The sequence below is a fragment of the Papaver somniferum genome, chromosome 7, assembly GCF_003573695.1.
Source record: "Papaver somniferum cultivar HN1 chromosome 7, ASM357369v1, whole genome shotgun sequence".
NCBI classification, from domain to species: Eukaryota; Viridiplantae; Streptophyta; class Magnoliopsida; order Ranunculales; family Papaveraceae; genus Papaver; species Papaver somniferum.
This window is the reverse complement of record NC_039364.1, coordinates 164600464-164672552: the sequence shown is the minus strand read 5'-3', so window position 1 is coordinate 164672552 and position 72089 is coordinate 164600464. Positions and strand designations below refer to the sequence as shown.

General features: G+C 37.0%; 4 protein-coding genes and 1 long non-coding RNA gene across 7 annotated transcripts; 2 read left to right on the top strand and 3 right to left on the bottom strand.

Moving 5' to 3' along the window:
• The first annotated feature begins 22841 nt into the window (after positions 1–22841).
• On the top strand, positions 22842–24914 carry LOC113295494. Its single transcript, XM_026543825.1, has 3 exons — positions 22842–23238; positions 23320–24124; positions 24725–24914. Exons 1-3 carry the CDS (start codon positions 22842–22844, stop codon positions 24912–24914), a joined length of 1392 nt encoding a protein of 463 aa, XP_026399610.1.
• A 2019-nt stretch (positions 24915–26933) lies between these two features.
• Positions 26934–28294, bottom strand: LOC113295493 (clumping factor B-like). Its single transcript, XM_026543824.1, has 3 exons — positions 28226–28294; positions 27254–27443; positions 26934–27148 (listed from the first exon to the last, which is right to left on the bottom strand). Exons 1-3 carry the CDS (start codon positions 28292–28294, stop codon positions 26934–26936), a joined length of 474 nt encoding a protein of 157 aa, XP_026399609.1.
• Positions 28295–43173: 14879 nt separating this feature from the next.
• Positions 43174–44614, top strand: LOC113293139 (transcription factor bHLH99-like). The gene is made up of 2 exons (XM_026541886.1): positions 43174–43851; positions 43993–44614. Exons 1-2 carry the CDS (start codon positions 43225–43227, stop codon positions 44113–44115), a joined length of 750 nt encoding a protein of 249 aa, XP_026397671.1. The 5' UTR covers positions 43174–43224; the 3' UTR covers positions 44116–44614.
• Positions 44615–45020: 406 nt separating this feature from the next.
• Positions 45021–47768, bottom strand: LOC113293138. Of its 2 annotated transcripts, none has more exons than XR_003332066.1 (5): positions 47162–47768; positions 46855–46915; positions 45857–45983; positions 45639–45719; positions 45021–45520 (listed from the first exon to the last, which is right to left on the bottom strand). It is a non-coding gene; the product is annotated as an uncharacterized LOC113293138 (long non-coding RNA). The 2 variants fall into 2 exon arrangements; XR_003332067.1 differs by having other exon boundaries at positions 45881–45983.
• A 4290-nt stretch (positions 47769–52058) lies between these two features.
• On the bottom strand, positions 52059–53760 carry LOC113293137 ((S)-scoulerine 9-O-methyltransferase-like). Of its 2 annotated transcripts, XM_026541885.1 has the most exons (4): positions 52922–53760; positions 52786–52850; positions 52644–52712; positions 52479–52540 (listed from the first exon to the last, which is right to left on the bottom strand). In XM_026541885.1, exons 1-4 carry the CDS (start codon positions 53700–53702, stop codon positions 52538–52540), a joined length of 918 nt encoding a protein of 305 aa, XP_026397670.1. In that variant the 5' UTR covers positions 53703–53760; the 3' UTR covers positions 52479–52537. The 2 variants fall into 2 exon arrangements, with proteins under 2 accessions (XP_026397669.1, XP_026397670.1); XM_026541884.1 differs by having other exon boundaries at positions 52059–52712.
• Between the last annotated feature and the right edge of the window lie 18329 nt (positions 53761–72089).

The following is a 72089-nucleotide window of genomic DNA, read 5'->3' as shown; positions in this document are numbered from 1 at the left end:
ATAATATTCCAAATCCGTACTCCCCACAAAGATATGGCAATTAAGCACAAGTTCAAATAAGAACTCTCCCCCATAAAATGTCATTCCCGAAAGAACAACAAGAGCGGCCTTACTATCACAAGAAAAGGAGGATTTCTTTGGACATTAACAAATCACATGAAATATGAATTTGTATCCAAAATACTCAATTAAATTAACCACAAGAGAACCCATGATTAATTTAATTGGAAATGCTCAACATAAGAAAACTTATAGAGCCGCACAATATTTACACAAATATGTGGATTATGAAAACCAATACTACGAAATATTCAAAGATTCATTCTATTTTTCATCAATATTTGCATAAAGACATATAATAGACTTAATCTTTGTAAACAAAAGTTCATCCTATCTTCCATCAATATTTGCGTAGTGATTTTATAGGCTTAACTTTTGTTTGTCAAAAGTTCATTTAATCTTTTATCAATATTTGCATAATGACATATGAAAGACTTAACTTTTGACCACGTATGGGACAATCATAGTTCACGGACGCAAACACACATATTCCATAATAAGTTGCAGTATATAAAACCATAAAGATTAATACTTCAAAATCATCTTCCAAATAAACTTTAGTTATTAAATAAATAAATCTAAAAACGTTGCAAGATGAAAATCGTTGGAAATAGCTATGTGTACTCACAATAATGGCTATTCCAAACCCTAGTTATCCTTCTTAAAACATAAGAATAAATTCTCATAAGAAGTTTCCTAGACATCATAGAGCTTTCTCAGAGCATCTACAGAGAATTCCTTCTCATTATTGAAAAACCCAGTGATTATGGGATCGTTCAATTCCTCAAAATCTTCAGAAATATCAGTTAACTCACAAAGTTCTCTTTTTAGTATACTCAAGGTATTCTTTGTTAGAGGCAACATATGTTCGTAGTGAGCTATCTTTTCTAAAGATAAAATGATTCGATATTTTAAATCATTTCTTTTGTTGATGAACTCCTTCACCATACCTCTAAAGTTATTATCAAAATGACAAACAAGCAAGAGGCAGTTAGAGGAAGAACCTTCATCATTTGTAGATATCTCATTCTTCTTCCTTGAGGAAAGGATTCATTCATAAAGATACACATTAACCGCTCCAGCTGCATCCCTTTTTGTAGTACCTCTAGTTACATGAGCCATGAAGCTGTATCTTTCAAAGAGAGAGAAGTGAAGGGCATTTTGATCACAAATGAATATAAATAGACTTATGGACACCCAAACCCTAGAATAACTTTGAATAAGTCTTGTACGGTTCATGATCCAGTATCTATTCTTAACAAGAAGATATTTTCTTACAAAAAATGTTAGAGCACTGCTCGGTCTAACTCGCATGCGTTGCTATCTCAAGCATGTTTGTCAATGTTAGTGATCAAAACTATAAGTCTTGATTTATAGCCTATTCATAGATGTCTCGGACTAGGACATAGTTTGTGTAGTTGAGCTTAGACTTCACGGCGCTTATCACTTGAAGACGAAGAACTACTAAAGAGAGCTTGCGGAACTTCATCGACAAAAGGTATGTGGAGACTTAAAACTCATCTATCACTTGGAAAGTCTATTTCTACTCTATCTCCTATATTGAGACATAAGTCGTATTACGATATAGTTTTCTCTATACACATTTGAGATTTCGAGATGAGTATATATCGCTTACATATTTCTCGAAATATGTGTTGGTGAGCTTTCGCTTCGACCAAGTTCATCTTATATCATGAGAAAATTACCGAGTAACAACTTACATGATTTGTGTGATACAATCATATGGTGTAAGACTTGGAATGTTTCGATAATGATTATTTCAATATCTTGAAAATTGCTTTGATGCTAATAGTGTGTGAAAACTCTTTATTTCAATGATTGAAATAAAGAGTTTAGAATCGTGTAACCTTCTTTGGATATAAACATATATAGTCTGTTCGCACATTAGTGTATGAATCCATAAACTGGGACCCAAGTGTATGCATATGTGTGTATACGAAATTGGTGAAGGAGACAGGTTAAGTATGCGTACCCGTACACATACTGGAGGAAGTTCACGTTCGTGAATTTCTGATGAGTTTGGGAATTGACAAACTCTTAACTAGACACCTTAAGTATGCGTACCCGTAGGCATACTGGCGGAAGTTCTCGAACCGAAAATTTATGCTGAGTTTGGAAACTAAAACAAACTCGTATCCAGTTACTTAAGTACGCATACCCGTACACATACTTAAGTGGTTACCTTTCTAAAATCGGTTGTATATGAACCTAAAACATTTGTCAATAAGGAGTGAAATCTTTGCAAACCATGGCTATAATGTTCATGTATCGATTCGAGTGAATCAAACCGATTTTGCTTCAATTGTGTTCTTGTATAAATCCATGAGAATATAGCAATTGAACAACTCTTTAACTAGTTTCATTTAAGTCATTTGAAATAGTTATGATTAAGATGAATAAGGTTGATATGAGAGTAATCATATGGCTAACCTTGGTTAACTATTTGTGAACCAACATGGTGTATACGTTTAGGTACGGCTACATAAACCTAAATGAGGGTACATTTCATTTGTGTGTAACAAGCTAAGTTCGATCTAACGGTTGAAAGATATTAGCTTGGTCGAATCAGGTTTTTCATCTAACGGTGATTATTGAATGCTTAGTTACCAAGGTAACTTGGATTGCAAACCCTAATTTGAAAACTATATAAAGGAGAAATCTAGCAACTGGAAAAACCTAATCCCCACACCTCATGTATGTTAGTATTCGCATAACTAGAGTCGATTCTCTTTTAACCTTAGGTTTCTTCTCGAGACCCTGTAGGTTAACGACTTGAAGAATTCATTGGGATTGTGAATCCAGACCTAACTATTCTCTTTGTAGTTGTGTGATCTGATCTTGTTGTTTCTATCGTGATTGAGTGCAATTGTAAAATTGTCTTGAGATTTATATCTCCGATAGGCAAGATAGAAAAGTAATCACAAACACCTTCGTCTCATCGTTTGTGATTCCACAATAGCTTGTTTCGCTAGTCGATTAAGTTTATTACGAGGTGATTGATAATACTAGGTTGTTCCTCGGGAATATAAGTACGGTTTATCAATTGGTTCCTCTTCACCTTGATTTATCAAAACACGGAACAAAAACTCTTGGGTATTTCTGTGGGAGACATATTTATTCAATCTTATAGACTTTTCTGTGTGAGACAGATTTGTTTATCAAGTCCTCGACTTTGGATCGTAGCAACTCTTAGTTGTAGGTGAGATCAGCTAAGGGAATCAAGTGCGTAGTATCCTGCTGGGATCAGAGACGTAAGGAGCGCAACTGTACCTTGAACCAGTGTGAGATTGATTAGGGTTCAACTATAGTCCATTCCGAAGTTAATTGGTAGTAGACTAGTGTATGTAGCGAATTAATACAATATGGTGTTCAATCTGGACTAGGTCTCGGGGTTTTTTTGCATTTGCGGTTTCCTCGTTAACAAAATTCTGGTGTCTGTGTTATTTCTTTTTCGCATTATATTTTGTTATATAATTGAAATATCACAGGTTCTGCGTTAAGATCAATAAATTAGAATATCCAACCTTTGGTTGTTGATTTACATTGATTGACACTTGAACATTGGTCTTTGGTACTGTTCAAGTAATTCCTCTTATATTCAATCAGGCTCGCGGATTTTTATTTGCTGATTGCGGATGAATTAAGAGTTAGAAATATTAAACTCTTTGATATACTTTATTCTAGATTGAGTCTGACTGTCTAGTTGATTCTCTAGAAAGTGTATTGGAGTCAGTCCTCTCAGATTGCCAAACGAATTGTTGGGTGTGGTTGTTTGACCCCCGTATTTACAATTGGTATCAGATCATGAAAACACATTAAAGACCTTATAAGTCTGTGTTTGTAGCGATCTGAATAAGGACGAGTGTATCTCTAATAACGTACCAGTTCATAAATCACCAGATGATTTTCAAAGCTTGGATTCACGTGAGAAAATGGTCACATCTAGGTCAGTATCTAAACATTCTCTTAATATAGAACCTGTTGAAGTCTGGGAAATACGCCTAGCAGAACAGTTGGACGAACTTTCTGATGAAGGTGATTCAGATATTGATAGAGATGTTGATGAGGAAGTCTCAGAGTATGTTAAGGTTTTGAATTCATTGGAAAAGAAGAATATGACAACTTCTCATGTCACACCTCTTCTGACTCCTCTCTATCGAGAAAACAAGAAATTAAGAAGACGTTACGCAGGTGTTTATGTTTCAAATCGTTCTAACGAATCGGTCCTCAATGATTCTGAGGAAAATCTACGTATAAAGTCACTTGAATGTGATAATTTTTATCAAAAGTATTTTTTGTTGGAAGAGAAACTTGCAGAAGCTGAAGCAAGGATTAAATCCCAATGAACAATTTTTGGTGACAGAGAAAGCGCTTATCTCGCTCGAGAAAAACGCCTTGAGGCTGATTTAGCTGTTGCTCTTGATAAAATCAAGATGTTGGAAGATGACTTGAAAAAGTTCAATACTAATTCAAGCAAATTAACTATTATGATAGGAGTAAGTAAAAATCATCGTGATATACGAGGATTGGGCTATAAGGGAATAGATGCTCCAAGTATTAGCAAAGAGGTAAAATTTATCAAGGATAGTGATTCTTATCAACAAAAGGTTTCCATTGATGGCAAAAGTGAAATACCTTCACCGGCAGTTAAAGTTCGAAACAGCAATGTATATCAACCTCCAAAGTCAGCACATGCGAATCGAGGTAAGAACATTCCTTATGTTTGCCACTATTGCGGAAATAAAGGTCACCTGGAAAGGAGATGTCGTTTCCGTATAAGGAATGAGAAACTTCATGATGTTCTTGTTTGGGCATAAAAAGAAGTTATGAAACCAAGATCATATGTTAAGACTAATCCCCTTAACGTTACAGGTTGTAACTGTCCAACCTTTAGGCAAAGGAATCAGTGCTGTGATAAACCTAGATTTGCCTATAAACGTTATAAGAATCCTTTTCACAATCATAATGATTATTAAAAGGATAATTTTGTAAATACGAAGAAAAGATACGATGCTCCCAATTGGAGAAAGAATAACTTGCAAAAGAATAGCCAATCCAATTCTCTTACGAGAATTCCAGAAGAGGGTAACGGGAAGAAGGGTCAGGTTGTTTCTAAAGACTCTCAGAAGTGGATACCAAAGAAATTTTATGATGCCTTGAGTGAGAAAAGGAATGATCCCCCAAAAAATTCCATGACTATGGAGAAGGCAGTATCCATGATGTTGGAACTTAATAAGTTCTTTGGAAAGACGGATTTGGATGTGAAAGGTTCTAAAAGCGATCTCTTTCATGATAATCCAAAAGTCACTTGTGATGAGCAAGACATTGTTCACCTTCCTTACAACTTGAGTGTGTTGTAAGGAATGCCCTGCTATGTATACGGTGAGGGAAGCATGAGAATTGGGGCCGTCACACAGATTATGTTCGGTAAGGCTGTAGAATTTGATTGGATTCTTCTAAAAATGTTTCTCTATAAACTTGAGCAATATTTGTGTTTTTATTTTCTTAGAGTACTTATAATGATCCATGTACCTTGCTTATCGTTTATTTCTACCTAACTTGATATGTGTTTAAGGTTCTTATATGTTTAGGTTTGAAAATAGTAGTTTGGGATGTTTGGACTTCATGGTACACATACCATGTACGCATACCATCTTTAAAAATCAAAATCCAGGGGTTTTAGTACGCATACCCGTTTGCATACTACTCCAGGTCATAAAAATTCGTTACTTGCCTGTAGACGTCGATTTTCGGTAAACTTGTTTTGGCCGTTAATTATTCGTCCGAACTCGGATTGACACCATTCTTTTTGCATTATCTTCCTCTTTGATTTATCTTCAAAATGGAGATGAGAAACTTTGAATTTGGATGAGTTAATATTGGTATTTGTCCTGTATCTTGTTTTTAAGTGTTTTGCTCCGTTTCGTCGCACTTGTTCCACTTCTCTTGGACTTGAGCACTTGGATTCTTGGAGTACTACTCTTATAAGCTCATTTGTATCTTTCACAAGAATGTTGTTGGTGAATCACAAAGAAGGAAGTTCAAGAACGGGCAGTACTACGCATTCCTATGAGATTCTTAAATGTTCATAATTATTTTATTTGAACTATGATGCAGGGTCGTTAATGACTTTGTATGTTCTTTTTTGTTCATAAAATCTTTTTATACGCCTTTGGTAGCTATTCTTGGTGTAAATCCGGGAGAAAAAGATTGATTATATCCTCTAAGGACAAATCATCTTATATGTGCATTACGAGTTTGTCTTGATGCCTAGGAAACTTCTTATGAGAATTTATTATTGTTTTTGAGAAGGATTACTAGAGTTTGGAATAACAATTATTGTGAGTACACATAGATATGTCCAAAGATTTTCATCTTCAATGTTTTTAGATTTATTTATTTAAATTCTAAGTTTTTGGAAGATGATTTTTGCAATTTTAATCTTTATGATTTTATATATTGCAAATTGTTATGGGATATGTTGTTTACGTCCGTGAACCCATGACTGTCCCATACTTGTTCAAAAGTTATCTCTATTATGTCGGTATGAAAGTATTGATAGAAGATAGAATGAACTTTTGACATTACAAAAGTTAAAGCCTTTTATGTCATTGTTTTGATGGAAGAAAGGATAAAACTTTTGTTTACAAGGATTAAGTCTATTACATGTCATTGTGCAAATAATGATGAAAACTAGGATGAATCCTTGTCTATTCCGCAGTATTGGTCAATCTCCGATCCACATTTTTGTGCATATACTGTGTTGCTCCATAAGTTTTCTTATGTTTGAGCATGACCAATTGAATTGATCATTCTCTTGTGGTCAGTTTAGTTGTTGCTCCGTAAGTTCTCTTATGACGAGCATGACCAATTGAATTGATCATTTTCTTGTGGTTAATTTAGTTGTGTAATTCCGATTGAATTAATCATGAGTTTTCTTGTGGTTAATTTCGTTGTGCATTTCGATTGGATTAATCATGGATTCTTTTGTAGTTAATTCAATTGAATACTTTAGATTCAAATTCATGTTTTCATGTGATTTGGTTATGTCCAAAGAAATCCTTCTTTTCTTGTGAAAGTAAGGTCGCCTTTGTTGTTCTTTCGGGAATGACATTTTATGGGGGAGAGTTCTTTTTGAACTTGTGCTTAATTGCCAAATCTTTGTGGGGAGTGCGTCTGTGGAATATTATAGGGGTTATCTTGTATCTTTATAAACTCCTTGATGAATGCATTTAGCTTTGGCTTTATGGTGGCATCTAAATAATTTGATATGGTATTCTCTTTTGGTCATGAAGTATCTCTATGAAAATTTCATGAGGATCCCACTAGTTTTCGTACCTTTGCCAATTTATATTGAAAAAAAGGAGGAGAATTAATGTGTAGTGTGATACTACAAATACATATGGTTTACGGATCATTATGTAAGGGGGAGTGGTTTTCATGTCGAGATGAAGTATTGACTAAGGGGGGAGTGATCGTTTCTTAGATTCCATGTTAGGGACTAGACCTAAGATTGGAAGTAACAAACATATCACCATAGTATTGTTGTCAAAGTTGTGATACAATTGAACTTTGATGTTGTGTAATAATACTATGACACTGTCTAACAATGATTTAGAGAATTTTTTTTCTCATTGTTATCGGCACGGATCTTCAACAACTGTGATGCTGAACTTACAACCTTTAGGATCATGGAGTACTTGTAAGTGACGAAGATTTCGAGTCGCGTTGAATATGCCAAGGAGATCAAGCATTTGGATAAGAAGTTACAATTTTTATTTATTTTGTAATCCATATGTATTGATAGTTTTGTAACTAAAATTGATAAAGGGGGAGATTGTTAGAGCACTGCTCGGTCGAAATCGCATGCGTTGCTATCTCAAGCATGTTTGTCAATGTTAGTGATCAAAACTATAAGTCTTGATTTCTAGCCTATTTATAGATGTCTCAAACTAGGACATAGTTTGTGTAATTGAGCTTAGACTTCACGGCGCTTATCACTTGAAGATGAAGAACTACTAAGGAGAGCTTGTGGAACTTCATCGACAAAAGGTATGTGCAGACTTAAACTCATCCATCACTTGGAGAGTCTATTTATACTCTATCTCCTATATTGAGACATAAGTCGTGTTACGATATAGTTTTCTCCATACACATTTGAGATTTCGAACTAAGTATATCTCGCTTACATATTTCTCGAAATATGTGTTGATAAGCCTTCGCTTCGACCAAGTTCATCTTATATCATGAGAAAATTGCCGAGTAACATCTTACATGGTTTGTGTGATACCATCATTTGGTGTAAGACTTTAAATGTTTCGATAATGATTATTTCAATATCTTGAAAATTGCTTTGATGCTAATAGTGTGTGAAAACGTCTATTGTCATTATATAAGAATGTTTCAATGATTGAAATAAAGAGTTTAGAATCATGTAACCTTCTTTGTATATAAGCATATACAGTGTGTTCACACATTAGTGTATAAATCCATAAACCGGAAGCCAAGTGTATGCATATGTGTGTATACGAAATTGGTGAAGGAGACAAGTTAAGTATGCGTACGCATACTAGCGGAAGTTCACGTCCGTGAATTTCTACTGAGTTTGGGAATTGACAAACTCTTAACTAGTCAACTTAAGTATGCGTACCCATAGGCATACTGGCAGAAGTTCTTGAACCGAAAATTTATGTTGAGTTTGAAAACTAAAAAAACCTCAAATCCAGTTACTTAAGTACGCAGACCCGTACGCATACTTAAGTGGTTACCTTTATAAAATCGGTTGTGCATGAAACTAAAATATTTGTCAATAAGGAATGCAATCTTTGCAAACCATGGCTATAATGTTCATGTATCAATTCGAGTGAATCACGCCGACTTTGCTTCAATTGTGTTCTTGTATAAATTCATGAGAATATAGCAATTGAACAACTCTTTAACTAGTTTCATTTGAGTCATTTGAACTAGTTATGGTTAAGATGAATAAGGTTAATATGAGAGTAATCATATGGCTAACCTTGGTTAACTATTTGTGAACCAACATGGTGTACACGTTTGGGTACGACTACATAAACCTAAATGAGGGTACATTTCATTTGTGTGTAACAACCTAAGTTCGATCTAACGGTTGAAAGATATTAGCTTGGTTGAATCAGGTTTTTCATCTAACGGTGATTATTGAATGCTTTGTTACCAAGGTAACTTGGATTGCAAACCCTGATTTGAAATCTATATAAAGGAGAACTCTAGCAACTGGAAAACCTAATCCCTACACCTCATGTGTGTTACTAGTTGCATAACTAGAGTCGATTCTCCTTTAACCTTAGGTTTCTTGTCGATACCCTGTAGGTTAACGACTTGAAGACTTCATTGGGATTGTGAAGCCAGACCCAACTATTCTCTTTGTAGTTACGTGATCTGATCTTGTTGTTTCTATCGTGATTGAGTGTAATTGTAAAATTGGATTGAGATTTATATCTCCGGTAGGCAAGATAGAAAAGTAATCACAAACACCTTCGTCTCATCGTTTGTGATTCCACAATAATTTATTCTGCTAGTCGATTAAGTTTATAGTGAGGTGATTGATAATACTAGGTTGTTCTTCGGGAATATAAGTATGGTTTATCAATTGGTTCATGTTCACCTTGATTTATCAAAAGACGGAACAAAAACTCTTGGGTATTTCTGTAGGAGACAGATTTATTCAATCTTATAGACTTTTCTGTGTGAGACAGATTTGTTTCTCAAGTCTTCGACTTTGGGTCGTAGAAACTCTTAGTTATGGGTGAGATCAGCTAAGGAAATCAAGTGCGTAGTATCCTGCTGGGATCAGAGACGTAATGAGCACAACTGTACCTTGAATCAGTGTGAGATTCATTAGGGTTCAACTACAGTCCAGTCCGAAGTTAATTGGTAGTAGTCTAGTGTATGTAGCGTCTTAATACAATGTGGTGTTCAATCTGGACTAGGTCCCGGGGTTTTTCTGCATTTGCGGTTTCCTCGTTAACAAAATTCTGGTGTCTGTGTTATTTCTTTTCCGCATTATATTTTGTTATATAATTGAAATATCACAGGTTGTGCGTTAAGATCAATCAATTAGAATATCCAACCTTTGGTTGTTAATTTACATTGATTGACACTTGAACATTGGTCTTTGGTATCGTTCAAGTAATTCCTCTTATATTCAATCGGGCTCACAGATTTTTATTTGCGGATTGAATTAAGAGTTAGAGATATTAAACTCTTTGATATACTTTATTCTAGATGGAGTCTGACTGTCTAGTTGATTCTCTAAAAAGTTTATTGGAGTAAGTCCTCTCAGATTGCCAAATGAATTGTTGGGTGAGGTTGTTAGACCCCCGCATTTTCAAAAATAAAATAAGAAATTAGCAATTATAGAAAACTTGAGCAACCTTTATGCAATCCTCATTTTCTAAAGTTAAAACAGAGGATGCGAATGTCACTAGAAGTAGATAGTGACGGAGTGAGCCGAATGCTCACAACTTTTATCACATAGTGATTCATCAAGGATTGTTGCATAAACACACTTCTTACCTTGTCTGAATCTGGTTCATTTAGATTTCTTCTTGTTATCAGGAGAACTTTGTTGATTACTCAGAGCCAGATTCGTCGTTTGCATGTCATTTCGAAATTTGGCAATTCTTTTGTTATTCCTCTTGAATTTCCAACACTTACTTTAAACATGACTTGCACTTCCACAAAACGAACAAATCAAGGATGATTTATTTTCTTGCTTATTTTCCTCCTATTTATCACAACTTTCAGCATCAATTATTCCAATTCGGGCTGGAACAAAGGAGTTTGTTGTGCTCACGGTTTTGCTTTTGTACCCTAACACATTTGTGTTTCCAAAAGACTTCTGACCAAATAACATTGATGGGATTTTGTCAGAACTTCCAGATAGCCTTTGGAGGTCACTCTTAAGAGTATTAATCTCTTTTTCTTTTAGAGATAGGGTCCTAGAGAATTCATCATTAAGACAGTCCATCTCAAGATCTTTCACTTGAAGTGATGATTCAAGTTTTTCCAACGAAGCCTTTAGTTGGAGGTTTTCTTGGTGACTCTCTTCATACTTATTCAAGAATTCATCAATCTCAGTGTCAGACTCAAACTCTGAATCAGAACTTGAGTAGGAAGAAGTTTCTGCTGCGAGAGCCGAAAGTTCGTTGCACACAAAGGAAGTACACAAGGTATTGACAACCTGAGATGAATTTTCTTGAATTGAATCATCAGAAGCATTAACCTGAGAGAGACCTTTCTCGCAACCTTTACTTCTTTTTAACAAATCCTTGATCTTTTATGTAATCAGGGATTTATCAAAATCAACATGAATGGAACAACATTCATCAGCCCAAGACAAGTTAGAAGCTTCGCTTGTGTTAGTCACAGTGTTGAAGCAGAAGTTCTGACTGTGTTCTGATCAAGATCAAATTTTTTTAACTTATCAACAAGAGTATTTCTAGAAAGCGTATCGAGGTTATTTCCTTCAACGATGGCATGCTTCTTATAATCGTATTTGGCTAGCGATGATCTGAGAATTTTCATCACAATGTTCTTTTCGGGAATAGTCTTAACCAACACAAAAGATGCATTAAAAATTTCAGACACTTTTTGATTAAACTCATCAAAAGAATCCTCATCATCCATACGAAGGTTTTCCCAATCAAAACATAGGTTTTGAAGCCTAGCTTCTTTCTCAGAGGAATTTCCTTCGAATACAGTTTCTTAGATATCCCATGCACATGCATCTTTAGACCTAGTGCACATAGTCACATGGTGCTGAAGATATGGGGTAATGGAATGTATGATAGCATTTAAACTGTAAGAATTTTTCTTTGCAGCGAGAATCTCGTTAGGTTCAAATCTACCAATATCCTTAGCAATAGATACACCGTCTACTGTAACCATTGGAGCATCATAGCCATTAACAACATAAACCCATGTTTGAAAATCACGCGCTTGAAGAAAGGAACGCATGGAAATTTTCCATCATGAGTAATTTGAGCCATTGAAGACTGGTGGTACGTTTATAGAGATAGCTCCTATGTCCATATAGCCAGATCACTACAAACACATACTTATGAGGTCTAAAATGTGTTTTCCTGCTCTGATACCAATTGAAAAAGCGGGGGTCTAACAACCACACCCAATATTTCTCTTAATAATCTGTATGGACTAACTCCAATATAATTCTGAGAGCACCAACTAATAAAGCGATCTCAAACAAGAAATATCAGCAAATGAAACAGATAAAAATCCGTGAGCCTGATTAATATAAGAAATAACTTTGACGGTATCTGATAGATACTTTTTTGTGTCTAATTTGATCTCAATACTGTATATTGTTGGCACTCGATTTTGTACTAATTTTGGTGTTTTGTGTGTTTGTAGGTATTTTTGGGCAATAAATTTTTTTGGGAAATTCGGCTCGAAAAGTTGATAAAGGCACCCTCGGAGCACATTTGCTAAACGGACCCCTGCTTTGGATAAGGGACACCTCATTTACTAAGGGGAAGATACATTACTATTTGCACCCCAGGACAGCAACTGCTAACCGCACCCCATCACTGGTTAAGGGGAGACCATCTTCTTCTCAGTTTGAATTAATTGTTTTGGCGGGAAATCTTGGCAAGGGAAGAACAGAATTAGGGTTCGAGTTTTGGTGCTCTTCCGAGGAGACTCAATGGCTGAAACTGAATGCAAGCATCTGTTAGAGCATAACAGGGATAGTAGGAGTGATTTTGTCGATTGAATTTGGCTAGAACTCGAGTTACAAGTAAACAGAGGTGTGAACTTTTCACGGGTATTTTAGGAAAGATTTTGCTGGAGATTTGGCCGGATTCAATGGGCTCTTTGGATTGGATATACCCTGTTTCGACTAAACAGGGTTGGTAATCACTCCAGATTCGATAAAACAGGGTTTAATTCTTGGGTCAAGCAAAACAGGGGAGGACATGGACTCGGGTTTCTGTGGAAGTTCTGGGAGTGATATGTTGGAGTATTTTTCAGGTTTCCCCATTAAAATTAGTTGGGAATATCCTTTTCAGCTAAAACATGATTGATAGATGACTCAGAATCGAAAAAGAGGAGTCTGCCGGACACAGCAAAGCACGAGCATATCCCGAGTATAACTGAGGTTGGTGAGTATTTGGAGAGGATTCGACTTAATTTTCCATGTGCTGGAAACAAGTTTGGAACGTGTAAACGCTGATTGACAGCGTGAGAAGGCAAGAATGGAAGGAAAACAACCCGAGAATATTTTTCTTTACTGCGAGTTATGGTGAAGATTTGAGGAGTTAATGAGACGTTATTCTTGTGCCTGCCGAGTATAAAAAGTCATATGGGAGCATAGAGAAGGGGGTCGAGTGATTGTGGGGAAGCTACAGAGAAGAATAGGAAGCTGCAGAGCAGATTTTTCTGCTGCTGCAGGGAAGAAGAAACTGAAGAACATACTATCGTAAAAGACTGTCGTTTCAAGGGTCTTATATTTAACAGTTTGTAACGGACGATTTGTAACACTATCTTCAGTTTGTGACAATTATTGTAACGGTGAGCTCTGTAACGCCGTGACAGCGTTGCGAATTCCCTGAGTTATATTTTCTTCTTTGTAAACACCAATTGAGCTATGAAATATATTTTGAGCGTGTTTTTCACTATGTGGATCTAAACCTTTCTTTGGGACGATGGAGGAAACCAAAACTCATCATGTGGTAAATTCATTTAATTCTTTATATGATTATTTGCATTAAATTAAAATTAGAAAAAAAAATTTCTTAATTACTTGTCATTTCGTTTGATGGTTTATGCTTAGGATTAATTCTTTTGATATGCCATGCTTAAGTTTTACAATTAATATTTTAATAATCTACCTTAGGCAAAGATATAGAGTCAAAATTCTTATTGAATGAGCTATAATGGATTAGAATAAATAGGTGAATCGCATGAATTTGAATATTTGGTGGAATCCTAGTCCTAGTACCTCTCGATACATTGTTACTATTTTGCATATAATTGCTAGTTTTACAATTTAAATCTAAAAAATCAATTTCATCAAGTCCGAGTGAACGACAACCTTTACCACTATATAAAAATTCGATCAGTGTCAAAAACCAATATCCAAGTATCAATCAATTTAATCAACAAGCAAAGGTTGGATTCACAATTGAATGAACTTACGCACAAACTGTGATATTTCAATTATATAAACAAATATAATGCGAAAAAGAAATAACACAGACACCAGAAATTTTTTTAATGAGGAAACCGCAAATGCAGAAAAACCCCGGGACCTAGTCCAGATTTTAACACCACACTGTATTAAGCCGCTACAGACACTAGCCTAATCCAAGTTAACTTCAGACTGGAATGTAGTTGATCCCTAACCAATCTCACACTGATCAAGGTACAGTTGCGTTCCTTACGCCTCTTTAACCACGCCGGATTCTGCGCACTTGATTCCCTTAGATGATCTTGTTAGAGCACTACTCGGTCCAACTCCCAAGCGTTGTTATCTCAAGCTTGTTTTTTAATGTTAGTGATCAAAAATATAAATCTTGATTTCTAGTCTACTTATAGATGTCTCGGACTAGGATAGATTATGTAGTCGAGCATTAGACTTCACGGTGTTCATCATTGAAGACGAAGAACTACTAAGGAGAGCTTGTAGAACTTCATCAACAAAAAGGTATGTGGAGACTAAAACTCATATATCACTTGGAAAGTATATTTATACTCTATCTCCTATATTGAGACATAAGTCATATTACGATATAGTTTTCTATTATACACATTTGAGATTTCGAGCTGCGTTTAACTCGCTTACATATTTCTCGGAATATGTGTTGGCAAGCTTTCGCTTCGACCAAGTTCATCTTATATTCTTGACGAAAGTCATGTGAAAATTTCCGAGTAACATCTTACATGGTTTGTGTGATACAATAATTTGGTGTAGACTTGGAATGTTTCGTTATGATTATTTCAATAACTTGAAAATTGCTTTGATGCTAATAGTGTGTGAAAACGACTATTGTCATCCTCTAAGAAAGTTTCAATGATTGATATAAGAGTTTAGAACACTTAACCATTATTGGATTGTGACATGTTGTGTACTCTTGCACATATGTTATCCATGTCCGGGAACCATAGTATGCGTACCCGTATGCGTACCTGTTGGTTTGAGAAGTACGGTAACCTAAGTATGCGAACCCGTATGCGTAGTGGCGTAAGGTCATTGTCCGAGATTTTCTGCTAGGATTGGAGGTATGCGTACCCGTTCACGTACTAGCGAAACCCAAACTCAGTCCGGGTATTTCAAGTATGCGTACCCGTTTGCATTCTTGAAGGTTAAAGTTCTAAAAGAGGTTATGTACATGAACTAATACATTTATATAATAAGAAATTCATTCTTTGCAAACCGTGGATATAATGTTCATGATTGATTCGAGTGAGTCAAACCGATTTTGCTTCAATTGTGTTCTTGTATACGTCTATGAGAATATAACAATTGAAAAACTCTTTAACTAGTTTCATTTGAGTCATTTGAACTAGTTATGGTTAAGATTAATAAGGTTGATATGAGAGTGTTCATATAGCTAACCTCGATTAACTACGGTTGAGCCAACATGGTGTACACGTTTAGGTACGGATACATAAACCTAAATGAAAGTACATTTTATTTGTATGTAACAAGATAAGTTCGATCTAACGGTTGAAATATATTAGCTTGAATCTAATCAGGTTTTCATCTAACGGTGAATGTTGAATGCTTTGTGACCAAGGTAACTTAGATTAGAAACCCTGATTTGAAAACTATATAAAGGAGAACTCTAGCAACTGGGAAACCTAATCCCCACACCTCCTGTGTGATACTAGTTGTATAAGCTAGAGTCGGTTCTCCTTTAACCTTAGGTTTTTCACGAAACCCTGTAGGTTAACGACTTGAAGACTTCATTGGGATTGTGAAGCCATACCCAACTATTTTCTCTATAGTTGTGTGATATGATCTTGCCGTTTCTATCGTGTTTGAGTATTATCTTCTTTGAGATTACCTCGAGATTTAATCTCCGATAGGAAAGATAAAAAAGTGGTCACAAACATCTTTGTCTCATCGTTTGTGATTCCACAATATCTTGTTTCGCTACCATACGATTAAGATTATTATGAGGTTATTGATAATACTAGGCTGTTCTTCGGAAAATAAGTCATGTTTATCAATTGGTTCATGTTCATTTTGATTTATCAAAAGACGGTACAAAACTCGTAGGTATTTCTGTGGGAGACAGATTTATCTATTTCAATATACTTTTATGTGTGAGACAGATTTGTTTATGAAGTCTTCGACTTTGGGTCGTAGCAACTATTGGTTGTGGGCGAGATCAACTAAAGGAATCAAGTGCGTAGTATCTTGATGGGATCAGACGTAAGGAGCGCAACTATACCTTGAATCAATGTGAGATTGATTAGGGTTCAACTACAGTCCAGTCCGAAGTTCATTGGTAGTAGGCTAGTGTCTGTAGTGGCTTAATACAGTGTGGTGTTCAAATTTGGACTAGGTCCTGGAGGTTTTCTGCATTTGCGGTTTTCCTCGTTAACAAAATTCTGGTGTGTATGTTATTTCTTTTCCGCATTATATTTTGTTATATAATTGAAATATCACAGGTTATGCGTTGAATCGATCAATTGGGAAATCCAACCTTTGGTTGTTGATTGAAATTGATTGATCCTTGAACATTGGTCTTTACCATTCAAATTATTTCTCTTTGTAGATGGTGTATTTTCAACGAGGGTAAAATTGTAAAACCCTAACTATTTATACTCCGGATCCGGCAATTGGATGAGTATTGAGACTCATGTCTCTCAATAAAGCATGAAACTTCATGCCATAAAACCACTGACTGAGAAGGTTGTCTCTCAGAGTATATGTAGATGTGTAGTCTCCCAGCTGAGGCCACAACATATCTCATGAATACTAAGCAATTTCAGTAATTATTTATGCTCTGGATCCGGCAATTGGATGAGTATTGAGACTCAGGCCTCTCAATAAAGCATGAAAGCTCATGCCATAAAACCTCTGACTGAGAAGGTTGTCTCTCAGAGTATCTGTAGATGTGTAGTCTCCCAGCTGAGACCACGTCACATCTCATGAATACTGAGCAATTTCAGTAATTATTTCTATATAGAATCGAAAGATTGGGCGGCTCCTAGACAGCACGCCTGCTAGTATAGAGCGACAACGCCTTCAGGATGCAACCAGGTTTTCCCTGACTATATAGGAGAAATATGATACTCCAGCAAGTTCATATTGCTCAACTCTCAGATAATTAATTCTCCTAAATAGGAAGCCCTGCTAGTATAGAGCCATCAATTAATTATATCTAATCGCCTGAATATCCAGCAATATTCTACGATTCTTCGTTATGTTTCGTCACTTCAATTTGTGGTTCTTCCTAGCAGAATTCCACGGGTTAGTGATAAATATTCAACGAAACATGAATCTGAGCATCGAATAAACCCTGAATAAAATGGTGCAAGTGTACTTAGCAATAATGCACAGACCAACATTTGAATGTGCAAACGAGCATTTCAAAAATACGAATGAACGATGAACCTGTGCAAAATAGAAAGGAAAAATAATAATGATAAAAATATTAGCAAAGGCGTCAGGGACTAGGCTCACCAGCCGGCCGGTCATGCCGCGACCAGTCCCACATCCAATTTTATATTTTTATCATATTTTATTATTTTTCCTGATCTCATGAAAATCCTCTTTTTAGAGCAAATCTCCTTCGATTCAAGGAAATTCTCTAATCTCATGATATTTCTTTATGTCAAGAAAAAAATAAAATTAGGGAAGGGTGTCACGGGACGGAGCACCAACCGGCCAGCCATGCCCTAGACGTGGCCGGTCCCGCACTAAACGTCCCCATTACTTTATTATTTCTCTCAAACCATGAAAATTCCAAGATTTCATGAATTTTCCCTAAAACCATGAAAATTCCCTGATTTCATGAATTTTTCCTAAACCCATGAAAAATATTATAAAATTAAGAAAACTCGTGGGACCGGGCCCTAGTTGGTCGGTCATGCCCTAGACGGTCCCACACTCCCCTTATTTTATTATTGTTACTTGTTTTGTTTTCCTCATTACATGAAAACTCCTTGATTTCAACAAGATACCTTGGTTTCAACAAAACTCTTTGATTTTATGAAAATTCCCTAAAATCATGAAAATTACATAAAATTGGGAAGAGTGCCCTGGGATCGTGCCCGTTGGCCGGACGACCATGCCTTGGCCATTGCCGGTCCCACACTCCATCATTCCCTATTTTATTATTTTATTTCTCTCATCTCATGGAAGTTCCCTAATTTCATAAAACTCTCCAGTTTCATGGAATTTCCCTCAATTCAGAGAAAATACATAAAACTGGGAAAACGTGTGGGGCCGTGACTGTCAGGTCCCACACCTTGCAATTCCCTATTTTATTAATTATTTTTCATCATTTCATGTATTTTCCTAGTTTCAGCAAAACCCCTGAATTCTTCATATTTTCTCAAAATGTTGCTCAAATGCGCATCGGAAAATATTGAAACTCTCAGGACTGAGACAAGTACACCTGATGACACGAGCACATCCCCTTGACCGACCAAGGGTGACCCTGAGGCTTGCAAGTGGCCGGTCCCACATGTTTTAACTATTTTAACCTAATTTGTTGAGTTGCTCATATTAGGTTCAAACTCTTTTCAAACAATTAAGGGTTTCCCAAACGACCATCAATTGGTCCCACGGCCACCAAGATCCGGTCTCATGACCTCTTGGTCGGTCCCTCATCTTTTCATGGCTAGGTTTTGCTATCTGTCGCTCACACGAGCATTATTTTAATAAATGATTAAACCAGCATTTAATCATTCTTTCACTAACTGGTCCTCAAGAGACTTTGGTATTTTTCTCATTCGAGCATCTGGGCGTTACATGGTGGAGTCATCATCCCATGTAGCCGGTCCCTTCTTCGTTCTGCGGTTGATTTTCAATAAACCATCATTTCATTGAAATTAGGGTTTTGAATCCAAAACTCTGCAAAAACATGATTCTGAGCGGATTCAAATACTAATAATTTTATGTTGATCCCGTGATCAACACTTTTATTTATTATACTCGACCCAGCAGTCAGTATCTTAAATTGATATTTTATTTGGTCCTGCTACCAACAATTCATCAAACGAGCAATATTCGCTCAAACCGGAAATACTTGCTCGAATTAGCAATATTTGCTCAGATTCAAGAATATTGATTCAACTATCAATAGTTAACAATTCAACAACACAGTTTGCTCGTCTTAGGTAATCAACATAATAATACCTCGTCACAGCAGACATATTTAATTCATGAGTTTCAGAACATTTGCAAATCATATTCAACTCAACAATACATGGATTCATTGCCCCATAAAGTCAGCAATTGACTCCACAATCACGATATATCAATCGTGTTACATGGGGGATATTAACTAGGGTTTTGGTCTGGCGGTCTACGGCACATGTTTTCGCCCACGACGAGAATATGAGCAAGTCGTGCAATCAGTTGGAAGAGCCAACAAAGTAGTGGGTGAAAAATTAACCAAGTCTCCGCACGATGAGCAACTGGTTTTAACACGATTTCCCACTCTCTGATTCCAGCAACTGTCACACTTCATGAGATCATAGTTTTTTCAACTCCGGCATTATAAAATGTCTCTGAATCCTGATTGAAAAGAAAAAGATTCGAATACTCGAACATTCGTCTAAACAAGCAATTTCTCGGCAAGTTCATACAAACAATATTTCGTCTACACGAACTCATCGTCTGAGCAATCACTCTCATTTGAGTAAATTTCAATCATTCAGAGCGTTCTTACGCTGAATTCACAACACACCTACAATCTCATATCACCATTGATCCTACACATTTCTCAGCTTCCCTCTTACAGATCAACTCATCCTCTCTTGTTACCGAATTGACTCTGGAACGACCATTGTTCTTGGTTTAGGCCGGAGTCCTACAGATTGATCTCTCGAACTTAAATCACTCCCTTCTTGCAGTGTATCTGTGTGAGGTTCAACATTTCGCTCGGCTCAAGGAGTCTCCACACGGACGTCTCTTCAATTTCGTAAAAACCAGCAAATCATTTTTCCCCATCTACAGATTGGTGACCACAGTGGGAGATTAATCTCTCGGTTGCAATCTCACAGTTTCACAAGATGGTTGGTCTTAGGACTAATTCAACTGATCCAAACCCGATCCAGAACCTTTCAAACGACAACATTCCTCTTTCTAATGCTACATCTGACGACACGGAAGGCGGAAGAACCCCGACTCTGACAGAGTTGGCTCGAATCCTGGAGGTTCACGCCAGGAACATGGATATGATGAAGAATACGATGAACCGCATACTCGATTTCCTCATAAAACTGACATCTGAGTTAGGCGGCACCTCCGCTTCGGAAGTCCCAACACTGGGGACTGATTTGTCACCCGACCCTCAAATCAATAACTTCACTACTTATGAGAAGCTGGTGGATCAGGAAGTTGCACGATTGATCGAAAATTTGTGTGAACTTTTACACTTTTCCAGGGAGCAGCGTACAAACACGTTTTCCGCACTCAGCCAGATACCATCTGACGTGCAAATAACTCCACCAACCCCAGCAGTTGAAGAAGTCTCCCTGGTGTCTGAACATTCGATCGACAATATCTTTTTTGGAGAAGAAGATCGCATGGAAGATGAAGGACATAATCGGGCGTTGTACGTAACTGGTTTCATCAAAGGCACCAAATTTAGGAGGGCTCTCGTTGACAGAGGCGCCTCCACAAACACCGTCACTATGAAGACTCTCAGGATGGACAGATTCCCACAAGGTAAAATCATTCGCCATCCCATTCTAATGACAGGATTTGAAGGAAGCCAAAGCCATACATATGGATATGCGTATATATATTTGAGGGTAGGGACAATTCAATCGAAAGTGAAGTTTCATGTGATTGAACAAGAACCTGACTATCACATGATACTCGGGCGACCGTGGCTCCATGACAACAAGGTGGTCCCATCAACCTACCATCAATGTATGAAGGCTTTACTCAACAACAAGATTGTTCGCAGAACCGCTTCATCATCTCCTTACGCTCTGGCCTACGATGCTGAATTTATTGAATCCTAGAGGAACATTCCTGAACCTCCTAAGAAGGTCTACAGTACTCCACTTCCAAGTTGGAAAACTATTGAAGCTGCTGATGCGTTATCACTATCTCCATAGAAAGAACCAGTCAAATCACCTGCTACACCGGTCAAACGCCGCAAGGATCAAGTCACGACTCCAGGATCCAATTTTATGACCATCCATGATGCAGAAGGGAGGGTCATTTATCGGCGGCGCAAAGATTATCAATTAATAGGGGAGATTGATCAAGAGTCTCCCCGCTCTAATGAATCATGCCAGATCGAGCAATCGCCTGATAATGAGGTTCAAGATGCTCCGCAACAGTTGCAAGATGGCACGAATTATATTACTGATGATCTTGAAACAATTAACATCGGCACAGAAGAAGACCCAAGAACAATCTTAATCAGTTCTGCACTATCACTGGAGGAACGAACATGCCTAGTAAATTTGCTGAAAGAGTATCGGGATATCTTTGCTTGGACGTACGAAGAAATGCCTGGTCTCGACGACAAAATGGTCACTCACCATCTGCATATCACTCTTGGCTCCAAAGCTATCAAACAACCACCTAGACAGTTCAGACATGAAGTCGAGGAACAAATCAAAGTCGAAATTCAGAAATTGCTAGTAGCAGGATTTATCAAGCATATCCAACATCCAACATGGCTGGCCAACGTTGTCCCAGTTAAGAAGAAAAATGGTCAAATCATATGTTGTGTAGATTTCCGGAACCTGAATAAGTGTTTCCCAAAGGATGATTTTCCTTTACCCAACATTGATATGATCGTCGATGCGACCAGCAGCCACGGTATGTTCTCATTCATGGATGGTTACAGTGGATACAATCAGATCAAGATGTTTGAACATGATGCTGCCAAAACCGCATTCTGCACGCCCATTGGGAAGTTTCACTACACTGTGATTCCCTTTGGACTGAAGAATGCAGGTGCTACCTACCAACGAGACATGACAACAATATTTCATGATATGATGCATAAGAAAGTAGAAGACTATGTCGACGACGTTGTGGTGAAATAGAAAGCTCGAGCATCGCATCTAGAAGTTCTAAGGCAAGTTTTCGAAAGATGCAGGGAATACAAAGTGAAGATGAATCCCCTGAAATGCGCTTTTGGAGTTTCTTCTGGGAAGTTTCTGGGATTCCTTGTCACTGCTGAAGGGATCAAAGTCGATCCTGACAAAGCAAAATCCATACTACCATGCCTCCTCCACGCACTGTGAAGGAACTACAGAGTTTCATGGGCAAGGTAAATTACATCAGATGCTTCATACCAGGATTGGCTCAACTTATTGCTTCGTTCACTCCTCTGCTGAAGAAGGGAGAAAATTTCGCCTGGACGGTTGTTCAGCAGGAGGCATTCCAAAAGATACAACAGATACTTTTATCCGCCGCAGTCATGAGATCTCCATTACAAGGATGACCATTGATATTGTACACGGCTTCCAGTGATGTTGCTATTGGGGCACTGCTAGCTCAAGAATATGAAGAAGGCGTTGAATATCCAATCTACTATTTCAGCCGAACCATGAAAGATGCTCAACTCAGATACCCGAAAGCTGAAAGAACGTGCCTGGAATTAGCCCATGCAATACATAGATTCAGACATTATTTGCTATCTAACAGGGTCGTGCTTGTCTCCAAAGATGATCCCATCAAGTTTTTACTCTCGAAACCTGCTTTGATAGGAAGACCTGCAAAATGGCTGCTTCAGATGTCAGAGTTAGACATAGTATGTGTTTCTCACAAAGCAATCAAAGGTCAAGCGGTAGCAGATCTACTGGATGCCTTTCCATGGGAAGATTCCACGACACTACAAGACGATGTACCAGGTGAATTCCCAGAAATTTCAGTCGTCAAGGAAAAAACGTGGCTGTTGTACTTTGATGGATCTGCTACTCCTAGCAACGATACTGGAGGAGCGGGCATAGTCTTGGTCTCTCCATCTGGTGAAGTATTCTCACATTCATTTAAGCTAGATTTCCACTGTACAAATAACTCAGCAGAATACGAAGCCTTCTTGCTAGGATTATCCTTAGCTAAACAGGTAGGAGCGATACATCTGGAGATCAGAGGAGATTCAAAACTGCTGGTCAATCAAATAAATGGGATATACTCTCTTAAGGAGATAACGCTTGCTCCATTCAGGGATGAAGCGCAGCGAATCCTAACCCATTTCGCTGATGCAACTGTCACTGACACTGGCCGGACCAACAATAGACATGCTGATTGCTGGGCAACCCTCGCCTCCAAGTTGCAATTCGAAGGGTCAGAGAAAGCTATCATAGTTCAGAGACGAGCTGTATCATCTATGTGGCTTAATCAAACTGAAGATGCTCAAGCAAACGACTGGAAAGCACCTATTATTCATGAACTGAGCAGTTCCGTTGCAGAAGGAACATACAGCCTTAAAGAGCTAAAAAACTTCTTCCTGCTCCACGGGGCCTTATACCATCACAACCCTAATGCCTCTATATCACGGTTCCTTGGCGATGAAAAAGCAAAGGAAAGGCTCGAAAGTGTGCATCAAGAAGTATGTGGACAGACACTAGTGATAACACTTTATAGAAGACTTCAGAGACTCGGGTATTACTGGCCCTCCATGGAAGCGCAGTCAAGAACTTTGCAAGGATCTTGTCCTAATTGTCAGAAGCCTCCTCATCATTTAGAGGACCTGACACTTCATCACACCGGGGACTGGAGGCGGCCTTACATTGAATACCTCCGAGACAACAAATCACCACCAACAAAGAAAGATGCAATCAAACTCATTCAGAAAGTTAAGAAATTTGTCTTTCTTGACGGGATCTTGTACTGCAAAAGCTTTGGAGAAGACTTTTTGAGATGCCTGGCCGGAGATGAAATTCCGACAGTCCTGAAAGAAACTCATGAAGGAGAACATCAGGGGGAAAAGAAATTATTTCTTCAAATTCACGAGAAGTATTACTGGCCGACTATGGAAGATGATGCAGCTGCGTACGTTCAGAAATGTCATCAATGTCAGGTCCACGATAACCTTATTCATACTCTTTGTCTTCCATTACACTCTGTGAATAGTCCATGGCCTTTCTATAGTTGGGGACTTGATATCATCGAAAAGATCAATCCAGCATCCTCAAAGCAGCATGAATACATCATCACAGCTACTGAGTATTTCACTAAGTGGGTCGAAGCAATCCCACTCATAGGTACTACAGGGGTAACTATTGTAGCCTTCATCAAGGAACACATTATATGTAGATTCAGCATCCCCAAACATATCATCACAGATAATGGGACTCCTTTCTCCAACAAGGATGTCGAAAAATTTCTCAAGGAGTATGAGATCAAACAGATTTTCTCCACACCATACTATCCCCAAGGAAATGGTCAAGCAGAGAGTACCAAAAAAACTTTGATCTGGATTATCAGTCGAACAATCCATGATAATACACGATCGTGGCATGAGAAATTACCCATGGCTTTGTGGGATTATAGAACTGCACCAAGAAGCTCGATTGGAACATCACCGTATTCACTCGTCTATGGGGCTGATACTATACTCCCAGCTGAGATAAAAATTCCTTCAGCAAGGATTGCAGAGACCAGTGGAATAAGATAGGATGAAGCTGAAGTGTCCAAGTCAAGAGTTGTTGAACTGGACATGCTCGAATCAAGGAGAACCAAAGTAGAAAAGTATGTGGAGGCTTAAAAACAGAGAATATCTAGATCTTACAACAAAATGGTAAAACCTCGAACTTTCCAAGTAGGAGATTTGGTATTAAAGACAGCAAAACACATTCAACAAGACATGTTTGCTCCCAAATTCTCTCCGAAGTGGGAAGGCCCGTATGTTATCACCAAAGCAGCGTCTAGTGGATACTACAAAATCTTAGCAGTCAGTGGAGGAAAGGAAGGAAATATTATCAACAACAAATGGCTCAAGGACTATTATGCTTGATCAACAGCATATAATTAATCTTTATTCAAATACATCTCAAATGTAATTTATTTCCTTCAAAGAGCATGCAAGATGCTCGTTTGTTCATTAAACATCCATCAATTGAACAAAATTTCTCTCATATTATCCTACCTTATCAAAAACCTACACTTAAATTCTCTCGAATAATCACTTAGAGCAAACCGTCCAACAATGGATAATCTCTATAAGAAACCCTGTCAAGTTTCTTCTGGAAAATTTTGGTTTTTGTCTTCAAATCCTCGACTTCCTTCTCGACCCTCGCCGACTCCAAAGCCAGCATCTTTTCCTCCTCCAATAAAGCAGTGGTCACATAAATCGCATCAGGATCCTCCGCCGCCTTATGAATCTTGATTATCTCGAGCCGACGACGAAGCCAGCCTACATTGAACCGCAATGTCTCACAGTTCGAAATCATCTCATCCCACCTGTGCAGTTCTTGATTCTTGACATCTTGCAGATACATATGTTCCATCTCCTCAATGATCGGCAACATCCCTGCAACTGTAGTCAGGAGGGTTGGTAGAAAACCTTTCCACACTTCGGTCGTAGCAATATGCCCAGACTTTTTCCAATTCTTGGTGTATAGAGGCGCATGACACTTGGGAATGAAGAATCCACCGACTGCCTCATTGTCCGGGGAAGTGTTGATCAAAGGAGCTTCAAACAAGAGTCCAGCTGTTGGATAGCCACGAACCCGTCTCCAGCCTCTACGGATTCTGCAGAGGCTTCACATACCTGGTTGCTGCTATCTTCAACCTCAACTACAGTCACGGACTTTCCATTCCTTCTCCTTCTAGCATCAACAACGACACGAACATCCGCCTGCGACGAAATGAGTAAGTGGTTAGTTTTATCAGAATGGAGCACGATAAAACTTCGAGAATTATAAGATTACTTACGGATGGTCCAGCCCCAACATGAACCGATCTATACCGGGAAGGAGCCCTAACAGTCCTCCTGGGCCTCGAATTATGAAAAGAAGGATTCTTCTGATTATCCTGCAACAAATCATTTTTCCTATGATCAATAACCGTGATCAAACAGAGACCAAGAAGATATACAACTTACCGAGATGGACGCTTCTATTTCATGATTCGACTGAAGTTCGTTTCGAGAATAAGTACTATCGCTAGACATAGTGATGAAAGGTATGTCAATCGAAGTTTCTTCTGCGATGAAACTAGCTCAGGAATGGGAGAAATATTTGCGCAAGTGTCAAACCCTAAATCTCGGAGTTATATACAAGATACGACATGCACTTATCTCTGCAAATAGTCAATTCAGTTGCGAGTTTTACTGAAACCCTAAGTCTCGAGCAAGGTCAATACTGGAGATGCAGAGTAAAATAATACACTAGGGACTGACCAAAGTTAGGTATCGTTAGACAAGTCACACGGCATTGTGTGTTACATGTCTTCTGCGACATGTTTGGATGTTTTCACTGATGAAAACCATAAAGCAAGTAAAGGAAGATCACAATGGGTTCAGTGTATGAGGATTGACCCATTTTATCTGATCCAATCAAGAGGAAATAACCTTGATAAAAGAATTTCTCACAAAAGGAAAATCTTAATACTTAAGAGAAGTTGTTCAAATAAGATGTCTACTACGAAGGCTATGAAAATATTCAAATGTTTAAAAGAAAGATCAAGAGTAAAGCTATTCGTCAGATTCATCTGAGCTGTCAGATTCATCATCATTGTCCTTCTCGGAATCCTCCTCTTCGTCGGAATCATTATCAAGATCATTGATGAAGTCTGGATGGGTATGAGGATCGTCTGAGTCCGAGTCTTCTTCTGCTTCAGCTTCAAGTTCAGCATCAACTCGTTTCATAGGCTTGACCTTGAACTCTGGTAACACCCACGTGGTTTCCTCTTCGGAAGCATCAGCATCAGAGTCAGAAGGTACTCAATCGACGAATCGGCGTCTCTCCTCTGCCGCCAGTATTTTGCGCTGGATTCGATCTTTTCTACGCATACGACCCTCCGCTTCATCAGTCTCGGATTTTCGCTTCATAAGCTCGGCATAAGTGACTCTCCGGTTTTTCGGGGGTATACTAGGCTTTGCCCCTTCATCGTGAGTTCTTTTAGCTTTCGAATTGGATGCATAAGCTTTGGGATCCTCATCAGAAGAGCTAGAGGAATTGCTGCTGTTGGAAATTGCCAGTTTCTAGAACCAGGAACACAAGATTAGCAACATGCTAATAAATCCGTCTACAAAATGGTAATTCTAAACTCTTACCTCTTTACAATTCTACTAACAATAGTGATTGTGCCGCAAGAGTTGACACTCAGAAGTTAGTTCGTTCCTTGAAACCTGCAATAACGAACGAAGCTTTATTAATTTTCGAAACTGATTTTTCATAAAATCATAGACACAATTTTCATACTATAAACATCCACAACTGACCTATGAAATTTAAACCAAGACAATATTTTGTCATAAATAAATTGTCTAAATTCGAGGTTACTCAAAACCCATGTGTTGATTTTACGAAGCAATAATACGGTGATTAAATCACGTAAAAAATTTTGACGTGAGCTCAGGATCATGTGAGTTTATCAAAATAAAAAATATATCCTTGAGAAACTCCACGGTTTCATGATAAAAAAAAAAGAATCTATTTTCCTTCGTACGAGCGTTTTTCTTTGAAACGAAGGTTTATTTTGGTTTTGTGAAAGCTCACATCTTTTAAAGATAAAGTTTTGGTTTCCATGAAAGCTCATAAAAAATTTTTTATCACTGGACACAGGTCTTTTTTCCAAAGAAGAATCTCTCTCAAGTTAGGGATTGTTGCTACTTTCTTAAACTAACGATCGAACGAACGAACATACGCTCCTAAAACAAGGGTTTTTCATAAAAATCACATCCAAAATATGTGTATACCCATATTATTTTATGACGAACAACTCATGAACAAACAACAATCTTTAAAAAAATAATTCACGTACCTGTCGGCGCCGGCCGGACGATGATGGCTCTGGTCGGCTGGTGGTCGGCGCTCCGGCGATTTTTCTCATGCTCCTGCTTGGGCGAGAAGATGAAGAAGAGAGGGAGATGGTGGACGTGCGGGAAGAAATAAAAATAAAAAGGAATTAATTCCTTTTATACCAAATTTTATTTGCAAAACCTAATTCCATAAGAATTTCCTTTTCGGGCCCGGCCCGTGAATCCTAAACCGACCAAGGTTCGCAGTTCTACATCAATTTATGCTTACTGGATGACGCTTTATTATACCACTAAGGTTTTTTCTCAAACCATGGTTTGCTCATTCGGTCGAAATCCGGTAATGTCTTATCTTATGACTAAGTTCAATTACTTATTTTCGTCTATACCTGGAAAATCACCATTCAATGCTGACTGAGCAGGGGATTTAATGTAGATGGTGGATTTTCGACGAGGGTAAAATTATAAAACCCTAACTATTTATACTCCGGATCCGGCAATTGGATGAATATTGAGACTCATGTCTCTCAATAAAGCATGAAAGCTCATGCCATAAAACCTCTGACTTAGAAGGATATCTCTCAGAGTATATGTAGATGTGTAGTCTCCCAGCTGAGGCCACAACACATCTCATGAATACTGAGCAATTTCAGTAATTATTTATGCTCCAGATCCGGAAATTGGATGAGTATTGAGACTCATGTCTCTCAATAAAGGATGAAAGCTCATGCCATAAAACCTCTGACTGAGTCTCTCAGAGTATCTGTAGATGTGTAGTCTCCCAGCTGAAACCACGGCACATCTCATGAATACTGAGCAATTTCAATAATTATTTCTATATAGAATCGAAAGATTGGGCGGCTCCTAGACAACATGCCTGCTAGTATAGAGCGACAACGTCTTCAGGATGCAACCAGGTTTTCCCTGACTATATAGGAGAAATATGATACTCCAGCAAGTTCATATTGCTCAACTCTCAGATAATTAATGCTCCTAGATAGGAAGCCCTGCTAGTATAGAGCCATCAGTTAATTATCTCTAATCGCCTGAATATCCAACAATATTCTACGATTCTTTGTTATGTTTCGTCACTTCAATTCGTAGTTCTTCCCAGCAGAATTCCACGGGTTAGTGATAAATATTCAACGAAACAGGCATCTGAGCATCGAATAGGCCCTGACTAAAATGGTGCAAGTGTACTTAGCAATAATGCACAGACCAGCATTTGAATGCGCAAACGAGCATTTCAAAAATACGAATGAACGATGAACCTATGCAAAATAGGAAGGAAATATACTAATGATAAAAATATTAGCAAAGGCGTCAGGGACTAGGCTCACCAGCCGGCCGGTCATGCCGTGACCAGTCCCACGCCCAATTTTATATTTTTATCATATTTTATTATTTTTCCTGATCTCATGAAAATCCTCTCATTCGAGCAAATCTCCTTCGATTCAAGGAAATTCTCTAATCTCATGATATTCCTTTATGTCAAGAAAATAATAAAATTAGGGAAGGGTGTCACGGGACCGAGCACCAACCGGCCGGCCATGCCCTAGCAGTTGCCAGTCCCGCACCTCACGTCCCCATTATTTTATTATTTCTCTCAAACCATGAAAATTCCCTGATTTCATAAATTTTCCCTAAAACCATGAAAATTCCCTGATTTCATGAATTTTTCCTAAACCCGTGAAAAATATTATAAAATTAAGAAAACTCGTGGGACCGGGCCCTAGTTGGCCGGTCATGCCCTAGCCGGTACCACACGCTCCTTATTTTATTATTGTTATTTGTTTTGTTTTCCTCAATCCATGAAAACTCCCTGATTTCAACAAAATATCTTGGTTTCAACAAAACTCTTTGATTTTATGAAAATTCCCTAAAATCATGAAATTTACATAAAATTGGGAAGAGTGCCCTGGGACCGTGCTCGTTGGCCGGCCGGTCATTCCTTGGCCATTGCCAGTCCCACACTCCATCATTCCCTATTTTATTATTTTATTTCTCTCATCTCATGGAAGTTCCCTAATTTCATAAAACTCTCCAGTTTCATGGAATTTTCCTCAATTCAGAAAAAATACATAAAACAGGGAAAAGTGTGTGGGACCGTGACTGTCAGCCGGTCGGCCATGCCCTAGCCGTGGCCGGTCCCACACCTTGAAATTCCCTACTTTATTAATTATTTTTCATCATCTCAAGTATTTTCCTAGTTTCAGCAAAACCCCTGAATTCTTCATATTTTCTCAAAATGTTGCTCAAATGCGCATCGGAAAATATCGAAACTCTCAGGACTGAGACACGGACACCATGGTGACACGAGCGCATCCACTTGACCGACCAAGGGTGAACATGAGGCTTGCAAGTGGCCGGTCCCACATGTTTTAACTATTTTAACCTAATTTGTTGAGTTGCTCATATTAGGTTCAAATTCTTTTCAATCAATTAAGGGTTTGCTCAAACGAACATCAATTGGTTCCACGGCCACCAAGAGCCGGTATCATGACCTCTTGGTCGGTCCCTCATCTTTTCATGGCTAGGTTTTGTTATCTGTCGCTCACACGAGCATTATTTTAATAAATGATTAAACCAGCATTTAATCATTCTTTCACCAACTGGTCCTCAAGAAACTTTGGTATTTTGCTCATTCGAGCATTTGGGCGTTACATGCTGGAGTCATCATCCTATGTAGCCGGTCCCTTCTTCGTTCTGCGGTTGATTTTCAATAAATCATCATTTCATTAAAATTAGGGTTTTGAATCCAGAACTCTGCAAAAATATGATTCTTAGCGGATACAAATACTAATAATTTTATGTTGATCCCGTGATCAACACTTTTATTTATTATACTCGACCCAGCAGTCAGTATCTTAAATTGATATTTATTTGGTCCTGCTACCAACAATTTATTAAACGAGCAATATTCGCTCAAACCGGCAATATTTGCTCGAATTAGCAATATTTGCTCAGATTCAAGAATATTGATTCAACTATCAATATTCAACAATTCAGCAACACAGTTTGCTCGTCTTAGGTAATCAACATAATAATACCTTGTCTCGGCAAACATATTTAATTCATGACTTTCAGAACATTTGCAAATCATGTTCAACTCAACAATACATGGACTCATCGTCCCATAAAGTCCGCAATTGACTCCACAATCACGAGATATCAATCGTGTTACATGGGGGGTATTAACTAGGGTTTTGGTCTGGCAGTCTACGGCACGTGTGTTCACCCACGACGAGAATGTGAGCATGTCGTGCAATCAGTTGGAAGAGTCAGCAAAGTAGTGGGTGGAAAATTAACCAAGTCTTCGCACGATGAGCAACTGGTTTTAACACGATTTCCCACTTCCCCATTCTCTGATTTCAGTAACTGTCACACTTCATGGGATCATGGTGTTCTCAACTCTGGCATTATAAAATGTCTCTGAATCCTGATTGAAAAGAAAAAGATTTGAATAATCGAACATTCGTCTAAACAAGCAATTTCTCGGCAAGTTCATACACACAATCTTTCGTCTACACGCACTCATCGTCTGAGCAATCACTCTCATTTGAGTAAAATTCAATCATTCAGAGCGTTTTTACGCTTAATTCACAACACACCTACAATCTCAGATCACCATTGATTCTACACATTTATCGGCTTCCCTCCTACAGATCAACCCATCCTCTCTTGTGACCGAATTGACTCTGGAACGACCATTGTTCTTGGTTTAGGCCGGAGTCCTACAAATTGATCTCTCGAACTTAAATCACTCCCTTACTGCAGTGCATCTGTGTGAGGTTCAACATTTCTCTCGGCTCAAGGAGTTTCCACACGGACGTCTCTTCAATTCCGTAAAAACCAGCAAATCGTTTTTCCCCATCTACACTCTTATATTCAATTGGGATCGCAAATTTCTATTTGCTGATTGCAGATTGAATTGTGAGACAGAGATATAAAACTCTTTGATATACTTTTCTGTAGATTGAGTCTAACTGTCTAGTTGATTCTCTAGAAAGTATATTGGAGTTTGTCTATTCAGATTGCCAAACGAAATATTAGGTGTGGTGTTAGACCCCCGATTTTTCAATTGGTATCAGAGCAGGCAAACACATTTAAGACCTTATAAGTCTGTGTTTGTAGCGATCTGAATATGGACAGAAGTGTTATCTCCATAAACGTACCACCAGTCTTCGATGGTTCATTGCTTATGGTGGAAAATTGTTATGTGTGCCTTTCTTCAAGCACGTGATTTTCAATCATGGTTTTATGTTGTTAATGGCTAAAATCCTCCGACTGTTGCAGAAGGCGATGCAACTGTTCCAAAGGATATTGGTGCATACGAACCTGCTGAGATTCTCGCTGCAAAGAAAAATTCTGAGGGGTTAAATGTTATCATCCATGCCATTACCCCAGATCTTTAGCACCATGTGCACTCGGTCTAATGATGCTTGGGATATCTTAGAAAAGGGAATGCCTGTGAAAAGGAAGCTAGGATTCAAAACCTAAATTCTGATTGGGAAAACCTTCGTATGGCAGATGAAGATTCATTTGATTAGTTTAATCACAAAGTGTCTGAAATTGTTAATGCATCTTTTGCATTGGGTAAGACTATTCTTGAACATGGCATTGTGATGAAAATTCTCAGATTGCTGCATACGATTCTAAGAAGCATGCCATCGTTGAAGGAAATAACCTTGCAACTCTTTCCAGAAATACTCTGGTTGGGAAGTTAAAGATCTTTGAACATGATAATACATCCAAATCCGGAAAGGATGTTGCTTTCAAAGCACAAAAGAACACTAAATTACTTCACAAAAGTAAAAGTGTTTGCATCTATGAAGATGATCTTTCTGAGACTGATTCATCAGATGAAGATCTTGACAAGTCAGTCTCCTTGACCACAAAACAGTTTAGGGATCTTCTATTGAAGAGAAGTAAACGATTCTCCAGAGATAATCCTAGGTCATCAGTTAAACCTCATAATCGTGTTCCTCCTAAAAACATGGATATTGATGAAACTGATGACGAGGATATGCCTCAGTGCTTCAAGTGTAAAGGTTTTGGTCATTTTGCAAATGAGTGTACAAATCATAAAAAATACACTGGGAACAAAGGTCTAGCTGCAACTCTTGATGAAATGTCTGACAACTATGATTCTAATGAAGACGAAAATTCAAGTGTTGCACTTCTTTGTGAACATATTGATCTTGATAATGGTAGCAATACATACATCGATCTTGATATTCTTTTAGAAGAAATCTCAACCAGTCTGGAAGAAAAAATGGATCTATCTGTTTCTACCGAAGCTTTTTTTTTCTTATGATTTTTCAGGTTCCACTATATGTCTAGCCGCGTACACATCTCGGGCATCTGAATCATCCTCCATGTTGACATGCTCTTATTGTTCTCTCAAAGGTCATGAACTTTCAAGTACAAACACAAATTGAGATATGTCAACAAACTTCAACGAAGAGCGAATCGATTAGCTAACAATCTCAAACTTGTTCAAAGATCATCAGAGGTATGTAAACGCATCTCTTCTTCAAAGAAGTTAGTTTCCAAAGAAAAGACTAGATCATTAGAGAGAAATTTATGGTCTAAACACTATGAGAAACAGGGCTCTATGAATTCCTTTGGAAAAGGTTATGGTGGACAGATTATTGTTCACCCCAGCACAACTTAATTGTGTTGGTTAGTGCATCTTGTCTCATGTGCATGATCAAAAGAGACAAGATTATGCACACCTCAGGATTTAGGAAAAGAAAATTGGTTTTAGATTGTTTTGATTTTATTTTTTCTTGTTTTTGCTCTGCTGAGCATTGTAAGTCTGGAATTCGTGCCTCTTTTCATATCAAATTGATATTGGAAGGGACTTCCCTGTTTAATCAATAAAAGAGGGTTATTATCGAAAATTTTATCTTATTTAGGGTTGAGAGTTGTGCGTACGTGAACTTGTGATTTAAAAGTTCCGTAACCCTACATTCCTTTTTCCTTCTCTCAAAACTCTTTTTATCATAAGACTGCTTGTTGAGATTATCTTGTGATTTTCTCTCACAATTCCGCTTGTATGGATACTCCAAGCATTATGTCTTCTGATGGAAAAGATGTTAATATGATTGTTAAGCCATCAATCATGAAGGAAAAAGATAAATCTCCGTTAACCTCCAACTTTGAAAAGAAAAATAAGGAATGTGAGAAAGTCAAGAATTGTTCCTTCAAATTCTCAGCATTTTTCTGGTGTTTTTAAAGAGTTGAAGGAAACAAGGAAGGAGATTTAGGAAATAAAGGCTATTTCTTTGAGAACTCTTGAAATTCATAAGGCCCTGTTTCGGCATCAGGTTTGTTGGAATTGAATCCTTTCTTGATGAAACTTATGTTCCCATGGCCGTTGACAACAAGGAGTTCGGGGATGATAAAGAATTTTTCAGAGGTCTCAATGTCTAGGAAACTTCTTATGAAAATTTTATTCATGTGTTTTTAAGAAGGATAACTAGGGTTTGTAATAGCCCTTATTGTGAGTACACATAGCTATTTCCAACGTTTTCATCTTGCAATGTTTTTAGATTTATTTATTTAAATTCTAAAGTTGATTTGGAAGATGATTTTTGCAGTATTAATCTTTATGGTTTTATATATTGCAAATTGTTATGGGATATGTTGTTTACGTCCGTGAACCTTGACTGTCCCATACTTGTTCAAAAGTTATCTCTATTACATGTCAGTATGGTATTGATAAAAGATAGAATGAACTTTTGAATACAAAAGTTAAGCCTTTTATGTCATTATGCAAATATTGATGGAAGAAAGGATGAAATTTTGTTTACAAAGATTAAATCTATTATATGTCATTGTGCAAATAGTGATGAAAAATAGAATGAATCTTTGATTATTCCGCATTATTGGTCTTTCCCTGATCCACATCTTTGTGTATATTCTGTGTTGCTCCGTAAGTGCTCTTATGTTGAGCATGACTAATTGAGTTGATCATTTTCCTTGTGGTTAATTCAATTGAGATTTTTGGATACAAATTCATGTTTCATGTGATTTGTTAATGTCCAAAGAAATCCTTCTTTTCTTTTAAAAGTAAGGTCGCTCTTGTTGTTCTTTCGGGAATGACATCTTAGGGGGGATAGTTCTTAATTGAACTTGTGCTTAATTGCCAAATTTTAGTGGGGAGTGCGGCTGTGGAATATTGTAGGGGTTATCTTGTATCTTTATAAACTCCTTGATGAATGCATTTAGTTTCGGCTATATGATGGCGTCTAAACAAGTTGATATGTTGTTCTCTTTTGGTCATGAAGTATCTCTTGGAAAATTTCATGAGGATCCCACTAGTTTTTGTACCTTTACCAATTTATATTGACATAAAGGGGGAGAATTAATGTGTAGTTCACACTAAAAATACATATGGTTTACGGATCATTATGTAAGGGGGGAGTGTTTTCATTGTGAGATGAAGTATTGACTAAGGGGGAGTGATACATATCGCCATAGTATTGTTGCCAAAGTTGTGATACAATTGAACTTTGATGTTTTATATTGATACTATGACACTGTATAACAATGATTGAGAGCAACTATTTTCTCATTGTTATTGCTACGGATCTTCAGCAACTATGATGTTGAGTTGAACACATTTGGAATCATTTGAGTACTTGGAAGTGACGAAGATTTCGAGTAATGTTGAAGAAACAAGGAGATCAAGCATTTAGATGAGAAGCTACAAAGTTTATTAATTTTGTAATCCATATGTATTGATAGTTTTGTCACTAAAATAGTCAAAGGGGGAGATTGTTAGAGCATTGCTCGGTCGAACTCGCAAGCATTGCTATCTCAAGCTTGTTTGTCAATGTTAATAATCAAAACTATAATTCTTGATTTCTAGTCTACTTATAGATGTATCGGACTAGGACAGATTGTGTAGTTGAGCATTAGACTTCATGGTGTTCATCATTGAAGACGAAGAACTACTAAGGAGAGCTTGTGGAACTTCATCAACAAAAAGGTATGTGGAGACTAAAACTCATCTATCACTTGGAAAGTCTATTTCTACTTTATCTCCTTTATTGAGACATAAGTCGTATTGCGATATAGTTTTGCATTATACACATTTGAGATTTCGAGATGAGTTTAACTCGCTTAGATATTTCTCGGAATATGTGTTGGCAAGCTTTCACTTCGACCAAGTTTATCTTATATTCTTAACGAAAGTCAAAAGATGATCATGTGAAATTTCCGAGTAACATCTTATATGGTTTATGTGATACAATCATTTGGTGTAGACTTGGAATGTTTCTTTATGATTATTTCAATAACTTGAAAATTGCTTTGATGCTAATAGTGTGTGAAAACGGCTATTGTCATCCTCTAAGAAAGTTTCAATGATTGAAATAATAGTTTAGAACACTTAACCATTATTGGATTGTGACATGTTGTGTACTCTTGCACATATGTTATCCATGTCAGAGAACCAGAATATGCGTACCCGTACGCGTACCTATTGGTTTGAGAAGTCCGGGAACCTAAGTATGCATACCCGTATGCGTACTGGCGTAAGGTTCATGTCCGAGATTTTATGCTGGGATTGGAGGTATGCGTACCCGTTCGCGTACTGGCAAAACCCAAACTCAGTCCGGGTATTTAAAGTATGCGTACCCGTTTGCATACTTGAAGGTTAAAGTTATAAAATCGGTTATGTTCATGAACTAATACATTTATATAATAAGGAATGCATTCTTTGCAAACCGTGGCTATAATGTTCATGATTGATTCGAGTGAATCAAAACGATTTTGCTTCAATTGTGTTCTTGTATACGTCTATTAGAATATAGCAATTGAACAACTCTTTAACTAGTTTCATTTGAGTCATTTGAACTAGTTATGGTTAAGATGAATAAGGTTGATATGAGAGTGTTCATATAGCTAACCTCGATTAACTATGGTTGAGCCTACATGGTGTACACATTTAGGTACGACTACATAAACCTAAATGAATGTACATTTCATTTGTCTGTAACAAGCTAAGTTTGATCTAACGGTTGAAAGATATTAGCTTGAATCTAATCAGGTTTTCATCTAACGGTCAATATTGACTTCTTTGTTACCAAGGTAACTTAGATTGGAAACCCTGATTTGAAAACTATATAAAGGAGAACTCTAGCAACTGGGAAACCTAATCCCCACACCTCCTGTATGATACTAGTTGTATAAGCTAGATTCGATTCTCCTTTAACCTTAGGTTTTTCACATAACCCTGTATGTTAACGACTTGAAGACTTCATTGGGATTGTGAAGCCAGACCCAACTATTTTCTCTGTAGTTGTGTGGTCTGATCTTGTTGTTTCTATCGTGTTTGAGTATTATATTCTTTAAGATTGGCTCGAGATTTAATCTCCGATAGGTAATATAAAAAGTAGTCACAAACATCTTTCATCTCATCGTTTGTGATTCCACAATATCTTGTTTCGCTACCATACGATTAAGATTATTGTGAGGTAATTGATAATACTAGGCTATTCTTCGAGAATATAAGTCCGGTTTATCAATTGGTTCTTGTTCACCTTGATTTATCAAAAGACGGAACAAAACTCGTAGGTATTTCTGTGGGAGACAAATTTATCTATTCCAATAGACTTTTCTATGTGAGACAGACTTGTTTATCAAGTATTCGACTTTGGGTCATAGAAACTCTTGGTTGTGGATGAGATCAGCTAAGGGAATCAAGTGCGTAGTATCCTGCTGGGATCAGAGACGTAAGGAGCGCAACTGTACCTTGAATCAGTGTGAGATTGATTAGGGTTCAACTACAATCTCAGTTCGAAGTTCATTGGTAGTAGGATAGTGTCTGTAGCGGCTTAATACAGTGTGGTGTTCAAATCTGGACTAGGTCCCGGGGTTTTTCTGCATTTGTGGTTTTCCTCGTTAACAAAATTTCGGTGTCTGTGTTATTTCTTTTCCGCATTGTATTTTGTTATATAATTGAAATATCACAGGTTGTGCGTTGAATCGATCAATTGGGAAATCCAACCTTTGGTTCTTGATTGAAATTGATTGATCCTTGAAGACTTGATAAACAAATCTGTCTCACACAGAAAAGTCTATTGAATAGATAAATCTGTCTCCCACAGATATACCTACGAGTTTTGTTCCGTCTTTTGATAAATCAAGTTGAACAGGAACCAATTGATATACCGAACTTATATTCCCAAAGAACATCCTAGTATTATCAATCACCTCACAATAATCTTAATCGATTAACGGAACAAGATATTGTGGAATCACAAACGATGAGACGAAGATGTTTGTGACTACTTTTCAATCTTGCCTATCAGAGAATAAATCTCGAGCAAATCTTAAAAAAGATAGTACTCAATCACGATAGAAACAGCAAGATCAGAACACGCAATTACAGAGTAAATAGTTGGGTCTGGCTTCACAATCCCAATGAAGTCTTTAAGTCGTTAACCTACAGGTTTTCGTGAAAAACCTAAGGTTAAAGGAGAATCGACTCTAGTCGCAACTAGTATCACACATGAGGTGTGTGGATTAGTTTTCCCAGTTGCTACAGTTCTCCTTTATATAGTCTTTAAATCAGGGTTTGCAATCAATGCTACCTTGGTAACAAAGCATTCAATATTCACTGTTAGATGAAAACCTGATTAGATTCAAACTAATATCTTTCAACCGTTAGATCGAACTTAGCTTATTATACACAAATGAAATGTACCATCATTTAGATAAAGGTAACCGTACCTAAACGTGTACACTTAGTTGGTTCAACAATAGTTAACCAATGGTAAGCCATATGAGCACTTTCATATCAACCTTATTCATCTTTATCATAACTAGTTCAAATGACTCAAATGAAACTAGTTAGAGAGTTGTTCAATTGTTTATATTCTCATAGAAGTATACCAGACATAATTGAAGCAAAGTCGATTTTGATTCACTTGAATCATTTCATGAACATTATAGTCACGGTTTTCAAAAGATTACATTCCTTATTATATAAATGTATTAGTTCATGAACAAACCGATTTTAGAACATAACTTACTTAAGTATGCAAACTGGTACACATACCTAAGTAGCCGGACTGAGTATGGTTACGCCAGTACGCGTACGGGTACGCATACCATTTTACTCTTCCAAACTCCAGCAGAAATTCGCGGAACTTGAACTTCTGTCAGTAGGCATACTTAGTTCCCGGACTTCCAACAACCAACCAGTACGCGTATGGGTACGCATACCATGGTTCCCGGTTTTGGACTTTACACAAATGTGAATACACACTATGTTTATATCCAATTATGGCTACATGTTCTAAACCCTCATTTCAACCATTGAAACATTCTTGGAAGACGACAATAGCTGTCTCACACAAACTATTAGCTTCAAAGCAATTTTCAAGTGATCGAATGATCAATACGAAATATTCCGATTCTACATCAAATGACTGTCTCACACAAATCATGCAAGATGTTACAAGGCGATTTTCACGTGATCATCCTTTTTACTTTCGTCAAGAATAAAAGATTAACTTGGTTAAAGCGGAAGCTTACCAACACATATTTCGAGAAATAGATAAGCGAGATAAACTCGGCTCGAAATACCAAATATGTATAATTGAAGTCTATATAACAATACGAATTTTTGTCTCAAATAGGAGATATACTAGATAGACTTTTGAGTGATAGATGAGTTCAAGTCTCCACATACCTTTTGTTGATGAAGTTCCACAAGTTCCCTTGAGTAGTTCTTCGTCTTCATTCAATGAACACCGTGAAGTCTAAAGCTCAACTACACTTACTATCCTAATCCGATACTTAGCTATAAGTAGACTAGAAATCAAGACTTATAGTTTTGACAACTAAACTTGACAAACAAGCTTGAGATAGCAACGCTTGCGAGTTCGACCGAGCAGTGCTCTAACAAGGTGGTAAAACCTAATTATGGAGAGAGGGACCGACCAAGGGGTATAAAACCGGCCCTTGGTGGTCGTGGGACCAACTGATGGTCGATTGTTCAAGTTCCAAACTGTTTGGAAAGAGTTTGAACTCAATATGAATTATGGAAGATTAGTTAGGTAAAAATCATGATAGAGTGTGGGATCGGCTTCTGCAAGCCAAAGAGCCGACCTTGGTCGATCAAGGTGGCATGCTCGTGTCACCATATTGTCCGTGACTCAATCCTGAGAATTTTGGTATTTTCTGGTGCGTGTTCGAGCAATATTTTGGATTTTCAGAAGAGTTTGATCTTGACTGAAACTCTCGATTTTGCTTGAATGAGCAAGTAGAACTTTACTCGTGCGACCAATATTATGAGAATATTAAAATAATAATAATTTAATATTTGTCGTGAGTATCCCGGATGGTCGTGTGACCATTTGACTTTTTAGCTTTTTGGTAGTTTGAGCAATATTTGAGAAATATGGAAAAACCAGATTTTTGCTCAAACGAGCGAGTTTCATGAGATGAGAGAAGAAATAATAATAATAAAATAAGAAAAAAAAGGGAGGGGTGGGACCGGCCACGGCCAAGGCATGGCCGACCGGCCCATGTGTCCAGTTTCGTGCTCTCCCTATTTTATATTATTATTTTTCATGATGTGAGGAAATATAGAGAAACTAGGAGTTTTGCTCAAATGAGGAAGTTTTCAAGAGACAAGGAAAATAGTAAAATAGGTTAAAAATAAAATAAAGGGAGAGACAGGACCGGCCACGGTGGCATGACCGGCCGTCTTATGGGCCCAGTCCCGTGCGCCTCTTGTTTATTTTATTTTATATTATTTTCTTTCCCTATTTTGCGTAGGTTTCCTCGTTCGTCCATATTTTTGAATGCTCATTTATGCATTTGGGTGCTCACTTATGCATATTTGGGTGCTCGTTCGTGCATTATTGTTGAGTACACTCGCACCATTTTCTCGGGGTTTAATCGGTGCTGGCCTAAATACCCGAAAAGTGAATATCTATTGTTAATTCATGGAATTCAGTTGAGAATAAGCCATGAAATGAAGTAATGAGATAAAATAGATTATTTTCTAGGAATTCAATTGGTGAATGTTGCGTTAGAATTAATATATGAATGTCCCTATACTAGCATGCAATATGTCTAGGAGCGTTTATTCGAGAATCGAGGTATGACATGGTAGAGACATCATACTCGTCCTGAATATTAATTATGTATAGTTTGGGAACATTGAGACATCCTAAAGACGTTAACGCTCTATACTAGCATGCAGTATGTCTAGGAGCCGTCCAATCATTATCGATTCCTATACAGAAGTATTGATGAAATATGCGAAGTGACGAAAGCTCAGTTGAGAGGCTTTACGAGTCACATACTCATGCATATTTCTGACACGGCTTCAAACGCGTATGTGAGATCTCTTCAAGAATAATGTGTAATCAGAATTGACATGGTGATAACCAAATATTGTCATTGACTTGGTGAATCTCCCAAACCATGTTCTCGGAGATTGCTTCAAACCATATAATTGTTGTCTTTTTTTTTAACTTGCACACGTTTCTACTATGTGATCATAATCAAATGAAGTATATTCATACACTGTAATCGAATAGTGACACAACAATGCATTTATCTCTTCTTCCTAGTTTTTCTTTGTCTCAGTTTTTTCGGGTTTAAATTCAAATAACTCACTCTAAAAGATAGTTTCCCGAATAATTTGAACCTGGCCCTCTTTGAGACTTATGGATTCAAAATGATGCGACCTTCCTACAACGGGGTTATGAATTCTCTAAATGTTGTTGATTAGATAATATTTGCTTTTAACACCACCACATTTTCTTGATCTCTTTGATGAGACACAAATGCTGATTTCCAAGGATTGTAATAATTTTAACACCACCAAATATTGGTCCTACCCCAGGGCCCACTACAAAATATCTGTTCTACCTCAGAGCCCATTACAAAATAATCCCGATCTTTTGCCGAAATGCTGTTCAACAACACCCGCACCCAACAATAATCTTGAGGTGAAAACCAATGGGAGATTCAACGGTCTGTTGGGAAATAGTTGAATCACTAGGATAGAGAAAGTGTAAAGTACGTCTCCCTGTTAGTTTCACATGAGAATCCCTTCGGGTTTTTTTCATGGTCAGCTAATCATTTTTGTTGTTACTTTACTTAACAAGACGAAAATATTATGTAACAGAGCTTGTCTCCAAATAATGTGAAGAGTGTAGACCGTTGAGGCATTACTTCTGTAGTATCTTGAAGACACATTTTGTAGCAAAATCTTTTTGAAAAAACACTAAAGAATTTTGGAGTCGAATTACAACATTGTACACTATCTTGTTGAGTAAAGCTACATTGTACGATGTTGTAATTTGTCCCCCCACCCCACCCAACAACAGAGTTCTGGCTCCGTCACTGGCGGCAGGTGATTAATACCAGTAGTAAGCATTCGTTTCAGGAGTGTAGCTTTAGTCAACAAGTCTGGGATCATTTATTTCTAATTAAAGCGAACCTTCACCCACTTTTTACTTGTCTTTCAAAAACTGGAGCATCCTCATTTTATTGGTAGGAATATTTTTTTGGAAGCGGGTGGAGGCATTTATCACTGACTCGAAAATCAGTGCCTTTCCTTCGTTCTTAGGCTGCTGGTTCTCCTGACATGCGCGGTTATCATCTCCAAGAAGTGGCTGTTAATTGGGAGAATTTTTTCTTTGAACCACCTTAGTTGAATTTATTTGTTTTTGGGGTTTCTACCTTTTGTTCTTGTACTGTATGTCTTTGTCTGATGGCTTTCTGCTTCACAAAGTATTGGTTGTACTTTGCCTTCCTTCTTAACGTAGTCTTATTTACCTAGCAAAACATAAATAATTAACTCACTCTTTCTCAACAAAGAAATGTTAAACAAGTAGAAAAAATGTGCTGCATGTGTATATATAAAAGTATAAATGTGTACCGCAGTCGTAGACTCGTAGTAGTAGTGGTTGATAACCTCTACTTATAATTAAAGCAGAGCTAAGAGAGCAGTAATTCAGAATCCATGGCAATTGATTGTACTAGTGATCCAGAAGTAGTAGAAGAATCAAATGGAAAACCAGAATATGGAGGAGGAAATGGAGGTGGTGGAATAATAGATGCAAAAGAAAGACATAAATTATTAGAAAGAGAACGAAGAAAATCAATGACACAATTATTTTCATCTCTTCATTCATTATTACCTAATTCTAGAACAATACGCAATGAACAATCTGCAATCCTTGATGCACTTATTGAGTACATACCTAAAGCTGCTGATCGTCTTCGTTCTCTACAAACTTCAATAGATGATGCTTCATCCAGTACTACTTCGTCCGTTCTGTCAAATTCAAAGTTTTCTTCTCTGCCGGCATTTCAAGGTTCTTCGGATAATAAAAAGAACAAGGCAACTTCTGCTGCAAGCACAATAAGTGATTGTGATATCCGGATTGCTCCCAAACCTTCTTCTTCGGTAGCGTTACGAGTTCGAGGTGACAGAGTTAATGTTACTTTGGTTACTAAGAGCACCACTCCGCAGAATGTATTAATACCGGCAGATGTTTTAGATGAGCTTGAAAACCATCAACTTGAACTGGTCCGTTCAACACACTGTCGTGATGCAACTAAGGTTTTGCATCATTTTGAAGCCAAGGTTTGTTACTAAATTAGTCGAGATATAGTAATATAATCCCACATTTTCTTAACTTGATTATTGATTCGCCAAAAATGACATTTTCTTTCGATATGATTAAAATGTTTAGCTAATTAAGTTTTCGTCTGTTATTTTCGATAGATTTGTGATGAATTGGAGAAATCTCCGGCGGAACTACAAGCGAGATTACAAGAACTAGCAAAAAAACTCCAGAAGCCGAGGAAATCAACTTTACTCAAGAGAACTTTTGATCAAACTGAATGAACACTAGTAATATACAACTCCTCCTGAAGTTTAATCATGTGGCGCGATGTAAGCACACGACTAATTACTATAGATATACTACAAAGGGAGGGTGTTGCGCTGCATAATTCATGTATTCTAATTCTTCACTGTAAGGTGGCTGGCAGAGTATATGGTTGTATCTTACTCCTAGCTACGGAAGGATGCATAAGCCGGGAACGTTGGGTCCCTAGTGAAACGTCAGGAAAGTCTGTTTGGTCATGCATTCCTGCAGCAGTAACCTGGGTGCTCTGGAGAACGTAACGGAATAACTTTCAGAGACAGGTATAATTCAAAAGCAAAAACATTGTTGTTAACTTGGAGACTGCAGCAGGTCTAACCGTCTTACTGCAGAAATGAATTTCTCGCTTTTGGTTTTTTAAATTCTCGGGAATCCATCTTCTTTGTTAGAGATATTGTAAGTTATCTCTTGTCCAATAAAATCTCCAATTCAATCATAAAGGAAAACAAACAAATAGTGAAACACACTTTCCAGCCTTTTACAGGTTAAATCTTGTATTATTGATTTACAGGTTAAATATAATGTAATATAATATAGTTGTAGTGGAAAAAAGTGACATGATTAATGAAATGAGCGGTTGTGGAATGATTTCTTCTAGAATTTACTAATCCACACGTTTTCCATACTCTGATCTGGCTGCATTGGAAAAGATGATTCATTAAACTTAATTACTTATTACTAGGTGGTACGCCCGTGCTCTGAACGGGCTCAAATTTGCTGTCCCTAACAAAATGAATTTGGGCGAATTTATTGTGTCCGGAGAAGTAAATGATTAGTCATTCTTAAAATCTTCATAACTAAAATTCCTCGATGAAAAAGAGACGACTAAAGTATTGAGTCTTGACTAAATAAACCACAAAATGACCCCCCAAAAAAAATCCAGATATACTATACGTTGTTTTGTTCAGATAGTACCGACACGACAACACCACATTGATATCCTTCAACATGAGGATAGTTGGAGATCAAGCTTAATTACATGATTTTTCATGCAATTCAGTTCCAATATAAGTAAAATAATTAACCATGGTAAAGAGAATAGAAAGATGATCTTTGTCTTACTAATCCATTTCTAGTGTATGCTAACTATTGGTTGAACCACGCACTAACTATTTAGATTGCAAGAACCACCATGGACCAACAGTCACCACCTATCAGAGATTAATCCTGCCTCGCCCTATCTGTAGGTAAACTGAAGGAAAGAGACATATCCACGCGAGCAACGTTCATACCGTCCTCCTTACACCTGACCTGCATATCAGTTTTCATGTATCCATGCGTAGACTATTATTGTTGAAGGGTTCTGATAAATATTATCTACATTTAACTGTTGGCTACACTTCAAACCTAAACCTGAAGGGCTCCCTGCAAATCAAAATTAACATAAAGCCAAAATCAGATCATATCAACACAAACTAATATCACAAAGAACTGAAAATCATTTTTTATTTTTTTTTGAAGCCATCTAAATTTCAAGATTTACCCGTTAATGCATCTCACTTCCTTGCTATAAGCATGTTTTGGCTATTGAGCCAAAGAAAATCAAATCAATTCCAAGAGTTACCTGAGACTCGAATAAAGCAAAATTAACACGCATCAATAGAAATACATTAATACATACATCGTAATAAAATTCAAACTATGTAAAACAACAACTGAACACCATAATAGGCAATTCAATACAGTTGTAGCAGTAAGTACCCCGTTTTCCAGAACTAACTTAACCTTATCCCATATGAATCTTGCCTTACGTGTATCCATCTCACTCGCTCGTCCTGATCCCAACGTGTCTGCTGACTCAACTTACCCTGGATGATACCGCCACCAACTGTAAGATATATAACCAAAAAGAGTTTAAAAACCAACACAAATAAAAAAAGTTAACGATGTTGTTGTTCTCGGCATCATTAGCAAAGCCTTATGTAGATCTGAAGTTGCACAAATTTGGAAGCTTGGGGATATCAGTGGATATTCCTTTTGGTACATTACAGAATACCTAATTTCTTCCTGCACGTGCACATACGGAGCATCTAAAATCCCCGATACCATTTTTTATCTAACCAACGTCATAATGCTTTCATGTCCACCATCAAGCCAATTCAATTCTATTATGAACTATTGAAAAATACGAAACTAAGCATTAAATAGTAAAACTCAAACAGATTCCATAGACATCACCAATTCTATTCTAACATCTAGCAAAACCAAATCCCAAAAATACTCAAATATCGAAACTTATTGTAATTCCTATTTAATCATATCATTTTTATTTACAAATATAAAAATAAGTAGCAAAATCAGTAAAGATTACATGCAATCAAGAAAATTATTAAATATCCTCTTCTCTTTTGATAGAAAAATCATACAAAGCTTTTGGTTGGCAACCTAGCGACAAGCTGGGCTCCAACTCCTCTTTGAATAGCAATGCCTAATCTATAAAAATGAACCTACCTACGCCTAATCTTTTGATTGTTGCAAATAATATAGATTGATATTATAATCATATCAATATTAATCATATCATAATTTCAAGATTGATATAATCATATCATAATTTCCATATTGCTGCAAGAAGAATTATGAAAACATTACCTGACATATTTCCTTGGACATCAAGTACTGTAACTACTATGAAAACATCAGTACTATATTATGCCTAGAAACATTTCGGTAATATTTAAGTCGCTTGCAACATTTACCTAGCATATTTCCTTGGACATCATGCTTTTATTTCCCCTTCCGCATCTCACTGAGAACAGCCTATAAGGTAAAACAAAAACAGGAGCAGAAAAATTATTATGAGAAGCAAGTTATGTATACAATGGAAATCATACTACATGATAAGCATAAACTTCAAAAATCAGAGCACATTATAATAATCATGGTTGGGATTTGAGAACAACTTATCTCTTATAAACATGAAAATCATTAACAAACACCTGATAGACAATAAAATTAGCAAAACATGCTTCAAAAAAAATAAATCTAGGGTTTTTGTGCACTGACCTGCAATGTAATTTTGAAATCACTTCCTCCAATCATAAATCATGTAACCTGCTTAATTAGGCAGCCTTGATCTCTTCTCCCTCCCACACAGGCAGTTGAGCCGAAAACGGAGGTAATAGCAGAGAACCAACCATGACTAAGCAAAAGAAACATATATAAAAAAAAATGTACGTCTGGTTAAAAATCGAATCATTGATCAATAAGTCAATTGTATGCCCAAAACAATATCCAATTTTATAATGCACAAAGGATTTCTAGTCAAGAAAAGCTCGAACTAAGAAGTATTAAAAGCTTAGAGGCGTAAAACCCTATTGTTTCACGAATAGCTTCTACCTTATCTACCACGAATACTTACATCATAATCTCTGATTTCTGTTAACAGCAGTAATACATTCATCAAACAATAAGAAAGAAAAAAATCAGAATCAATAGAAAAATCATAAACAAACTAAATGGACAGGTAACTGATATCAACGCCATTGTTACCATAAACCCAGCAAAATCCTTTGAAAGTTTAGTTTATTGCCGTAAGACAACAGGAAAAAGAAGGAATTTTTTCGGTAGGGTTTATTAAAAGGAGAGGAAGAGACAGGAGGGTCAAAGCCGCAAATAGAGATTAGATTTACGATTTGAACATACAAAATAGAGTCCCCGTCTTTTTTCTTTCCGAACGATGCTATTTCCTGACGTAGTTTTGGTGGTGTGAAATAACACGAGGATCCTATTGGTCGAAATATATCCTGGCGGGGCTAGAAGCTCTCAGAAGAGAGCTTTATTCAGCTTTTAACCACAACAGAGGAAATTCACATGAAATCATATTATTAATTACAAAATTTTCCTCTCACGAGGGACTCTAAAAGAGACGACTTTAGACTCCAAACTACTAGCGTTTTTTTGCTAGTTCATGGGCTAAACTTTTCTCTTGGAACATGAGAAACAGACCAAGGTTTGAAAAACAGGTCACGACTCAAGTCACGGCTACTGAGCGTGACCGTTATAACGCATTTTGACGGGTGTGAGCACGTTTTAGGCAAAAATCACGTTATTTAGGAAAAAACGTGTTTTTTATATGTTATTCTAAAATAACGGGCGTTATAACGATTAAATAGTAAATGAAAAAGAATTATGGTTTGAAATTCCTATCTAACGGTTACAACGTGCACGAAAACAGTTATAACGGGTCTAATAACGTTTTCTATATATTATTATTTTATCCTTTTATTTTTAAAATATTAGTTGTAATTTTTTAATCTTTAATTTAAAATATAAAAATTATAAGAAAATATTTTTATATATTTTTTTATTAAAAACGGTCATAACTGACGTGAAAACGGGAAAAATGGTCTAAAAAACTTGCGTTAAAATGTTATTTAGATGGAAAAAACGTAAAATTCAATTTTAGAAAAACGGTTATAACGTGTGCGAAAACGGAAAAACGGTCCTAAAAAACTGTCGTTAAATATTTCCTATTTATCGGCATTATATAGGCACGGAATTAGGGTACCCTCACGACCACGGTATATGGACGTGACCATTTTAACGGGTGTTTTTTGGAAAAAAACGGATGTTTTTCAAACCTTGAAACAGACTGAGTATCGAAAACGTTAAGAGTTCCAAGACAATCTCTAATAGTAGAATTGGCTGTCCACTTAATGGAACCTTGGCTTCCTTTCATAGCATTAGCCACAATGAGACAATCCCCTTCCAACTGTATACAAGTAACCGGGCATGAATGAACGCTTTCCATCTTCTTCTTCTCAGAAGTGATATATCAATTTACGTAGAACATGAGGAGTTGCAGTAGTTTGAGCGTAGAGGAGGCGATAATAGTTATATACATTCTGATCAAAATAGTTATATACATGGAATTTTAATGCTCAAATTTTGCACACACATGAAAAATGGTAATCTATCGGAGATATAGACATATGGTTAATAGTGCATTACGAAATTGGACTCATTGTTTGTTACCTTTAACAAAGTAACCTGTTATAGGGACGGAAGGTTTTATCAGAGGGGCAGAACCATGATATTAATGTCCTTCTAATTGGTTAGGCGGTGTCCAAATGGTATTGTAAATTGTTTAGATTACCCTCCCCATTTTTTAACCTAAATCAAAGCTAAATTGAAAATCTGTTTTCTTTCTTCTTCTCTTCTTCCATCGTCTTCGATTAATCGGCGATTCGAAAATTAATCAAGTGTAATGACTTATATGAGGTATGTTTTGAAAAACCCAGTTAGGGTTTAGTTTATTTTGTTCGATTTAAGTTTAAAATCTGTCAAAAATTAGGGTTTTAGATGAAAATTGAAATTTCTGGGTTTATGTGAGTTACGGTTGATTTTAACACAATTACGAACCGTAATTGGAGATTTCGATGTTGTTACGGTTGGTAATAGTTCAATTACCAACCGTATGTTCTTATATCCGAGAATTTTCTTCAGTTATGTTTTTTTTTCAACCGTAAGTGAACTTACGGTTGATGCCGATACTAGAATTACGAACCGTAAATAACCCTGGAACCCAGAGTCAGAAAGGTCACCAATTACGGTTCATAACTAAAATTCGAGATGAACCGTAAATACTGTTACGGTTGGTAACCATTTTAGTTTACGAACCTTAACTAAGTTACGGTTCGTCTCGAGCATTTGGTTACCAACCGTAACTGGTTTTACGATTGGGTTTTCCCCAAATTTAACCAGTTACGGTTGGTAGTTCATCTTTTACGAACCGTAACTATGATTTGATGTTGGTCACGGGAAAATTCCAACCGTAATTAGCTCTGAAAATGTAAAGAAATTGAATTTTTACGTACTTTAGATAACTTTGAGCAACAAAAAGCTAGTTGAGACTAATTTAGAAGTATGCGTGGTCATTTTCAGGCACTGGTTCTTCACTATGTTGGTTAATTTCTTCGATTGATTGAGATTGACCTTCACTTTGGGTTAAAACATCTTTACCATCTCTATTTTATTTTTTAAAATAAAATGCATGTGTAAAGTTACACTAGGAAAATGCATGTGTAAAGTTACACTAGGAAAATGCATGTGTAACTACCAATTACACTAGGAAGGTGCTGATGATTTTGCTAGATTCAGTGTGAAATCTAATGAGACTGTGGTAAAAAAAGAGAAGAAGAAGTAGAATTAGAACCAGAACTATGAGTAGTGGTTGTTTCTGGTGCTGAATTCCTTCCATCTCTGTCTTCTTTCATTGCTTTTAGATTCAGATATTGATTTTGGTTTTCACTTTGAAGATTTTAGGGATCTTGTATTGTCTGGTACTGACTACTGTATTGCAATTTTCAGCGTGATGCATTGTTTCATAAGAAGCATGAGATTCATATTTTTGGGAATAGTGTGTCGTTGCCACCTCAGAGGTAAAAGCTCAACCCTGTTGACTTAATCATTTCTCGTTCATATGAGATAATAATTTCTTGAAAACCACATTTAGATCTCAATTACATGCCTCAGACAAGGTATAATAATGATGCATTGTCTCCAGATTACATAATGGTTGGAAAGGTAGTAGCTTTTGCTATGTCACTTTCATGCGAGCCTATTTTCTATTTTAATAGCAAACCACCATTCTGTAGAAATAATTTCTCTCTGAGTTGTTTTTTTGCTTGTGTTAATCCCCTCCCATGTATATCTTTGTAGTTCATCGCATGTATATTTTCTTGTAAAAAGGTAGGATAATACTAATTATTAGACTGATTAGATACATATGTAACTCTTAATTACACAAGTAAGATGCATGTGTAACTATTAGTTACACATGCTAATTAGATGTGTAGCTACCAGTTACACATGCCAATTAGATGTGTAGCTACCAGTTACACATGCCAATTAGATGTGTAGTTTCTAGTTTCTAATTAAAGGGATATAAAGGTTATGAATGTGTAACTCTCATTGTACCAGTCAGACGCATGTGTAACTCCTAGTTACACTAATGAGACACATGTGTAACTCCAAGTTACACTAGTCATATGCATGTGTAACTCCTAATTACTCTTGTAGTTGTTCTATAATATTATTTCATTCTTTTTGTTCATCCAATCTAATTTCATGGATGTTTATTTTGTTACAGATATGGAAGCATTTTGCAATGAGGAAGACAAGAAGGGAATGAACAATCTCAATTAGAGGATTTCGTGGCTCATTTCTAAGATTTTGTTTTACATATTTAGTGTTCTAACTCGTTTATTGTATTCAATAACAGCCAATTAATAGATAAACAGAAAAATTATTGTAAATGAATATTATAGCAATACATATCTTTTTTGTATATTTTTTTTTTCTGATGTGTAACTGTACATGCCATATGCATGTGTAACTTTGGGATACACATGCCATATGTATGTGTAACTTCTCGTTACACACTTTTGAATACATAACATGAATGTGTAATTTTTGTGCATGTGTAACTTCCGGATACACTTGCAATATGCATGTGGTCGGAGGTGGTGGTGGTGGTCGGCGTCGACGGGGGTGGTTGTCAGCGGTGGTGGTCGGAGGTGGTTGGTGGCGGTCGGAGGCGGTGGTTGGTGGCGGTCGGAGGTGGTTGGTGGTGGTCGAAGGCGGTGGTTGTCGGAGGTGGTTGGCGGTGGCTGTGGTGGTCGGAGATGGTGGGAATATCATCACACTATATTTTAATAATTTTGGGTCTAAATTTAAATTTTATTTAATTATGGGATTGACAATATGCATAAGGGTATCAATATCTTTTAATAACTCGGGCCTAGATTTAAACTTCTTTTAACTAGGGACCTCATATTATGGGTTATCCATAGGTTGGGCCTTAGCCTAATTTTCCCTTCCAAAATTTGTAAGGCCCATGGGCTTTACAACATGCAGATGCAATGCCCATAACATACCGATTAGAAAACCGTGCGCGGAAAATTCTCATATAATCATTAATCACACTTGCAAGAACAACTACTTAAACATCATTCAAGGGGCTAAAGACTAAAGTAATTGGGATCAAGGCACCCGATTCTCCTCCTTACCTTTACCCTCAAGAGTCAGCCCGCTAAGCCCACTCGATTAATCCCAGTTGGGTTTATCACTCGTAAAAAAGAAAGAAGCCAAGACGACAAATGATCATGAACATGAACATGAAGCAAGCTAATAACGAAATCATTAAACCATATGATCTCTAACTGCTCCATGCTTTCCAACCAAGCAAATTGAGGTATCTCTTACGTTAGCTCATCGAAATTCTCTCAACTCGTCTTGATGAGAAATTTCAAATGAATCATTTATGAAACTCAATGAGATGAAGTCCTTCAGAGATCAAGAAAGGTACACTCTTCACGAACCCAGCTGCATGGGCTAAATAGCTAAATTCCGAAACTGTTCGCTCTTTACCGCCTGGATTCACTGCCATCATAATCAAATCAGAGTTCAACGCGTTGAACGACTCTGCATTGTTGACAAGTCTGTCAGGAACAACAAACTCAATTATCATAACCTTTCCACCCACTTGTAATGAATTCCAGCAGTTCTTCAACAACTTCACGCAACGTTCATCGTCATAATCGTGAAGTATCCACTGTATTTCATATTGACCACTGTGAATATCAATTCAATATATAGGAGATTCAAAAATATTTTAGTTTGCGTACTTTGAGCAGCATGTTTTGAGCCTTCGGGACTTCTTCAAACATGTCTCCTTCAACATGCTCTACACCTGCACTTTCATGCAATATTAGCGAACTTTCATGCAATATTAGCTACATATGGAGAGTGAGAGAATTTTACCAGGGTATTGAGGAGCAACAGAAATGACATGAGGCAAGTCGAAGTTGATACCACGAATGGAACGGTATTTCGAGACAATCTTACTAATAGAAGTACCGATACCACCACCAACGTCTAACAACTCTTTCATCCCAGAAAATCCATCATAGTACTTAAAAACAGCTTCGAAAACAACAACAGAGAAAGCTCCCATTCCTTCATTGAAAACCTTATTCAATCTTGGTTCGTTACAAGCATACTCGAAGATGCTAGTACCATGAGCAGCGTCAAATGGCACGACATTTTTCTCCATAACCATCTCTTTCAGTTTAAAAAAACTGTCAACGATGACCTTATCAGATTGCAACACCAAGAGTGGTACTAGCGAAACTTCATCTTCTTCTCGAGGCACTAAACAATACGATGCACTCGTTAATCCATACAGTCTCTCCGGTACTACTGCATGATCTCCGGTACTGTTCATTCTAGTAGAGACAGAGAGAATTGAGCTTGCACCGAGTAAACGGAGAATCCTATCTAAATACATAGCTGCGCCAGGATTACCGGATGCCTTCGGTATCTTAGAGACTAATTCAGAAGCGGAAACCTTTGCGTCCGGCCCGAATTTTGAAATAATCTGGAAGACGTTTAACTCCATTGCAGCTCTCAGTGCCATTGGAATACATATTAACTTACCCAAGTTTGCATTTTCAGAAAGGTAAGAGACATCAACGTGGTAATCAGCAGCAGCAGCAGATGATGCGTGATGTTCTTGACCATGACCGTTCCCATTCATAGTCATCTTAATTTATTTACTTTTATTTTTTTGATGATATTGATCAAGCAGTGGTGGTTTTGTATCTGTGTATTTTGTTACAATGATTTCATTGTACATGGTGCGGATACTTACTTATAGATTATAGTGGTGCACCACGCCAGCAGCCAAAGCTAGAGAGAGAGAGTGGATAGTTCCTATGCTAAAAAACAATTTGTCTAATATAAAACTTCTGGCTCTTCCGGAGACACCAATAATAACCACCAATATTGGGCACATTTTCTTTGGTTCAATTAGGCATATATGTTATTGAGGCTAGATATGTGACTCCACCATCATGGTTCACCGTATCCGTCATCGTGTATCGTAACCATCCTTACTGATAGAGATATGATACAGTGGCATCCATGATGTGGATCATATGTACTCATTGAAATTGATTATCAGTACTGGTCATTACAGGTCACAGAGAAAAAATTAATCTAACTAAGGTGTTATCGTATTTGATCATACTTCTATATTTTTATGTCATACGTCATTGTGCATTGCGATACAACCCATATAACACGTGACACAAAAAAAAAAAAGTTAAGATTAAGACATCTTTTAAATAATTTCGACTTGCCGACGTCCCAAGGATCGTCTTTTTAGGACATGTAGCGGCCATAGGCCCATAGTATTTCTCATTCCGAAGGAGTGTGGCCGCCACAGAACAATGTGCCGCCGCCGGCCATATATATAAACAACGGAAAAGCTAAAGGTCACGGACATCTCGTGAGCTTGATCGACATCGTGGAGATGTGTAATGGTCTGATGTCCTTTAATCATACTGAATCTCAGACATGAAAAAGCCCAAAAATGATTAGGTCTTTTTGTTGTACACCAGGGAGTAGGATGATAAGAACAATGGACCAAGCTTTATGACACATTTGTGTCATCAATTACGGTTGGCAACAAGGTATTGTGAATCATGAAATATATTTTTAAGAATCAATAAGATATTCCCTCTGTCCCTATTATATAAGTGGAATATCGGATTTTTCAAGTCCTATTAAATAGACGGAAATCCAATTCTAAGATATCTTTTTGACAAATATATCCTTATTTATGTTGTAATGGAAATTGTATTGAGAATAAGACAAATGGTAAAAACTGGAAAAAAACAGGAAAATATATGAAAACCAAATAATTTCTTATTCTAAGAGATTTCATTTTTTCCGCTTATTTAATAGGGACGGAGGAAATACTAAATCGTGAATTTATATAACTTTCATAATAATAAGGATAGTTAAAAAATAAAAGCTTGACTTTGGCCGTGCGATTTTGACGATAGTCAAGGCGATTAGGTTTTCAACTCTCTTGTACAACAATGGTGAATCTCCCTCCAGATCCTGGGATTCCATCACTTGATGTTCCTTTTCCCCCATCCTCTCTCTACCCCCTTCGGTTTTATCTTCTTACCTTGTTGTCCAGAATTATGATATCTAAAAAAACAAAAATCGAATTGGAGCGTTGCAGCTGGTTGATTGAGAACAATACTGCCAACCTTTTTGGCTGATTTGTGTTATCGACTACCAGAAATGATTGATAGAGACCTTGTTGCTAGGATTCCTGTTCCAGCTCTAGCAGCTCATATGGGAGAGTGTGAGAAGCTTATGGTAGGAGGATTTGTAGGTCATAGACTACCTTTCATTTATGTTAAGAAGGATATTGAGAAATCTTGGAATATCAAGGACGACTTATCTATGACGGTCTATGGTGAGAAGGCATTTATCCTTAAGATTTTGTTATATGAAGATAAAGAAACATCTCTAGAGTATGGTCCTGTTTTTATCTCGCATACCCCTTTCTTTGTAAGAGGATGGGAACCTTTTATTTAACAAGAATTAGAGAACATTTAAGCAGTCCCGGTTTGGATGACCATCAGGAAAGTACCAGTTCATGTTTTCAACCCTGTTGGGTTAAGTTTCATAACATCTGTTCTTGGGAAGCCATTGCTGCTTGATGGTCTTAAAACTTCTAGAACTAGAATGTGTTTTGCTCGAGTCTGTGTTGAGTTAGTCTCAAGTCAGTGCTTAAGAAAGAAATATTTGTTGTCTTTGATGATGGTTCAAAGTACTCAGTGGATGTCGAATACGCTTGGAAACCTGCTCAATACCCCCACCTATTTGACATTATGCCATAGTGAAGCTCGTTGTACAAACAAGAACAAGGAGCATCCCATCATTCCTCCTTCATCTATCTATGTTCCAAAAGCTAAGATAACACCCCCCCCCCCCCCAATGGATTGGTGTCTAATCAGACTTTTGTACAAGAAGCACATATTGACGAGAGAGGTTGGCAACCAGTTACTAACAAAAGAAAAACAATGAAAGTTGGAGGTGAAGAAACCATTCCTGAATTATCAGGCACTCCTTTTTTCTCACCAGTTTTTGAACCTGATAGACTCCATCAGAGCAATGCGAGTAGTATCCTACATGCTCCAGTTCAGAACACATTTTCTATTCTGGAGGAGAATCGTAACACTCAGGTGTTAAAAAAATATGGAATTCATTCATGAGCCTCACCTGCATGAGGATACCGGCCATTCAACTAGAGATTCTAATTCTGATCCTTTTACAAGTATGGCTGTCATGAGGAATGTGAGCTTACAGGGAGACCAAAATCAGCTCCAAAGCCAACATGTTCGCATATAAGCATTAAGGGATCAGACCTTAAGAGGCTGGGTCGAGTTAGACAAGCTCCGTACATTCTTGTTTCAAATGAATAACATTGGATGCTGGAATACCATGGGATTGAATGACTCCCTGAAGCAAGTTGAGGTAAGGAATTTTATTAGAAGTAGTGGGTTAAAGATATGTGGTTTAGTTGAAACTAGAGTTCAATCTTTCAATAAGAATAGAATAAGAAATAACATCCTATTTGGATGATATTACTTAGATAATTATGCCCACTATGCAGGATCTGGTTAATATGGGATCCAATTGTGTTAAAATTGATCTTCTTTATTGGCAACAAGGTATTGTGAATCATGAAAAAACTTCGTTTTTTATTTTTAAGAATCAAATAAGATATTAAATCGAGAATTTATAGAACTTTTATAATAATAAGGATAGTTAAAAAATAAAAGCTTGACTTTGGTCGTGCGATTTTGACCGTAGTCAAGGCGATTAGGTTTTCAACTCTCTTCTCCAACAATGTTGAATCCCCACTCCAAATCTTGGGATTGCATCACTGGATGCTCCCCCCTCACCCTCCCCCCACTCCCTTTACCCCTTTCGGTTTCATCTTCTAACCCTATTTTCAAGAATTATGATATCTCAAAAAAGGCAAAATTTGAATTTTGAGCGTTGCAGCTGGTAGATCAAGAACAATATTGCCAAGCTCTTCGGCTGATTTGTGTTATCGAGCACCAGAAATGATTGGTGGAGATCTTGTTGCTAGGATTTCTGCTCCATCTCTTGCCACTCATATGGAAGAGTGTGAGAAGCTTGTGGTAGGAGGATTTATAAGCCATAGACTACCTTTCATTTATGTCAAGAAGGCGATTGAGAAAGATTGAAATATCAATGGCTAGTTATCTATGACGGTCCATGGTGATAATTAAGACCTTTATCCTTAAGTTATTGTTAGAGGAAGATAGAGTAACAACTCTAGAGTATGGTCCTGTTTTTATCTCGCATACCCCTTTCTTTGTAAGAGGATGGGAACCTTTTATTTAACAAGAACTAAAGAACATTTAAGAATTCCTGGTTTGGATGACCATCAGGAAAGTACCAGTTCATGTTTTCAACACTGTTGGGTTAAGTTTCATAACATTTGTTGTTGGGAAGCCATTGATGCTTGATGGTCTTATAGCTGCTAGAACTAGAGTGTCTTTTGCTCGAGTCTGTGTTGAAGTTAGTCCCAAGTCAGTGCTTAAGAAAGAAATATTTCATATCTTTGATGATGGTTCAAAGTGCCCAGTAGATGTCGAATACGCTTGGAAACCTGCTCAATACCCCACCTATTCGACATTTTTCCACAGTGAAGCTCGTTATCTAAAGAAGAACAAGGAGCAACCCATATTTCCTCCTTCAACTATCTATGTTCCAAAATCTAAGGTAACTCCACATCTCTTCGCCCCCCCCCCCCCCCCCCCCCCCACACACACATACACACCCTTTCTAATGGATTGGTGTCTAATCAGACTTCTGCACAAGAAGCACATATTGATGAGAGAGGTTGGCAACCAGTTTCTAACAAAAGTAAAGCAATGAAAGTGGGAAGAGAAGGCACCAATACTGAATCATCAGGCAGTACTTTGTACCCACCAGTTTTTGAACCAAATAGACTCCAGCATAGCAATGTGAGTAGTATCTGTTAGAGCACTGCTCGGTCAACTCGCAAGCGTTGCTATCTCAAGCTTGTTTGTCAAGTTTAGTTGCCAAAACTATAAGTCTTGATTTCTAGTCCACTTATAGCTAAGTCTCGGATTAAGATAGTAAGTGTAGTTGAGCTTTAGACTCCACGACGTTTATCAAATGAAGACGAATAACTACTCAAGGGAACTTGTGGAACTTCATCAACATAAGGTATGTGGAGACTTGAACTCATCTATCACTCAAAAGTCTATCTACTCTATCTCCTATTTGAGACAAAAGTCGTATTGCTATATAGACTTCAATTATACACATTTGGTATTTCGAGCCGATTTTATCTCGCTTATCTATTTCTCGAAATATGTGTTTGTAAGCCTTCGCTTTAACCAAGTTCGTCTTTTATTCTTGACAAAACTCAAAAGATGATCATGTGAAAATTGCCTTGTAACATCTTACATGATTTGTGTGAGACAGTCATTTGATGTAGACTCAGAATGGCTCGTGTTGATCATTCGATCACTTGAAAATTGCTTTGAAGCTAATAGTTTGTGTGAGACAGCTATTGTCGTCTTCCAAGAATGTTTCAATGATTGAAATGAGGGTTTAGAACATATAACCATGATTGGATATAAACATAGTGTGTATTCACATTTGTGTAAAGTCCAAAACCGGAAACCATGGTATGCGTACCAGTACGCGTACTGGTTGGTTGTTGGAAGTCCGGAAACTAAGTATGCGTACCCGTACGCGTATTGGGGAAATTCAGGTTCCGTAAATTTCTGCTGTAGTTTGGAAGAGTAATATGGTATGCGTACCCGTACGCGTACTGGCGTAATACGTACCCATTTGCATACTTAAGTAGGTTATGTTCTAAAATCGGTTTGTTCATGAACTAGTGCATTTATATAATAAGGAATGCAATCTTTTGCAAACCGTGGCTATAATGTTCATGAAATGATTCAAGTGAATCAAACTCAATTTTTCTTCAATTGTGTCTTGTATACTTCAATGAGAATATAAACAATTAAACAACTCTCTAACTAGTTTCATTTGAGTCATTTGAACTAGTTATGATAAAGATGAATAAGGTTGATATGAAAGTGCTCATATGGCTAACCATTGGTTAAATATTGTTGAATCAACTAAGTGTACACGTTTAGGTAGGGTTACCTTTATCTAAATGATGGTATGTTTCATTTGTGTATAACAAGCTAAGTTCGATCTAACGGTTGAAAGATATTAGCTTGAATCTAATCAGGTTTTCATCTAACGGTGAATATTGAATACTTTGTTACTAAGGTAGCATTGGTTACAAATCCTGATTTGAATACTATATAAAGGAGAACTCTAGCAACTGGGAAACCTAATCCCCACACCTCATGTGTGATACTAGTCGCTACTAGAGTCGATTCTCCTTTAACCTTAGGTTTTCCTAAAACCCTGTAGGTTAACGACTTGAAGACTTCATTGGGATTGTGAAGCCAGACCCAACTATTTTCTCTATAGTTGCGCGTTCTGATCTTGTTGTTTTCCAATTGTGATTGAGTACTATTTTCTTTAAAATTTTCTCGAGATTTATCTCTGATAGGCAAGATTGAAAAGTAGTCACAAACATCTTTGTCTCATCGTTTGTGATTCCACAATATCTTGTTTCGTTAATCGATTAAGATTATTGTGAGGTGATTGATAATATTAGGCTATTCTTCGGAAATATAAGTCCGGTTTATCAATTGGTTCATGTTCACCTTGATTTATCAAAAGACGGAACAAAAATTGTAGGTATATCTGTGAGAGACGAATTTATCTATTCAATGGACTTTTCTCTGTGAGACATATTTGTTTATCAAGTCTTCGACTTTGGGTCGTAGCAACTCTTAGTTGTGGGTGAGATCATTTAAGGGAATTAATTGCGCAGAATCCAGCGTGATTCAAGAGGCGTAAGGAACGCGACTGTACCTTGATCAGTGTGAGATTGGTTAGGGCTCAACTACATTCCAGTCCAAAGTTAACTAGTAGTAGGCTAGTGTCTGTAGCGGCTTAATACAGTGTGGTGTTTAAATCTGGACTAGGTCCCTTGCATTATATTTGTTTATATAATTGAAATATCACAGGTTGTGCGTAAGTTCAATCAATTGTGAATACAACCTTTGGTTGTTGGTTAAATTGATTGATACCTGGATATTGGTTTTTGATACCGTCCAAGTTATTTCTTATATTCAATCGGGCTCGCAAATTCCTATTTGTTTGATTGCAGATTGAATTGAGAAATTGAGATATAACTCTTTGATATACTTTTCTTAAGATTGAGTCTGACTATCTAGTTGATGCTTTTGAAAGTATATTGGAGTTAGTCCATACATATTGCTAAGAGAAATATTGGGCGTGGTTGTTAGACCCCCGCTTTTTCAGTATCCTACATGCTCCAGTTCAGAACACGTTTTCTATTCTGAAGGAGAATAGTAACACTCAGGTGTTGGAGAATATGGAAGTCATTTATGAGCCTGACCTATAGAAGGATACCGACCATTCAACTAGAGATTCTACTTATGATCCTTTCACTAGTATAGCTGTCATGTAGAATGTGAGCTTACATGGAGATCCAAAATCAGCTTCAAAGCCAACCATTTCACACTTAAGCATTAAGGAATTAGACCTCAAGAGGGTGGGTCAAGTTAGACAAGCTTCGTATAGGCTTGTTACAAATGAATAACATTGGATTCTTGAATACCGGGGGATTGAATGACCCCCTAAAGTAGGTTGAGGTAAGGAATTTTATTAGAAGTAGTGGATTAGAGATATGTGGTTTAGTTGAACTAGAGTTCAAGCTCTCAATAAATATAGAATAAGAAATAACATCCTATCTGAATGATCTTACTTAGATAATTATGCCCACCATGATCTTGGAAGGATCTGGTTAATTTGGGATCTAAATTGTGTTAAAATTGATCTTCTTTTTAGTACTGATCAAGCCATTTTTTCTCAGGCCTCCATCATGAATGGTCCTTTATTTGTGCTTGATGGGTGTCGTAGGCTCAACAAATTAATAATCTTATTTCCACACAATTAACTGGTAATATAATGGAAGTAAGGATCGTTCCCACGAAGAGCAGTGAGTTTAGTTATCAAAGTGTCACAAAAAGGGGGGTTTTGTTTTAGATTTTAAACAAAATAAATAATCAAAGCAAATAAAGTTGAATTATAATCAATAAAGAGAGATATGATCGAGGAAGCCTTCTTCGTTAATAAACCGTCAATGAGTTATTATAACTGCCTACTCTTCGTTAATCATAGATTATCACCAACTGTTGAATAACAACTAGCTCAGTGTTATTCCCTAAATTCCTTTTATCACTGAGTACAGAAGCGCTCCAATACCAGACTCTATTCGTCTAAACCACCTAGTAGTAGCTCACTCAAGGTGTAATTTGGTCGAATGCTTTATCTTTTGTGAATTTATAGATTGATCCTAATAGTTAGACTCTTAGCTCAAGGTCCACTTTTTAGTGTTGTTCATACCCACAATCGTTCCGCAGTATTCCTCTGTAAGGTATCGTGCTCTGTACTTGTGTAAAGTTTATTCGACGATTACTTATCTCCTGACTCAATACTAGCAATAGATTGAATCAACAAATCAATTTAGTTGGCCACCTAAACCATATATCAATCAATCATAAATATTCATAATCGTATAAACAAACGATAATCATATGAAGAACTTAAAAGTAGATTAATATAATAACTCAAATCTTGTTTACAACTTAGAATTCATCCTCAATCAATAGGTGTTTACCTACTCATGGATGTATAAATATCCATGGTATACATATGAGAAAAGTAAAGAGATAACGTTACGAAAAAGGAATCGTTCCGAAACCCTAGCTTTCCCTCCGTGTGATGTTTATTCTCTACAAGACTTAAAATTTCGTGACCTCTTGATATATCCTCCATTTTACATAATCTAATACCTTTTTATAGGTTTACATTGCTTGGTCTTCACGTATTTAGTTCGGTTCAAGAACCCAACATGAAATAACGACTCCAAACGTGACCTTAGGCCTTCACAAGTACACATACCCGTTTTAAACTTGTTAAGTACGCGTACCGGTATGCGTACCTCAAATTCCAACAGAAATTTTCGTAACTAAGGTATGCGTAACCGTTTGCATACTTTACTGTCTTCGTTATTCGATAAAAATCTTGTTTTGACCACAACTTCTTCGTCCGAACTCGGAATGACCTCATTCTTTTTGCATTATTTTTATCTTTCAAGATAGTGATGAGAAATACTTAATTTGAATGAGTTAAGATCAGTATTTATCTCGTCTCTTGATTTTGAGCGTTTTGCTCCTTTTCGTCGCACTTCTTCCACTTCTCTTGGACTTGGGCACTTGGATACTTGTAAAACTTATCTTCCTAGATATTTGCAGCACTTTGTAGCTCCTTTTAGGATGATCACCTAATAGAGGCAAATAAGAGAAAACAAGAGTAATGATACGAAAATATGCAAGAATAATAGCTAAAACAAGTATGGAATATACATTAAAATAATATGGATTATGCACTTATCAGTGCTCACCATTATCTATGGTCATAATAATGAGGATCATAGGGAGACCTTATGGTCCAGCATAAGTAATTTTTATGTCTACAACTCTTTGCCATGGTGTATTCTAGGTGACTTTAATGCTTATCTTTACAATCATGAGAAAGAAAGTGATGCTCTTGTTGCTGCTTCTTTCCCCTACAGTTTTCAAGGTTTCCTTCAGGAATCTCAATTATTTGATTTCCCTTCGATAGGATGTCAGTTCACTTGACAAATAAACAATATTCTCCCAGCAGGATTTCAGGGAAACTTGGTAGGGTGCTTATAAATATGGCTTGGATGGATTCCTTATAAGATTCCTTAATTGGTTTCCTTACTAGTGGCATATATGATCACTCCTTATGGTCATTAACATTTTACAAGAAAAAGTTCTAGTCCAAAAGCCTTTAGATATTTCAATATATGTGCTGAAGAGACTGATTTCTTTGAAGTTGTTGAATCTTCTTGGAGCATCTCAGTGCAAGGTACTCCCATGTTTAGATTTATAATGAAGCTAAAGAATGTTAAGGCTCAGCGAACAGATTCACTCAATTCAACACTCAAGTGACAGAAGCAAAGGCATATATGGTTCCACTACAACAGATCTGTAGGACTCCCCCTATGCCCCGTCACTTCTAATGCAGTGAGAGTTGCAGTAAAAGATTATGCCAAAAAGGAGACAAGAAGAGGCCATGAATAAGCAATAATCTAGAATTCAATGGTTAAACCTTGGGGACAACAACACCCCTTTCTTTCACAAATCCATCTTGGAGAGAAGGTCCAGAAATAGGATACTTGTGCTTTATGATTCTAATGGAAACAGACTTTCTACATATGAGGACATTGCCAGAGAATGTGTTCTCTACTATTCTGAGATGTTTGGGCAGCATTCTGTTACCCCCTTGGATGCTACTGCTTGGGATCAGATTGGCCTTCAATGACGTTTCTCTGAGGATGATGCAGATAGTTTGATTCATCCCATCTCAGATGATGAAATAATTCATGCTCTCTTCAATATAGATTCTGACAAGGCCACTAAGCCTGATGGGTTTTCTTCACACTTCTTCCAAGTTTGCTGGAGAATTATTGGAGCTGATTTTATCAAGGCAATCAAGAGGTGCTTATCTAGTGCAAAACTTTTAGGTGAGGTCAATGTCACCCTTATATCCCTCATTCCTAAAGTGCCCCATGCTTCCTCTCTTAATAATTTTATCCTTATTGGATGTTGTAATGTTATGTATAAGTGCATTACTAAGATTTTGACTGTTAGGATAAAACATATAGTTAAAAAAGTGGTTGGTCCTTGCCAGCCTGCTTTCATCTCTGACAGATCCATCCAAAATAACATCATATTTGCTCATGAGATTCTCAGAAACTATCATAAAGATAATGGAAGTCCCAGTGCTCTAAAAATTGACTTACAGAAAGTTTATGATTCCATTACATGGTATGCTCTGATCATGACTTTGTAGAAGTTCAATATCCCTCCTAAATTCATCAGCTGAATAAGTATATGCATAACCTCCCATAAGTTTTCCATTATAGTGAATGGCTCAACATATGGTTATATTGCAGGGAGAAGGGGTATTAGACAAGGCTGTCCCATTTCTTTATGATGCTTATGGAGGTTTTCAACTCTATTATCCTTAAACAAGTGAGCTTGGGTCTGTTTTCCTTGCACCCTAAATGTCAGAGCCCCACTATCACTCACCTATGTTTTGCAGATGACATGCTAGTCTTTATGAAGGGTGATTTATAGTCTGCTACTTCCTTGGCCATACCCTTACCACTTTCTCTGCTAGAACTGGCCTGGTGGTTAACAATATCAAGAGCAGTATTTTCATATCCTTTGTTGACAGTGTGACTGATTTTGGTATTAAGTCTGTGCTTGGTTTGGATGTTGTATCTCTTCCAGTAAGATATCTTGGAATTCCTATGCTCTCCACCAGATTATCCCATGCTGATTGTGCCCCTCTTTTGGACCATATCCCAACTAGTATCAAGTCTTGGAAGGCTAGAACCTTATCATATGCAGGTAGAGTTCTCCTTATCAAGGCAGTATTGAGCATCATTCCGGTTTTCTGGACTGCTTGCTTTGTCATTCCTAAAAGAACTATTTAATGTATTAATACTATTTTCAGGAATTTTCCATGGACATATATTGATCCTGTTAATAAGCGACCAACTATCAAGTGGACCAAAATATGTCTCTCTCACAAAGAAGGGGGCATGAGTAATAGATGTATTGAAACCACCAACACCTACTGCAGAAAATCTCGGACACATCTAGGACATTGTCAACAACGAAGTCGTTAAAGTTTCGGAGAAACCAGTTCATGTCAGTCATGTTTTTTATTTTGTTTCAATATCGTGAACCGAAGATTATATTATTTGACTCAGAAGCTTAATTGTGTTTGAATCTTCTTGATGTATTTTACTTCCTTTAATGAATGAATGTAAGATTTTATATTTTTTTCCTTCCTGTACTTTTGGTGAATTATTTCAGTATAAAGCGTTGGTAGTTTCCAAAATTCAGCCATGGAGAACTACAATGAAAACTGAATATATATAAAAGTTAAGAAGTTAACTTTTTCCACGGCCATAAGATGTGGCGAGCATGTGAAATCATGGCATACATGTGTACTCAATAGTGACGAGAGTGTATCCTAGAAAATAGTTTTGTGAAATTTGCCACGAGTAAAAAATAGTGTCTAGCATCGTGGTAAATAGTATTAGCCACGAGACTATTTGTTACGTCAATCCAACTGTGGCAAATTATCTTTTGCCACAAATATTTGATCAATATCCACGGTTCTTCAACGTCACTAAAACTCAGTATTTGTGTAGTGAACAAGGACACCATCTGGGTGCAATGGGTACGCAAGAATCTCATCAAGATTTTTGGCTCCTCAAAATACCTTCATATTGCTTATGGTGTTGGAGAAGGATCCTTGATCATAGAGATATTTCCATCAACTTCATCCTTTATCTTATTGGAAATGGAGAAGGTACAAAGCTTTGGAAGGACAAATAGTTACCTCAAGGTTTGCTCCATAGCTTCTTTACGCCCCATCTGCCCTATGAGTTTGTTCGTCACTATGATACTACTGTGAGCAGCTGCTTAACTGATGGTCAGTGGGATCTCACTCCTAACCTATCTAATTCACTGGGAAACTCCATTGAATACATTACTAAAGTATGGACATACCTTCTTGTAGAAGATAGAGTTGTTTGGAATGCTAGCAAGACAAGTGAGTACTCTTTAAAAGAATCTTACAATTCTCTCAAACCCCAACTGAATGTCAATCTATAGAACACTTTAGTCTGGTTTCCTAAATGCATTTCATACATTGTTTCATTATCTGGATGCTCTGCATGAAGGATTAAAGACTAGGTACAAATTACTATCTTGGGCTTTGACTGTTGATCATGTGTGTGTTCTCTGCAATCTAATATTGGAAGATGATTACCATCTTTTCTTCAAGTGCACTTACTCTACAACAATATGGAACAAATTATTAAGACGCTTGGGGTTAAGAGGAATAAGGTATATTGGGACCATCAGATATAAAAGGGGCCAATGATATGGGGACCATAAGGAAGCTCACCTTCAATGCCTTTATATATCATATATGTAGTAAAAGAATTAGAAGGGTGTTCAGTCAAAAGAATCTTCCTCATGAGTTCATTTACGTAAAGATTGTTTAAGAAGTGCAACTGAAGATGTCTGCTACTCCTATCATTATGCCTAACAGTTCTGAGAGTAGATCCTTGTCTGCCAGCTGGAGTTGTGACTCCAGATTCATCACTTCTGCACAAATTGTTGTTCCCTGGATGAATCCCAAGGAAGGAAAAGCGGCATTCAATACTGATGGTTCCTTAACTGATACTAAAGTTGGTTATGGATCTATTATCAGAGACACAAATGGTGCTCCTTTAGATGTTGTTTCTGGTAGTTTTGTCCCTTCTTTTATCACTCATCATGAACTGCAAGGAATAGAAGCAGGTCTCAAGCTTGCAATTTTAAAGAACCATGCTATTGTATCTCTCATAACTGACTTTATGAATGTTTCTTCTTAATTACTTATTGAGCCCAAACCCTAAACCACCATGGCACTCTCATCATGTTTGAGAGTCCATCAAACGATATAGATCTCTGCTTACTGAAGTGTATGTACACAATTCCTACAGGGAAACCAATAGAGCATATGACGCCCTAGCCAGTATACGTCCTGCTGGAGACTTTATGATCATTGACCAAGAAATTTTTAGACCTTAAGTTTTTGGTTTGGGTCTCTGTTTGACCCTCAGTTTTAGTAGGGATGTTTAGTTTTTTTTCTGCTTTTTTTTTTCCATGTTTCCTTGTGTTGGTTGGGGTTCCCTTAACCCCCTCTCCTTTTCAAAAAAAAAAAAAAACTATTACAATTTTAGAATGATAATAGTTTTTGCATAATTATGCATAAGAATAACATGATTTGATTATTTATACGAAGTATATTCGTAATAAATGTTGTGCTAAAACCCATGGATTTACACAGATACACAATATAAATGTTGTGGTAAAACCGTGGATTACACAGATACACAATAATACTCTAAATATTGTAAAAAAACACAAACTAGAAAAATAAACGAGACAAGAATTTAACGAGGCTGAACCCTTGGGAAAAATAAGAGATTTTTTGTATTATCGTAAGGGAAAAAATATACAAAATTCAAGAGAGAAAAAATAATTTTTGGTGTTATTTCCAGGTTCTCTACTTGGCTATTTATATACACATAGGTAGGGCACTTCACTTATTCTACAATAATGGGGTTTCAAATCTTAGCTAATAAGTCCTTAGACTTTAGGAATAAGAAAACCAATTAAGAGTTATCAAACTCTTATTACTGACTGATTTTGGGTTTACCCCAAAATCACTTCACCGACCTAGCAAACTTTTAGGATCTAGAAACATGTTTTGGAGTTCCACACAAATTTGGACTCTCACAAACCTTATCTTATAAACTAGCATCCAATGTTCTCCACCTCAGATCATGCAATCATGCATGAGAATATCAATAACAAAATCACAGTCGTTGTTAGAGCATTTCTCGGTCGAACTCACGAGTGTTGTTATATTAAGCTTGTTGTCAAATTTAGTTGATCAAAACTATATCTTGATTTCTAGTCCACAATATGTCAAGTCTCGGATTAGGATTATAAACATGCAGTTGAGTATCAGACATCACTACATTCTACCATTTGAAAGCAAAGATCAACTGAAGACATTTGGAGAAATTCATCGAAAAAATGTATGTGAAGACTGAACCAACCTATTACTCAAGTTTTCATTTTTCTATCCATGAGACTAAGTCGCATGACTAAGTGGACTTTAAATTGCACAATAGAAATTTCGAGTCAAGTTTATCTTGTTAATTATTGTCGAAATACGAACGATTAAGCTTAAGAAAATTTTGTTTAAAACTTGATAAATGTGATTAACAACAATTTATTGTTTTATGATCTTAACTATAATTTAAGTTAATCATTTGAAAATAGCATGGAACAGTGATATATGTCATTGATGTTATTCGGGAATGTTTCAAATTGATTATTAGAGAGATATAAAACAATTGTAAATCTGGATATAGGACAGTATGCATACCAGTTCACGTACCGGCGTAAATTTTATAGGTCCGAAGCCAAAGCAAACGTACCGGCGTAACTATAGTTCGACAACGACTCTTGGTACACGTACCCAGTATGGATACCAAAAAATTTTGTTGACTCGTGAACTCAGGAAGGTACACATACCTAGCTAGTATGGAAACCACAAGTTCATGAACTGTTTTTGTCTTAAGGGTACACATACCCGGTATACATACCATGGAAAAAACAACTCACAAACTGGAAGTAAGTACACGTACTTACCTAGTCGAATATTTTCAGATGCATCAGAATTATTTTTATGAGATAATCAACATTTGAATAACTCTCTATAACTCCTCTAGACATATTTGATCACATTATAACCTATGGTTGTGACTAAAGATTAAAGTCTAAAAGTGGACTCAAGATTAAAGTCTAAAAGTGGACTCAAGATTAAAGTCCAAAAGTGTTATATGAAAATGGTTAACATTATAGTTCTTCTGGCTAGTTTCGGCCAACCTTTCATGAACAAGTCATTATACATGGTTGGGTTACGGTTCATCCTAACCAGAGTGTATATTTTGTTGTGTTTATCTCAAGTCGAATTTTCATCTAATAGTGGAAAAAGATTGCTTGATTCCAAGGTTAGCCATATGAACACTTTCATATTAACCATATTCATGTTAACAGTAACTAGTTCAAATGACTCAAATGAAACTAGTTCTAGAGTTGTTCAATTGTTTATATTCTCATAGAAGTATACAAGACACAATTGAAATAAAATCGATTTTTATTCAGTCGAATCAAGTCATGAACATTATAGCCACGGTTTTCAAAAGATTGCATTCCTTATTCTATAAATGTATTAGTTCATGAACAAACCAATTTTAGAACATTGTCCACTTAGGCATGCAAACAGGTACGCATACCTTAGTGGTCGGACTAAGTTTGGGTTCGCCAGTATGCGAACGGATACGCATACCACCAAACTCAGCAGAAATTCCCGGACCTGAACCTCACGCCAGTACGCGTACCGGTATGCGTACAAGGTTCTCGGCCTTCCACAAAAACAACTAGTACGCATACGGGTATGCATACCATGGTTCCCGGACTTGGATTACATATATGCAAGTACGCATACTATGCTTATATCCAATTGTTCTAAACTCTCATTTCAACCATTGAAATATTCTTGGAAGACGACAATAGCTGTCTCACACAAACTATTAGCTTCAAAGCAATTTTCAAGTGATCGAATGATCAATACGAAACATTCCGAGTCTACATCAAATGATTGTCTCACATAAATCCTGTAAGATGTTGCAAGGCGATTTTCACATGATCATCTTTTGAATTTCGTCAATATAAGATGAACTTGGTTAAAGCGAAATCTTACCAACTTATATTTTGAGAAATATGTAAGCGACTTAAACTCAACTCGAAATATCAAATGTGCATAATTGAAGTCTATATGGCTATATGACTTTTGTCTCAAATATGAGATAGAATAGATAGACTTTTGAGTGATAGATGAGTTCAATTGATGAAGTCCACATACCTTTTGTTGATGAAGTTCCACAAGCTCCATTTAATAGTTCTTCGTCTTCAATTGATGAATGCCGTGAAGTCTAATGCTCAACTACACTTTCTATCCTAATCCGAGACCTAGCTATAAGTAGACTACAAATCAAGATTTATAGTTTTGGCAACTAAACTTGATAATAAGCTTGAGATAGCAACGCTTGCGAGTTTGACCGAGCAGTGCTCTAACAATCTCCCTCTTTGTGAATTTTAGTGACAAAACTATCAATACATATGAAATACAAAATAAATAAACTTTGTAGCTCTCATTTCAAATGCTTGATTTCCTTGGTTCTTCAACATTACTCGAAATCTTCGTCACTTCCAAGTACTCCAGTGTGTTTACTCAGCATCATAGTTGTTGAAGATCCATAGCCATAACAATGAGAAAATTATAAGCTCTCAATCATTGGTATACAATGTCATAGTATTATTACACAACTTCAAATTCCAATTATATCACAGCTTTGAAAATAATACTATGGTGATAAGTATCACTCCCCCTTAGTCAATACTTCATCTCACATGAAAACCACTCCCCCTTACATAATGATCCGTAAACCATACATATTTGTAGTGTGAACTACACATTAATTATCCCCCTTTTTGTCAATAAAAATTGGCAAAGGTACGAAAACTAGTGGGATCATGATAAAATTTCCATAGAGATACTTCATGACCAAAAGAGAACATATCAACTTTGTTTAGATGCAATCACATAGCCGAAACTAAATGCATTCATCATAGAGTTTATAATTAAAGATACAAGATAACTCCTACAATATTCCACAGCCGCACTCCCCACAAAGATTTGACAATTAAGCACAAGTTCAAATAAGAACTCTTCCCCATAAAATGTCATTCCCGAAAGAACAACAAGAGCGACCTTACTTTTACAAGAAAAGAAGGATTTCGTTGGACATTAACAAATCACATGAAACATGAATTTATACCCAAAAATCTCAATTTAATTAACCACAAAGGAAATTATTAATACAATTGGCCATGCTCAACATAAGAAAACTTATGGAGCAACACAATACTTTCACAAAGATGTGGATCAGGGAAAGACCAATACTGTGGAATAATCAAAGATTCATTCTATTTTTCATCACTATTTGCACAATGACATATGATAGACTTAATCTTTGGTGTCAAAATTTCATTCTATCTTTCATCAATATTTGCATAAAGACATACGATAGACTTAACTTCTGAGCAAGTATGGGACAATCATAGTTCACTGACGCAAACACACATATCACATAACAATTTATAATATATAAAACCAATAAAGATCAATACTGCAAAATCATCGTCCAAAAGCTACAAATGAGCTTAGAAGATAAGTACTCCAAGAATCCAAGTGCCCAAGTCCAAGAGAAGTGGTACAAGAGCGACGAAACGAAGAAAAACACTCACAAACAAGAGTCGGGACAAATACCAATCTTAAATCTTTAAAGAGAATTCAAAGAGAAAGAGAATGCAAAAAGAATGAGGTCATTCCGAGTTTGGACGAAGAAGTTACCCCCAAAACAAGTTTACCGAAAATCGACATCTACAGGCCAGTATGCATACGGGTTTGCAAAAGAATTTTCGTGACTTGGAGCAGTATGCAAACGGGTTTGCGTACTTGTAGATGGTGGATTTTCGACAAGGGCTAAAATCGTAAACTCATAATTATACGAAGCTCTGATCCAACAATCATAGGTGAGTATTGAGACATGGGTCTCTCATCGAATTCTCAACGGAGAGTACTTTCTCTCGGAGTACATGTAGATATGTAGTTTCACGACTGGACAACGACATATCTCATGAATACTGAACACTTTCAGTGATTATTTCTATATAGTATCACAAGATGGACGGCTCCTAGACAGCTTGCTCTGCTAGTATAGAGCGATAACGTCTTCAGGAACAAACAACGAGTTTACCCTGACTATATAAAGGATATGACTTACCGACAAGCTCATATCGGGATAATTAATGCTCCTAGACAGCTTTCTCTGCTAGTATAGAGCCACAAAGTTAATTATTCCTAATTAAGATTAACTCTGCCGTGACATTCACTACTGAATTCCCAGAATAATCTATTATTGCTCCTATTCCATGGTCGAATCCACGACTGGTCCCATGGAATGACAATAATAATTGCTCCTATTCCATGGTCGAATCCACGACTGGTCCCATGGAATGGAAATAAACAATTGTTTTGATTCTATGATCGAATCCACGGCTTGATCTCATAGAATAGAAAT

Bases quoted from the DNA above. Each gene is read 5' to 3' on its own strand.
- LOC113295494 (XM_026543825.1), top strand. From the start codon at position 22,842: ATGAAAGATGCTCAACTCAGATACCCGAAAGCTGAAAGAACGTGCCTG. The intron at 23,239-23,319 runs GCATAGTCTTGG...ATAACTCAGCAG, and splicing joins CAACGATACTGGAGGAGCGG to AATACGAAGCCTTCTTGCTA. The intron at 24,125-24,724 runs GTACTGCAAAAG...CTGGATTATCAG, and splicing joins GTCTTTCTTGACGGGATCTT to TCGAACAATCCATGATAATA.
- LOC113295493 (XM_026543824.1), bottom strand. From the start codon at position 28,294: ATGAGAAAAATCGCCGGAGCGCCGACCACCAGCCGACCAGAGCCATCA. The intron at 27,444-28,225 runs GTACGTGAATTA...TCCTGGTTCTAG, and splicing joins CGTCCGGCCGGCGCCGACAG to AAACTGGCAATTTCCAACAG. The intron at 27,149-27,253 runs GTATGCGTAGAA...ATGCTTCCGAAG, and splicing joins GACTGATGAAGCGGAGGGTC to AGGAAACCACGTGGGTGTTA.
- LOC113293139 (XM_026541886.1), top strand. From the start codon at position 43,225: ATGGCAATTGATTGTACTAGTGATCCAGAAGTAGTAGAAGAATCAAAT. The intron at 43,852-43,992 runs GTTTGTTACTAA...TATTTTCGATAG, and splicing joins TGCATCATTTTGAAGCCAAG to ATTTGTGATGAATTGGAGAA.
- LOC113293137 (XM_026541884.1), bottom strand. From the start codon at position 53,702: ATGACTATGAATGGGAACGGTCATGGTCAAGAACATCACGCATCATCT. The intron at 52,851-52,921 runs GTAAAATTCTCT...ATGAAAGTGCAG, and splicing joins TGTTGCTCCTCAATACCCTG to GTGTAGAGCATGTTGAAGGA. The intron at 52,713-52,785 runs GTACGCAAACTA...TATGAAATACAG, and splicing joins CTCAAAACATGCTGCTCAAA to TGGATACTTCACGATTATGA.